General features: G+C 41.2%; 1 protein-coding gene across 5 annotated transcripts; it reads right to left on the reverse strand.

The window, feature by feature from the left end:
- Positions 1-3,246: 3,246 nt before the first annotated feature.
- On the reverse strand, positions 3,247-57,363 carry TFDP2 (transcription factor Dp-2). 5 transcript variants are annotated; one of them, XM_054639138.2, is made up of 13 exons: positions 57,097-57,363; positions 46,077-46,170; positions 40,469-40,535; positions 33,278-33,381; positions 30,162-30,283; positions 27,693-27,740; positions 26,430-26,592; positions 25,756-25,899; positions 23,500-23,568; positions 21,751-21,902; positions 17,377-17,543; positions 11,720-11,825; positions 3,247-10,831 (listed from the first exon to the last, which is right to left on the reverse strand). In XM_054639138.2, exons 2-13 carry the CDS (start codon positions 46,116-46,118, stop codon positions 10,663-10,665), a joined length of 1,353 nt encoding a protein of 450 aa, XP_054495113.1. In that variant the 5' UTR covers positions 46,119-46,170; positions 57,097-57,363; the 3' UTR covers positions 3,247-10,662. The 5 variants fall into 5 exon arrangements, with proteins under 5 accessions (XP_054495113.1, XP_054495114.1, XP_054495111.1 ...); XM_054639139.2 differs by having other exon boundaries at positions 3,247-10,341; positions 25,756-25,902; XM_054639136.2 differs by having other exon boundaries at positions 25,756-25,902; positions 57,097-57,362.
- Between the last annotated feature and the right edge of the window lie 322 nt (positions 57,364-57,685).

Below are 57,685 nucleotides of genomic sequence, written 5' to 3' on the forward strand. Positions count from 1 at the left end.
GCGGGACGCAGCACCGTGGGTGGGCAGGCCAGGGCAGGGGCAGCAGGCGCGGCCGGGTCGGCGGCGGAGCGGGTGCGGTGCCCGCCGGTACCGGAGCCAGAGGCCGCCGGCCCGCCTGGGCTCGGCCCCGCGGGTGCCGGGGCGGGTCCCGGCCCGTCCGTGCCCCTGCAGCCGGGGAGGGGAAGGCGCTGGGCGGGGGGCCCCGCTCCGGAGCACGGAGGGCGTGCGGCCCCGCTCCGGAGCACGGAGGGTGTGCGGGAGCTGTGGGGGCGGTAGTGGGGTGAGAGGAGGGGGCACTGTGCAGGGCAGTGAGTGCGGAGAGCGGCCCCGGCTGAGCCATCGCCGAGCGGGCCGGGAGCGCAGTGCCCCCAGCAATGCAACACACACGGGCAGACACGGGAGCTCGGCAAAACAAATGCCTGGTCCTCAAGACAGGCATGCAGTTTCTTGGAAGGGTGTTGTGGTCGAAAGCTGTCATCCAAAACCAGCACAAGAACTGCCTCTTAACAAAACACATGAACACGCAAACACCTCTTTTTCTGATGCTTAACTGAGGTGTGGCCTTAAAGCACGCTGGCAGATGTGGAAGCTCCACAGGTTTCTTTTTTACCCTCTTTAAAAAATAACTCTTACCTCTTACCTTTACCGCGGAGCAGCGTGGGTACGGTGCGGACAGGCACCGCGGGCTGCCTTGCCTTGCAGCAACTTGTTCTCCATGCACTCAGCCCAGTCCTGTTACTGGGAGCTCTGCTTGCTGCTTTAATTTCACTCTGCAGAGCCGGAGACTTAAATTATACACAGGTCAATGGTAGGACATTTTCCTGGGGTTTACTCATTTGAAACGTTTTTTTAACTTCTAAATGTGCCAAGGCACGTATGTCCTTGTGGTGCTTATTTATTAAAAATAACTATCTTGCTTATGCCAGCAGCTGCTGTAAAAATGCAGTTTGCTGCTTTTTACATAATATGGTGTTAAATGTAATTTTTGTCATTTAATATTTGAAAAATAATGTTCAGTTAATGGTGGCAGATTAATTGAATGTAATATTTGTATGTAATATTGTCTTTGCTACATAACCTGGACTTTATGTCAGGTTGATGAAAACTTGAGTTAGCACAGGTCATTTGTACCAAGGGATTGGCTGTGTGGTTTCATGTGTTGTACAAGAAAGGTGCTTTGACAATTTTGCCATTTTGTGGCTCTGTTTGCCGCCTTATGCTGGAAGAACACAAAGCCTCTGTTTGCTTACTTCTTCCTTTTGATGTAATCTCATTGTTGTAGGCTTTTCTATCGCTTCCTGTGCAGCTTTGCCTGGGACGGTGGTTTTCAGTTTTTTAATGGGTCTGTGAGTTGAGTGGCCAGTGAGAGATTGCTGAAATGGTACAAAACTGAGCCTGCAATGAGTTGTCCGGGGGCAGCTGTAAGAACCAGTGGCAGCAGTGCCTTCAACAATTTGGGACTTGATTTACCTTTGGGACAGATGGGAAGTTCTGTGAAATATATAGGAACAGTTAATTCTATTTTGTTAGCCCTAAACCGAGGTTCAGCAAGCAGTCCCAGTGACATTAGATATTCCAGCCTTTTGAACGATCTGCTGCCGGAGGAGCAGAACAGGAGCTCAGTATTATGTGGGACCCCCGGCAGGCGAAGGACGGGCACTGCAGCACAGCTGAGCCTCCTCAGGAGCAACCTACACGGATCACACGGCTCAGGGCAGCACTCGTGACACGGCGCTCGGACAATGAAGTATTGTTCACATTTATCTCCTATCCTACACTTGGGCTTGAGACAGAGTTTAATGAATAATAAACCTACACACATTTGGGGGTTTGCTGGTTTTCCTGAATGCTTCCAGATATTTTTGCTTTCTAACAGAATGTATGGAATTCAACAAGATACAGTTTTAAATACTGTTTTTTTTAACCAAGGACAATATTTGTTGTTGTCTTAATGTTTCCACTAGGAGCACAGAGCACCTTAATCCTGCAGCAGTTACCATTGCTTGATTCCTTTTTTTAGGAAACATACAGATTTACTTAGGTGAAGAAAAACATAAACTAGTTTGTATGATGGTATCTGGTTGGACAGAGAAACTCTAACTCAGAGAGCACTATTTGCAGACTTCTTAGAGATCCATGCTGAGTACTTAGAAAAGATGAAATGGGCTTTTATGCTTTCACATCTCCTCAGTTGCTTTGTTGGGTTCTTGGGGAGGAGATCCCCAGCTGAAAACACAGCACAAAGAACTAAGGATTCTTTAGAGGAGAGTATTTATTCTAAACAGGCTCACCATCAGCTTTATGTTTCAGAGTCATTCTGATTATGGAGCACTGACACAAAAGAAGGTAAGGATTTTTAGACTTTTTTTTAAGAAGCATAAATAAGCCCTGAATTTCTTTATTGTTGGTATAAAGATTATACCCTCTCATCCTCTCATTTCTGCAGTCGTGTTTCTTGCCCATAAAAAAGACTTTGCGAGAGTTTTTAGGTGGTTATTTGCCAAATCTGTTAGTGAAAATCCTTTCCCAAATAGGCCATTGCATTTTAGATGTAAGGAGTTTGTGGTAGAGTTTCTCTTTATCACACAAGAATGAACTTACAGTTTTGCAAGTCTTTGCTATTGTCTTTAACCTTTACTTTTAGCTGGTTTGAGATTAAAAATAGTGAGTCATGGGTCTTCTGTGCACATGGAGAAAAGCAAGCACTGTGACATTACTGATGTTTTCAGATGTGGCAGAGTTGGAAAACCAACACAGAGGATGGAGAGGGACTGCATCTAATGCTGCCTCAATTCTTGTCATTTGCATTCTTGCTCTCAAAATAGGATGGTGTTTGGAAGGATATATGTTCAGAGTCCATAGGTGTTTGAGGGGTGTTCAGCAGGATAGACCTAGCATGAAACTGGGGGAAAACACCCTGTTTCTGGGCCTTCTCTTAGGTACAGGTGACATGTGTGTCTTCAATGGATAGGGACAACAATATCCCTAAAGATTCTGTGATTATCAAAATGTAACCATGTCAGCAGTCCAGCACCTCTCCCTGGATAAGGACATAGGATGTTTCTGTGAATGAGCAGCCAAGGAGGATGCAGTTGCTAGACTGTGGTGTTTCAATAACCAGAGGGTGCAATATTTCCCATGGAAAGCAGGGCACTTCCTTGTTTTCCTAACGAGGTGCACAGACTGGCAGCGTTAACCTTGAGCAACCTTTTCTCTGCAGTGTTCTCAAAGACAAGCTCAGTCCTGTTGCCTTGAAATTCTTTTATTCAGTTCTTCTACAGTTAAGGTTTACATTTCAGTTCACAGAAAACTGGTTGTTCTTCTCCAAAGCTCACACAGCTTTCACCTCAGCCAGACTGTCTGCTCCCCACCCCCATTTACAATGTACAATTCCCACTTGCAGCATTTTCAGTAAACATGGGATCAATTGAGTATACAGAAAAAGCTTCTATAAAATTTCCATTAAAAAAATAACAAGTATTTATTTACAAAGTGTTTGCTACTACAAAGTAATATTTCCTATTGGTTCAAATATACTATTTGCTAATGCCAGTGTTCCTATTAGGAAAGTAAAACTTTGTATATGCATTTTTCTTTATATCTTTGTCAGTGTTTAAAGCACATAAAATACTACCACATTTTTTTACACTACTCCTAGCCACGTACAATGTGGTAGTGGAAATTAACACTATTTGTTCAGGACAAAAAATCAGCATAGCTTAATAGCAGACTTTCTGCAAAAATAAAACTTTAGTTTATAATTTATAGGTATTTGGAAAGAGAGAAATCTATGGAGAATTCAAAAATATGCAGCAAATGAAGATGAATGGGAAACTTGGGCTTTCCTGAAGATACAAGAGCTTAGCACAAGAAAAGGGAGAAGTTTCCACCAAAGTGTTTGTGTGACCCTTTGTGCCAATACACATCTTGGGGAGAGCAAGATGACTAGATTAAAAAAATTAATTAAAACTTCAAATCCCATATAATTAGCATGCTTGTAATTGGATTTGCCTCTTCCCACCCACCATGTTTACAAAACCCTGCTTTCAGTTCAGCATTGGAAGTCATTAAATAGCTTTGTCCATGACTGGCCTTGTTCTTAAAAAAAAGTTTAATTTAAAAGTTAATAGACTTTCAAGTGGTTTCTGCATTTTAAATATAAAAAGGAAGTGCTCTACAATTACTTCCATGTAGAATATAGTGGATATTAAAAAGTGCTACTGTAAGGGCAGGGAGGAGGGCCAGACCTGCCTTTTCTACCCCTTGCTGCATGTTGTAGCACCTTCAGAACATGGGCTGATGGCACATCAGCGTTCAGAATTCAGCAACAATCCTTGCCAAGGGCTCATCCATGCCAGATCATCCCCAGGTGCCAGCAAGCAAGGCCTGGTGTGAAACTCTGCCTGTGCTTGCTGGCCAGGTTCTCCTGATGCTGAGTAAGATATGCAAACACAAAGCTTGTGCCTTGGTGCCAGGGCAGGGTTTGCAGTCAGGGCCTGAGCAATGAGGACAGGCTCACATCCTACTTCTTACAGGTTTGTTCAAAGTAGGATCATTTCTTTGTACAGTAGGTGCCTGTGAGATACAGTGTCATACCATGTGCATTTGCTTCTCTGAAGCATTTCTCATGTATACAGCCTGGCCTTTAGGACAAGGGAATGTTTCAGAAACTTGTGTGATGGGTTGTGATTCAGCTGGTGTTTTCCTGGGGAAATTCTGGGAGATCCACTTAATCCCTGCATTAGTATGACCAAATCTACTAATTGTTAAAGTTACAACAGCAATTTAACAAACCCATCAAAAAGCCTGGAGACTGGTTTTGTGGACTTTACCTTTTCTGATAATTTTAACTTTTGTGGCCATTCAGAATAGTTGTATGTGACCTGAAAGTGTCAGCAGGAAGGGCAGCACAGGAACCAGGCAGTGTGAGGGATCAGTGTTTCACTCACCATGGAGAGGAAAATGGGCTAAAACCAACTCAATCTGTATTGGAAAGTTTCTGCATAGATGAGTTTGATTTGCAGCTCCAACTGGGTTTAAATTTGACATTGCTGTATCCTGCTATCCCACACTATCCATATTTCTGAAGTACCCATACCTGGAGAATGTTAAGTTCTTAAGAATGGCATTTAGAGAAATCAGATTGAAGTGACTGCACTTTTCTAGCCAATCCAGAGGACTAAGAATCTTAGAGATGCAAGTTTGGGCTACTGGGAGGTTCCTGTGTCTGCTTGGAATTATCATGGCTCTGTTACAGATACTGACCTGACCCAGGTCAGTCTGCTTTTCTTCTTAGATAAATGCAGAACTATTTATTTGCTCCATGCTGGTTCTAGTAGGAGGCTTTCCCCTGGGATTTGGATGGTTAGATCTCAGATGTTACTTCTGACCAATTTTGAGCAAGGATTTTTGGTGTCCTGCAGTTTAGCTGGATATCCTAAATGTTGGATTCTTTGGTACTCCCAAAAATATGGAAGAAGGAAAGAGAACATTTTGCTTTTGTCTGATCTCTGGGTGGGCAGACAGGGTAGGTGTATCAAAGGTGGAGAGTGACTATCCAGCTGCAGTGAACAGCCCTTTCAGTGGTCCTGGCAGGCTGCTGTGATGAGCACTGCCTCCCCTCCCTGGCAGTGCCAGCTGGGGAGGGATCTGTGGATGGCCCCCCAGGCACTCAGACTGAAGGAGCTGGGGGGCTCCTGCACACACAGCTCAGCAGTGACTTGCAAGGACAATAATCCTTTGCAGAGGGAATGAACAAATGGGAGTAACATTGGTTATGGGTAGTTTTTGGCAATATATCTGGACTGGGGAGAGAAGAGTTACTCACAGCCTCTTAAAAGTACTCACCAGACAAAATTCTAACAGACAGGAAAGAGATAATCTGATTTGGGAACTTTGTTAAGTCTAAGGACTGAGTTTCATGAAGTTTTATGGTATCAGGATTGGGTTGTGTGAACACCTGCCAGCAGAAAATGAATTATTTAGAGCTTTTCATGTGCTCAGGTAGGTGTCCACAACATCACAAATGATTCATTGGTACACTGCTTGCAGACAGAGGCCAGAATTCAAGAAGTGGCACATTTTAAACAACAAACCTCCATAAACAGGCCCTTGGCTTCTCGCTCTCCTGTTCATCACTAATGCTGCAAGAGGCACCTGAGACACCTTCAGCCCCAGTGACCCAACTGCAGCAGAAGGATGTCACCTCAAAATATGGCTATTACTAGAATTTTTGAAATCACAAATTAAAAAAGCACACATAGTCTTTCCCCAGCTCATTACATCTGGTTATTTAATACAATGATGTTCCTGAGAGATTCCTGGAATGAAAAGATACAAATGAGGTGGGTCAGGCAGGAAGGTAGCTTGCTTTGGTTTGTTTTCTCTCCACCATACCCTGTGGTGCTGGCTTTGATTTTAAATGAATCCAAACCCCAAACATCTTTAACTCACTAAAGGGAAAGTCTTTACCATCAACTGCCTGGCTTATTTTCAGCTGTAAAGGGCCAGTTAACTACACAAAGGAGTATTGCCCAGAGTTCAAATGTGGTTAAGTTTCAGCCATACTCTTGAATTAAAATAGTGGATTTGGCCATAAAAAAGAGCACTTGAAATTTTAAACCTTAACTGTGGAATTGTAAATTCAAGCATCATTTCATGTACGAACATGAAGGCCTCATTTTTCTTTAAAAAAACAAAAGGATTAAAATTTGATTATTAGGCCTTTTTACATAATGTTACTTCAGGCTGACAGAGTTGATCAGGAGAAGCCCTTCTGTGGGAATTCTGTATCCTCAGCAATTTCTAGCCACTCAAAAGGATTTAGGGGTATTTGCAAGCTGTAGTTTAAAAATTAAAACCCCTTAACCAAAATGGAAACACCTACAGCAGGGCTTTTACTGGGTTTATGGTGTTAGTTTAAGTCATACCTTCAGTTGAACTGGTCTTATTTGCTAGAGACACACACTTTCTGAGATTAGGTGGATTGTTGGCATTAATTCCAGTGTGGAAATGAGAAGACTGGTGCACTTTAATACAATTTTAAATACCAAAATCCACAAACATTATGTTATATTTCCACATAATGGAAAAATGCTGTCTCCCACTCATAGTTTTTCATCTAGATAGTGGAGCTGACAAGTTTTTCTAAATCAAATTTGGGTTTTTCAAGCACCACATAGTTAGTCCAGAAATTAAGTTGTTTAGTGCACAATAGCTATAAAGGCATTTACATACAGCATTATATTGCTTGCAGTCAAGTGCCTCCTGAATGTATAACCAAGAGAGAGTGTTCCAAGACACGGAAACATAACTTAAATTTACCTTAAATATAAGATAAATTTGATAATGAAAATTTGAATAATTAAATAAATTTTAATAATGGAAATTTAAGTGCTAACTTTTTCTCATATGAAGTATGACCTAGTACCAGTTGCTGCTTGATTCCTGTCAATGAATGTCAGGGGTATTGCATGAGACAGGAGATGATGATGGAACTGAATAGAAAATGGGAACACCAGGCTTGGTCCTGACCATTTTATTGTGGAAAGTGTTTGCTGGCTCTCAGCAGGAGGGATGGCCTGTGTGTTGAAGCAGCTGTGCATAAGCACTGCCATGAGCTCAGTCAGAGCTCTGTGGTTTGTTAATATTCTCAAGCCCCTTGTGACTCACAATTGCAGCAGCTGCCTTTGGTGAGGTCTTGCATTTACCTGTTTTGGTTTGTGGTTTTTGTGTCTTTTTTAAATATGGCAGCTAAGATCACCAGGAATGATTGAAAAGTTTGCCTGAGATCATACACAGGTGACTGTGGCTGGATCAGGTCCCAAATTCTCCTGGTTCTCAGACTTTAGTGTGGCCACAAGACTGCAGTGCTTCAGTTGAACTTCATCCTCAACTGGTATTTGGCACAAAGAAGCCTAAAGAAAGAATTTACTTTTGAAGTCTCTTCTAAATGTTCTAACTTGTTTTGTCCTTTGTATTCAACTAGTCCAGGAAAAATAACTATTGAAGGCTTGGTTCAACTGTCAAATAAATGTTATGTGCCCCCATATTTTTTATCTTTAACTTTGATAGTTTGATGTTTGCCAGAAAGCAAGCAGCTGTGCAGGCTGCAGCTTTGAAGGGCACAGACCTCAATGGAGGAAAGGCGTCACTGAAGATCTTCCCCCTGTAAAGCAGACTGACTGCTAATAAAATACATTCCATTTCTGGCCTGGAAGCCTTTTTTTGCCAGGTTCTTATAGTTCAAAGTGCTGCTCTTTAGGAACTGTTTAGTGTTTTGCTGTTTTTTCTTTTTACACTGATCTTGAGTGGGAAGTGTGAAGAAAGTGTAAAGTTAAATGTGTCCCTAATGTATTGTTGGGGAGAGGGTGGCATAACTACTCTGGAAGATATTTCCCTTGTAAAGAATTCCTTAGGCTCATGCATATATAAGTTACCTTTGATATGTCCTTTCCAGTGAAGCTTACTGACATGGCAGTTTTGAAAAAGCAATGGGTTTTTTAAGAATGAAAGTGATGATCTGTTTAAATGAAATGTCAATCATGAAGCTGACAATTCCATAGTAGCATGTGTGAAGTACCTGTTCCCTTCTCCCTCCATTTCAAAAGTGAGCCACTTGGCTCTATGCACTGACTCTGTCAGCAAGAATACTTTTTTGTATCTGGAAAGCTTTTCTGGTATGGAGGTAGTGTTACAGATTCGGTGGAAGTGAGGGCTGTAAAGCCCTCAGTCTGCTGCTGCCTGTGAGCCACGAGCACAGGATGGGCTGAACAGTCTTGCCCCAAGGGTGAGTACCATAGCAGGCATTTTAGTTTGTGCATTTGCTATTCATTTGTGCCAAACAGCTCAGTCAAGGGCCATACCTAGTACTGGTGCTGCCCTCAGGTACTGCTCAGGTGCAGGAGTTTGAACTGTCTGTGAGAAGTTCCTATCTGGATGCTTCTGTTTGTAATGGAAACGTGTGGGTGGTGCTTGTCTGTGCCTCACAGTTTTACCTGTCCAGTGAGCAGCCAGCCCTGGGCTAACTCCTGCACACAGCCAGGCAGCTCTTGAGCTGGGGCCTCATTTTCTCTCTGTAGCTCAGGCTTGGTGCTTTTGGATCTTGCTGGCCTGAGTGAGTGCAGGTCTGGCTGTAGAGGATGTGGACACAGGCCAGGCTGTGAGAGTGATGCTGCCAGCAGCCCAGGGTAGCTGCTGCCATTGCTCAGTGAGCAGCAGCACAAGGTACCCCATCCATCCCCCAGAGCAGAACAGAGCCAGGACAGCTGCCTCAGGCAGCTGAGACATGGGGCAGCCCCCTGCAACAGTGGGAAAACTGGAAAGATTGACCTCATGAAAAACAGTTAACTTAGAGCTAGGCAAAGTCCTGGGCACTGGAACACCATGGCAAGAGTACATTTACAGTGTATTTTACATTGATATTCAAGGTTTTGGTTTTTTTAAAGGTCTTTATGATTGGATGTGATGTTAGCTATGGAAAACACAGCCTCCTGCTGCAAGTCTGAGTTTAACAGCTCACATGGGATAAGTGCTGGGTACCTTGAGCCACAGACTATTTTACATGGTTTGACATGGTTGAACTTTCAAAGGTGCATCAAGGTGAGTGCAACTGAATTTACTGATAAGAAAGTCTGTCAGAATCCAAGCTGACCAGAATGCAAAATCTGAAATGATGTATTGTTGAAATTACTTATTTTTTTCCTAAGAACCTCAGCCCATGACTTTAAAAGTTATGTTACCTGCCCACCCCAAATCTGAAAGGACTGCCTTGAAAACACACTGCCTGAGATCCTTAACATAGAGGGAGGCCTTTTTTAAAAAAACAAGACATGCTCTAATATCAAAGGGATTATATAAAGTTAGAACAATAAAGGAGAAGCTACATTGAATACGCTGTCATCTAGAAATACAATTTTTTTACTTATTTTCCTTGAAAAAAGCTGGTGCAGAGAATACTGGTTTTTTTCCTGACTGTTTTAATAATGGCTAAGAATAATCACTTATAATAAATTAGGCCTGCAATATAAATGAACATATGAACCTTTTATACTAATGGTTCTTGTTACTTTTAGAGTATCTAAAATGGATATAAACTATTTCAAGATTCATTTAATCACTTGCAATTTATATTACTTTAAGAATCTTCTATACAGCAAGTTGAACAGAAAAAAAGCAAACATTTTAACAGCCCCTTTTCCCTACAACCACTTTCATACAAGATAGTTTTAAATAATGATTTTAGCACATTTGTGTGTGCTCTCTCCCCCTTTTTCTAAAGGCAGAACAGCCAAAAGACAATACAAGAATCAGCTTTTACTGACTGACTGTTTTCTTCTCCATCTGAAAAAGACAAGGGGAAGACAGATACTTGAGTCCCAAAATGGAAAAGATGATCTTAAGGTTTACTTTGCCAAATCTCCAGGGCCTTTGTTCTTTTCCTCATTTATAGTTTATAAAACCCACTTTCCTCTGTCTCTACATGTCACTCTGTGTTCAGTTACACAATTCTTCAATTTCAGCTATGGATAAACTTGTTTGGAAGCTTCCATTTTGGTTCACCAAACACAGTGCAAACCAAGGCAAGAAACCAGTAAAATCCAAACAGGAACTCCCATTAAGAATATTTGAGCAGCATTTTGTATATTCCATTTTCTACTGTCCTCATTCTGGGGAGGAAGAATCCTCATCTTCATCCTCTTCATCTTCCTCGTTGAAGGAGCAGGGTGTCTCCCCCCGGGACGCTGCGCTGCTGGACTGCTGACTGCTAGGGGCAAGCAGCTGCCCAGTTGCTAAGGCCACTTCAGCATCCAGACACAACCCTGCATTCTCACTAGCAAGACAACACAAAGGGGGAACTTTAGAGGGCTTCTCAGGAGCTTTGAAACTTTTTCTTTTTGGCCTCAGCTTTTCCTTTAGTCAGAGAAATGCTACCAACAAGGAAAAATCCCAAAGTGTTGCAGTAAGCACAGCTATTAGTTAGGAGAGTTGATAAAACAATGGAAAATTGCATAAAAAAGAATATTGGGTGACTTCCTTTTTTTTTCATAATCAACTAGTAGAATTGCTTAAGCTGAAGAAAAGGAAATCCATCTCAGTTTCTTTAATACACAGAAATGTTTGCAATATAAAATGAAGCTGTTAATTGTTATGAGAAAGAGTCTGCTCCAAAATAATAATCCCTATTTCCATTTTTTGTGGTACAGGTAACCTCCAAGCAAAGTCTGCTGCTGAGGCGTATTTAAGGTTGGGGTTTTGCTCATGGTGTTTTTTTGTTTGGTCGTTGGTTTTTAATTTTAAATTCTTATTAAGTTGTGTGGACTAAACTTCTTTCATAAGAGCTTAAATAGCAGTGCATTTAGAGAGCAGACATTCTTGTGCATTCTTCAGAAATATTACCAGGCTTTTATCCACATGTAATTATCTATCTGTAGTCCATGCCCAGGCAAGAATTTAAGGTTTTAATCAGGAAAAGGGGCTTGAAAGTGATTCTATTCTTATGAAACATAGGTACAAAATAGCTGGTATGTTCAATGTTCAAAGCGTGTTGATTTGGCCTTTCAAACATAATTTTCCTTCAAGGAAGACAGAGACTTTTTCGCTATCAAAATCAGCCATGATAATATCTCAATTCCTGCATGCAAATGGTATGAAATAGCAAGGTTACTGAAGTACCACAAGCATATATAACTATTCTTGAATAAAAAATAATTTTATTTACCTTGATTTAGCATCATATGTGCTTCCAGCTGCCTCGAAATGGGAAACTGCTTGTGCTGAACTTGAAATTAACCCTTGGTTTATCCATGAAAGTCCTGCAGACATATCTAGAAGAAAGCATAACTATTTATGATAGTTACTTATGTTTTTTCTTTTAATATTTTAAACTTTGCATTCTCTTTGTAATTAGGATCCCTTAATTTAGTTTAGAAGGTACCAGTAGCTTGAGTTTTATACTGTACATGTGTCCTGTTTAGTCAAGATGAAATGATATCCTGTGTTTGTGGATGCACTCAGCTTTTTCCCCTGTCTGAAGAATATTCACCTGGCTGGTGACTGTATGCAATCACAGGTATCTGAAATGAGTTCTGGAGTCCTTCATGGAAACTTGCTGCAACAGCCTGACCCTGTGAAATGCCCAGACAGCTCCAAGTGCCTTGGCTGCCCCACTTGGTGAAGGTACAAAAGGAATTGTGTTTATCTGGGTTTGAGACAGTGCAGTGAAGCCACCCCCAGGCAGTCTCTGTGTCACTGTGTGTGTTCTGGTGGCCAAAGGCAGTTTCAGCCTGGTGCTCTCATGGCTGGCTGTGGGGCAGCCTCCTCACCACTCTGCCTCCAGCCAGAGCTGGGCAGCAGCTCTGGACACGCACAGACCATGGCAAAGGGCTGGTGCCAAGAATGGAAGGGAGAGCCTGTTGTACATTGCACAGGAGACATGAAAGGCACTCTCCTCCCTAAGGACAGGAAATGGGGGCGTTAAGACCATTAAAATGGTCTGGCAATGATGCCAGTTTGTTAAAAGCTCCCTGAGAGATGTGAAGAGGTTACTAACAACCCCCACAATACTTGTTTTCAAATTCCCTAACAACTTATGCCTGTCAGTTGTTTCCAGTTATGCACATTTCTGCCAAGAGAATCACCAAGTCTACTGACCCAATTACATTTATGGATTTTTTTTTTTTGGTGTGTGTGTGTTTCTAATTTGTTTCTGAGATAAGGCATTTCTATTCACCTACCCAAATTCTGTCTCGACACAAAGTTAACATCAAGACAAAGTTACCAAGACTGTCTAGTTCTTTTCTATGATACTTGCATCTGGTTCCAGCTAGATGCAGTAAATCAGAAGTTAGAGTCCTTACTGTTAAACTCTGTGCCTAACCAAGCCTCTGTTTTAGACAGCACAGTGGCAGTAACTGGGACTGTACTACTCATAATTATCTAGAGTTGTTCTATAACAGGTAAGAGAAATAACTGTGTTTGTTACACACACATTCTCATTTGTCCTGTGTCCTTGTCAAGCTTTGGTTCCTCTAGATTTGGCAGTGCTGCCTAGCACAGGGACTGTTTTAAGCACGTTGACACAGCCATGTAAGGTGGCTCCACAGGCTGCCTTGGTTTGTGCTGTGAAAGCTGTTGCAGCAAGGTATTTAAATGTCATGGTACAAAGCAAGGCTAGCAAGGGTGGTGTTCCTGGCAGCAGTCCTTGGAACATGATAGCAAACGTTGATAAGTGGCAGCTTTAGGGTGATGTGTGAGGACAGAATAGATGAGAACAGTTAAATGGGGCTGGAGCTCGATGTCTTTCATCAAGATTGCCCTAAATGCAGGTTTCATGTTACAGAGAACATGTTCTCACAGCTTCCTCCTGTCCGTGCACCAGGAGGCTAAACCATTTGGAATGACTGCATTGTATTTACACTAATAGAGCTGTGCCACAGTGTTGTTCCTGGTATTTTGAAAGAGTGTGCCTGTCTGTACATGTTTAATATTTCAGAAGAATAACAAGACACTGCTGCTAATCTTGTGGTTTATAAACATTTCTGGATAATAGCTGGTTAGCTTTCTTTTAGAAGAGCAAAGTAGAAGCATGGCAGAAATGTGGCTCATAACAGCATATCCCTGCCTTGAATTTTCATTGCCTTATATTTCTAAATATAATACATATAAATATAATACATATTTCAACAATATAATATATGTTTCAATTTTCCAGTTGGCTCTGAGGAGCAAGGGATAAGAAGTTTGTGAAAGGTGGGGAGTTGAAGTCATTTCCAGTACAGTTAAAGTCTGTCAAAACAGAAGTGTGCCTACAATGAAAAGACTTATTTCTTCTGGCAATGTAGATCAATTACTAATAGCTGCACTTAAAACCAGGGAAAGCAATTTGAATAAACCTTCCCAAGGTGGTGCAGTCCAATCCAGTAGTGGCATTGTTACATACTAAGCATATCTTGTAGCAGATACACTTGGTAGAAATTTATACTTTATTTGAGAGGGCTCTAAAACAATACCCTCAGTAGCTTTAGCAGTTCATGTACAAATGCTGCATGGGAGTGCTCTTGACATCTGAACAAAGTTGCTCAGGCAGTGGGTGCTCCTTGCTCTTTAGTTCCATCTCCAGCCTGTTTTCAGTCATGGATAATTACACAGGTAAACAGCAGAGCACTTCTTCACACAGGGAAAAAATACAAGTCCTAAACTGCACCACTTTGCTCACTGCCTTAGTGGGATACATAAGGTGAGATGTTGTTACCTCAACTGTTAGTGCCTCAGAAACCTTATTTCCTGCTTTTTTTAAATCTGCAGCCTCATTTCTAGTAGTCACAACTCAACTAACAAAGGTGGGACTTCGTGTTAAGTGCCTGTAGGAAGTACACAGCCCAAAAAAGAGAGTTGTTACTCTGGCTGCCGTTCTACGAGTTGATGCTTGTCCCAGGCAGTGGAGTCTTTCTGCTCACCCAGCAACCTCAGTCCCCCTTTGCACTTGAGCTGTTCTGGCTGGAGCCCTTTGCTACATAGTTCTACTCGTTCAATTGATGCAAACTCCCTACATAGTTCTACTCGTTCAATTGATGCAAACTCCCTACATAGTTCTACTCGTTCAATTGATGCAAACTCCCTACATAGTTCTACTTGTTCAATTGATGCAAACTCCCTACATAGTTCTACCTGTTTAATTGATGCAAACTCCTCTGCCAGACAAAGCCTGCACTTTAGTACCCCGAACCAGCTCAAGGAGAGCACATGGGAAAGCACCTGGGTCAAAATGCAGAAATGGGCAGGAATGTATAATTAGGATTGTGTCCTTGGGATGTCCTCTTAAGCTGGTGCAAGTGTCATGTTTTAGACATTGTCAGTTATGATAGTCAAGCAACAGAAAAGTGTGTTACAAAAATAATGTAAGATACACAGAATCTTTTTCTCTAGGAGGTCAATATGCCTTAGCTTCTGCTGATTTTGGTGGCAGGCATACCTGGGGATCACACCAGTATTTAAAATGCATATTACAAAAATACATTTATTTGCTAAAACATGGTGAAACTAGCAAACCTAGAAGACACTACTTTTATGAAATTTGGGCACTTGAAGAATGGCTGAATTCACACAATCCTCTTCAAAAGAAAATCCACCAATAAAGCTTTGATGTGCACATCATCAGTTCAGCAGTTCCAAGCATTTTATGTGCCTGTTCAATGCAAATAGAAAGTTACTGTTTTTCAAAGCTGAGATGGTCCAACATTTTTTGTCAAGTTAAAGTTTCTTTAGTTTATCTGGTTTACACTTAGGATTCTTCCAACTGCTCCTTTCGTCCTACTGGTAAGCATTATAGTACAAACTACTGTTAGTGTGTAGAAGTCAGGAATGATCTGAAAAAATGTCCAGGCTAAGGTCAAACTAACATTGTACAGGAAATAATTCACCTACTTGGACATGTTAGAACAGGACTGGCTTCTAGAGCAGTTGTCTGTCTGTCTAGACTGGCTGGCTAGAGCAGCTCCTGGGATCATAATGAATCTTGATTGCAGTACATTTACTCAGTGAATCAATAAGAGACCTGGATCTGTTTTCCCTGTACAGTAGTAACTGAAGCCATTGTCCTTGGAAGAGCCATCATGACAATGTAGAAGTAACCATGAATTCTAGAAACCAGTGATGACCCTTCTTTTTCCCTACTCTTGCTGTGTAAGAAAATGTTTGAAGACTCCCACAGTTAAAATGGGAAGATAATAAAAAATACGTCATCAGGCAAATGCTGGCTTTTCAAATATTGTGCAAAACATTTAAATCTGTTTCCTTTATTGGTCACTTACTGCAATTAGAAACCACCACTATGCAATTCATACTCTTAACTGTAGATTTGTGTAGCAAAATTATGTAATAAGCAACAGACAGAATAAACATTTAAAATTAATACATGTACTGGTATGTAAATTAAAGTAGATTTTAAAAAAATACATATACTAGTAGGAATACCTCTGAGACAAGTTTTACAGAGGCTGAGACAGCTGAATGTAACCCATGTATGAAGAGTACATTACTTGCCTTAATGATTTTTGAGTAAAAAAAAATCAATGCCTTTCCTATGATTAAAACTCTATACAGGTACCAGGTTGCTGGTTTGCTACTAGGGAAGTACTCAGTAAACAGTGTCATGACACAGAGTTTTTTGCAAATGTAAGGAAACCCTGTTCCCTGGAGGTAAATTAATTTGGGCTTAAAATGAAAAAGGAATTTTACTTTGATTCTCAACACATGGGAGCAATTAACTAACTTCAACATTGCAACACTATTAAAAGACATGGGTTCTGCTCCTTTCCTCTTTTTTACACTGCTGATAAATCACATACTGATAAATAATGTTGAGTTGAATGAACCTGTGAGGAACAAATCAAGGTTTCTTTCAATTTCTCTTTTTGTTGTGAATGCCATTTTATAAAGACTTCAGGTGCGATTTCAAAATTGACCAAAAATAAAACAGGAAATCTTAGTTTTAAAACCCACAGGACAAGAGAACCAGGAAAGCATAAGTAAGTGTTAATAAACATAAGCACATCTGATGTAGTAAGAAATGTTAAGCCATTTAAAATGTACTACTTTTATTGATTGTAACTGAATTCTAATTTATATATAGCAGTAGAGAGGTTAGGGCAAGAGTTTTATTCCCTTTCCTCAAAAACAAAGGTCTGTACACATTAATTGGGTAACACTTCCTTTACAGATAAATCCCTCCAGAAATTGAGAAAATGCTGGGCTAAGCTGAAGCTGCAGTGCAGCAAGAAGGACACACTGACAGTAACTATAGGAAGTGACAGCAGATTGTGGCAGCTCTAGTCCAGTGATGGACTGAAGGAGTTCTAGTCTTGTGTCTAAGCACGACCTGTTCAAACAGGGCAGGTAAAAGCTCCTGCCTGGGACACCTGCCCTGAAGCCTTTGGACTTGCTTTATTTAGAGAAGCTTAGTTCTCAGGTGGCACCTGCTGGCTCCTGAGGGATTACACCCAACCACTTCAAGGTGCTCTTTTTTCTTTCCTTTTCCTCAGCTTGGGAAGAGCTGCCTTCTTCCAGTTTGCTCCTCCATACATTCAGTTACTCAAAATTAATACTAACATAAAAATTTGTTCTTGGTGTCAACTTAGTTATTTAAGAAATAATTTCTTCATAATGCAGCTCACACATCACACTGTTACAAATTGGTGTGCATTAAATCAACAGGACAACTAACATAAACCTTCCAAAATTAACAGCAAAAGAATTGGTTCATGTACCAACCCTCCTAAGTCCCACAAACCCTGAAATTTACATATGTAAGTTAATATAATTAAATTTGCTTCAGTTAAGTAAGGTTATGGATTTGATCAGGAACAATATTTAGCTTACCTGTGATGTAGCCTTCCAAAGCTTTTGGCACCAGTGATTTTGCAGTTCTCAGGTCCTCAGCTGAGCATTTGCCTGCTTCGAGCCCAAAGGACATTCCCATTCTCTTCAGCACCTCGCTGTCATCATGAATCTCAAAAGTATTATCGAAATTAAAGAGGTATTCAAATCTGCATGTAAAAAATTAAAAGTGAGATGGTTCTGAAAAGAGCACAGCTGTGCTCTCCTTGCCTGTTCTTTCCTGGTGGTTTTGCCATCTACTAAGGTAAAAGCATCTGGAGTCCTGGTTTTCTGTAAGGGGTCCTTAAGGAAAGAGAAGTGCAAGAAATGCTTTCTCTTTTCTGTGACTGGCATGCCTACAGGTTTAAAATGGCACATTCTCAATTAAAGTAACTTCACCAGTGCAGGAACAAAGTTTAAAATTTTCTACCTCATTAAGTAGATTCAAAGGGATGAGGGAGGCCTTAATTAAACATGAGCCTTCACTTGCACTAAAGCCAATAAGGTCACCTGAAGCCCTGTCACCAAAATAACTATTTTATTTTTCTGCTTTTACATTTCACTTTCTGTTCTAATGTGCAACACTCCTCCTGTGAACTGACCTATTTACTTTGGGATAATTTTGCTTCTTGGATGCAGCTAGAAAAGCAGTCTGTTCAGAATCTTGTGTGTTCACAACCCACTGTTTCTGCTGCAGAACTCTCAAAATGTTTTTAACTGCATAAAGAAGTGGAAATTGAGATATAAACTTCAGACAGCTTTAAGAAATGCAGGGGAATTTAGGCTGGCCTTACACTGTCATCAGACTTATTAAAAGCCCGGACAGTTCTGGTCTGTTAAATAAAGCTTAGTTCCCAGTACCTCCTTTCCTGCTGACAAAACCTTTATCCTTGGAAAAGCAACTCACTGTGAGATACAGTCTTTAAAAGATAACTCACTGGTGGGTCTTCCATTATCTCTCCAAGCTCATGTCAATTTTCTTGCTAGGTTGTTTGCTAATACTTATTTTCTTATACCTGAACCAGGAAACTTGGAAGCTTTACAGCTCTTGAGTTTACACACAGAATTTTGAATTGGTAATCTAATGTTTTGTGCTGGGTGTAATTATCAGTTACACACAGCATTTCTTCTGTGACTCATATCATATTACTTGTTAAACCTATTGTTTATGTACCTTTATTTATTTCAGCATAATCACATTAAGAAGGAAAATAAGATGTGTCATTTTCACTTCAACCAGTACAATTACATTGCTGCTGCCTAAACTGGCACAGCTCGATGTCATACTAAGCTACTACCAGCAAGCTCTAATTACTGACTCATAACTGAATTGCAATGAATGGCACAGGATCAAAAGCTGCATTTATTGATAGCTCTGCAATTCTTCTCCCATGTGCTGTGCCCAAATACTGGATATTAGAAAGGAAGGCAACTTAATTTTCCTTTCCCAGCAAGTTTCCAAACTGAGAAATTTACAGTCTTCAGTATTTCTCCAGTTTAGTTTCTAGCAGCCTGCAGTCACTGATACAAAAAATCCCTAGACTTCTATTTTGCTGCTAACAGCTTTTGAGGATTTTCTTTCAGGCACTTGACATGATCCCCTTCTGAACTTATGTAAACTTTTAGCATGAACAAAATCCAATACTACTTGCATAGAGTGTTAAAAAAAACCTTTTTATTATCACCTGGTTTCTTCTCTTAATGTCTCTCAATTTAACAAGCAACTGTGTGCAGCTGTTCTCTATACATGTTCCCATATCACTCATGACTTTTGAGACACCTGGGAATCCAGTGTCCTGTCCTTCCTAGGCCAAAGAGCCCATCTGCTCCTTCTGTCAAAGCCCTTCCACAGCCTCAGTCCTTCTTGCTGCCCTCCTGTGTCCCTCTGGGTAATGCCATGCTTTTCCCAAGAACATGAGTGTGTAGTATTCCAGATATAAAGCACTAGATGCATCTAGCTTTACACTGTAGTCCTTGCTGTTTTTCCAAGTAATTCCCAGCATGATTTCAGCTGGTACTGAGAAATCAACTTTTGCTCTCACAGGAATTATCCACTGGGCTATCAGGTTATTATTCAGTACTACAAGCCAGGTGCAGAGGCTATTAATCTGTGTATGCAAAATTTGGGTTCAATTCCAGTCCTTTTCCCATGATAAGTGCAAATTTGATCACCAGTGATTTTAATCTGGATTTTCTGCTGCTACAGGCAATTCTTTCTGTAAGGGTACAAGAGGCCACTTCCTACACATTCTTGCTAATATACAGCATTGTATCTCCAGTGCTGTACAAAATCTGCATTTCCCCTTAGAGATGTTCTAATTTTCCAAGTTTCTGATACATCTATTGTGTCTGAATAAAAACAAGGTATTAAAAACAAGGTATTCTGGCTACTTTTTCCTTCTTTTTCCTAGGACCAACAGCATTTATACAGAAGTACCATACACACTAAATACATTTTTCCTGTTTAAATGGGACTTACTTATTCAGGTGCCCCATCTTTAAAATTAGTTCTTAACTACTTCCTTTTTACCTGAAGACTTTGCTTTTCCTGCTCCAACTTCAGAAATGCCATTCCCAGCATGCTGCTTGGCACCCATCTACCTTCTCAAACCCTAAACAAAACTTGCCCAAAAACTTCTCTCTTTACTTTTAAAATTTATTTGTGAGACATTTTGCTCTGTTTTGGCTGTTCTTGTGTAGGAAAACACTTAAGAGGACACACACCTATTTTCCTTCTGATACTGTATCACCCTTACATGCAATTACTTTCCTGTAGAAGTTCCTCTGTAAATACAATTTTGAGTAGCTAATGCTGTGAGCTTGGCTCTTCATTGGACTTACTAACACCAGTACTTTATATAAATGTTATCTGGAGAAGAAAGGAAAATGGAAGCCCCTTAAAAAGTGGCTTTCAGTCTGGAACCAAGTGCAGAGCAAGCCCTCCAGCTGACCAGTGATGGAAATACTCTCCAATTAACTGCAGACTGGGAATTCTCCAAACCACCTTTGCTAACTGCCTTATTTAGCAGATCAGTGTAACAGTGGTTAAAACAGAGCAGTTTCTGGCACTGTTTACCTATTACTGCTGCCTCTAATTAGTTGCCCAAATAATAACCCCAGTGGAAAGCTGGCTTAATTTGGGTTGTACGCTTAATGACCTCCAGGTGACACACTACCACAGCTGAGTTATATAAATTGAAGTATCAACAACAATAATTTTGGTGTGCTCACTTTTAGTAGGAGTGTTTTCACACAGCTGGAGAGCACAGAAACGTGTTACACTGCTCTGGATCCCAAATGCCAGATTAATCTCTGACAACTCAAAGCAGCAGTTCTGAAGTTTCACTATGAAATTGTTCAACTCTTTAACAACTTCACACCTAAATGTAGAGTCCTGTTTAAAAGAGCAGGAAGACCTTTACAGTGAGACCACAGAATAAGGGTATAATTATGCTAAATCAAAAATGATCCTAAAGCTCCCAACTTGCTGAACTGCAGTGCTCTTGAGAGTATTCCACAAGTTTTATATTGACCTTCATTGAATTTTCTACAAAAAATCAGCTTTTAATTGCTGTTTTGCATGTTGGTGCATGGGTTACTAGAGTCTGTCTATTTTTGCTGTGTAATTGACTTGAAGTTCAGTACAGGATTTGCATACCACAGAGAGAAATCTGTAATCTACAGTATTAGAGCAAAGCCAGCTATTTCCAGCTAATAAACTGATTGTGAGCCGATTACCAGTTAAGGTAACAGCACCTCAAACTTCAGCCATATTTTCACAGGATGAAAAGCACAAACACCCACAATTATGTAAACTGGAAGATTTTCAGATTACTGTGAATGCAAATGTAGCAGTTTGCTCACAAAGACAGTATTACAAATTTCTGTACCTTTTCCTTCAAAGAACTTTTTGCTGTTAAAAAACACTTTCAAAGTTGTTATCACCTGGAATATGTCACTTTTGTGTCACATGGGTAACCTTGTGTTTCTGACTGTGTACATTTTTATGGCATACTAAGAGTAAGAATTCACCTGGCTGCTTTAAAAGGTAGTGCTGTCCTAGTAAATAGTTTCATTCAGTTATTTCTTCTGTGCAGGGAATGCTCTTTGGAATGTCAGCCTGAAGTGCCTTTTACTACAGTGAAAGTCAGCCTGTTTTAACTAGAGATTGTAAGGCAGTGTTAATAAACTCATCCATATTATTACTGCAGTTGCATTAAATATTGAAAAAAACAACAAGCAACCCCCTGAAGTGACAGCAGTGAATGTAAATACATTACTTCTAGTAAACTAGAAAAATTTCCCTCACTTGTTTGAGAAAAAATTCCAGTCAACAAAGAAAATAAAATAAGAAAAATTAATTTCATAAACACTCACTTATCACTTGATATGCTGCAGTCTATAATTGTTCTTTTGCTAGTGTTGACTATTAAGAAAGGCAGCTGTATTGTGGAGGTCAAAGATGGAGGGCCTTGATTTTGCTGTTCATTTTGCTGATTTCTTTGTACCAAGTTTTTAAATGCTATTTGCTGTAAAACAAAAGAAAGAAAAAAATGATCACTGACAATAAAAGAGCAGACATCAGTGTTTCCAGGAAATGAAACCTCACAGGTCTTATTTACCAGCTCTCAATACCTTCAGTAATTTTTTGTCAAAAAGTGTGGCCTTACTTTCTCTTGGCACTAGTGAAGTTCAGCAGGAGCAGAAGTTAAACCCAATTTTGGCACACATTTACTATTGACTCTGTTTCCCCTCACACTCCCTGGAGAAGAAACAAGAAAGCAGCAGTAAGGCATGCTGGAGAATGCTTCCCCAATGCCTTTGAAAGGGCTCCAGAGTCAGAGGTCTGCTCTGGTACTTTTTATGTGTAATTGCCTCAGGGTAGGATAGCTACCCTGAAACAAAAGTTCCCCCACTTCCCATATCTGTATTTTTATTCTCTTTCCCTTCTCATCCATCACCTTCTCTCTCTCAAAAGAATTCTCTCTCCTCTGGAATTAAGCAGATGCTGTTTGTGACACCACTCTCTGCCTGCTGGTTTCTTGTATCTGACTGCACCTGTATGAAAATGTGTGGGTTTAGGAAATATTATTTGAGGGACTAGAAGTCAGTGAACTTACCCACCTGAGGCACTGCTTATTCCATTTAAGGGGAAAAAGATGGACAGCCACAATCCCAAAGGACTGGTAAACCCTTTGGCAACCAACACAATCAGGGCAGTAACAACAGATGTGGACAGTAAGGGAATCAACTCTGTCAATATTTGGACTAAAAGTTAAGAGGGCCTGAGTTGCCTTATTTTCACTGGTGTAATTTCATGTTACTGTTGGAGGAACTGCTGAGATACTGGGTCAGACAGATAGAATCCCAATTGTACCCTAAGTAGAGAAACAGCTTTTGGTGACTAACAAAAAAGCATCAGATATTTGAAAGTTTCAGTGAATATCAATTACATGAAAATTGCCTTAGTGTAGTTGAACCAGCAAAAAAATGTAGCCTTACTGCTTGCAATCTCATAAAATTGTTTGATTACATTTAAATTACTAAAAGTCTGCACAGACTAGAATATTAAGGAATGCTCATAACTGTATTTATAAAATGTTACTTTATAAACAAGATGCATTTGAAATATATTTCAGCAATTAAACCTAAAAGTCATCTTAAAGGTATGTGACAGAAAGTAAAGGTGTTGGATTTGCCAGCCTTCTACTCTTAAGATCCAGAAATGTGCATATTCCTCAAAACAACTCTGCACACATTTACACAAGTTGTTGTGAACTTCATAGCTTAGATCAAAGAGAAAATTTGAAGAATGACTCAGGGTAGCACTGGGGGAACTTAAGAGTGAACAAAGGGGACTTGTGACTTGTTCCCATTCCCACTGAGGTTGGCAAAGCTTCAGCAGAACACTTAGGAAAGCTTGTGGCACACAGATTGAGCAGGGAAAACTGAACCACAGAGTATCAGCAAGAGGTCCCCCAGCAGAATCCAGAAAGGTCACAGGGGCCAAACTTTTCTCCTTAGTATGTCACAGCTGTTGGTTAAATCCAGAAAGAACTTCAGAAGGTCTAACATGTTAGATTTACACTTGATATTTTCATTTAAGGGGAAAAAAATTAAATGTACCTGCAGTAGCAGTTCTTGCAGTTGGGCTCGCTTCTGTTTTATCCTTTCAATCCGCTTCTGCTTTTCTATCTTAAAAGATAAATGTAAATGCATCAAGATACTTAATTACCTTGTCCATTCCCTTGTGCCAAACTGAACAGGCTTTCTTTGTAAATGGGGGCAAATTTCATGGGCATAAGAGTTTCACCATTAAACAGGTCTGGCCAACTGTAATGTCTTTCTTTGTCAACAGTTTTAACTCCAGTAAAAATTTAATTATTCCAAGAGACTTTTATGTCCCCACCCATTCTGCCTCTTCTGTCTTGCACTGAGTGCAAATTGGCACCAGATCAAACACTTGCTCAAGAGGATGCTTTGGGTTTTTTTCCATTCTGCCTGCCACTCTTTTGAATTGTGCAAGTCCCACTGTTCTCCTAGCTGCAAGCCACTAGACACAAATATATGGAGGCTGGGCTCATGATCACCTATATCCTACCAGTGACCTCCACGTTTTGTTTGAGACCTGACTAAACTGACAAGACTGCAGCAACAAAAACGGCTTGAGGTAACATTTTCTGTGGGAGCAGAGCTCTTCAGCAGTTCATTTACTGCTGGTTGATGTGGCCAAGCTGCTGCACCTGGGACATGCAGGGCTGGGACAGGGCAGAGCTCACCCTGCAGGTACAGCAGGGTCTGGAAGTGACCTCTGGGCAATGCTGAAGAATTGCACAACGGTCATTGGGGCTGAAAGGGCTTTTTGCTCATCCTCCTCTTTGGTGCCATCGCTGTATCACTGGCTCTCAAAATACTAAACTCTTAAACTACCTTTTCATTCAAGCTCTGAAACTAAATAATGTGCTGTTTTAAAGCTTAGCTGGCCCAAACTCCTCTCTATCTTATTTACAAGGTTGCTTTGTGGTGGTTCCCTCCTCACACATTTTAATGTTTAAATGCATCTTTCAGTTGGCTTTCTGTGCAGTGACTCTTAAAACCAGTAAGCAGTACAGCTCTCATTCAGGCATGGTTTCTATGTAACAAGCTCTTTTGCAGTGATTTTTGTACTGGTAATCTTATTACGGATTTACATTGTAAAAACAGTTGCTGCTTTATACAGCCTTAAAAGCAAAATTAATTCTGATTTTCACACCATGAAAATGCAGTTTTGTTTTACATTCTTTTCTATTATGTCAGAGGAAGCAACATTTTTTGAAAAATATGCCTAGCTTCCATTTTGTGCATGTGTAATTAGAGCCTGAAACACTGAATTGCATATGATTATTGTAGATGAGACAATGAAATTCAAGTTCCATATTTGTAACAATAACCTATGCTGGAGACAATGCATTCATATGAATGCATGCAAAATGTAGATTTATCCAGAATGTAAAAAAACATCCTGGAGCATAATGATCGAACATGTGCACTCTCCTTGGATGGATGTATTTTTCAAGTCACTGTAATGGAAAAGGACAGTAAAAGCTTTTCTCTTACCACATCTAGAAAGACAATTGATGTAAATGACCCTGCACAAAAGAACTGTTCTGTACTGCAGAGGCACCACCCACCTTTTAAGATACCTAATGTCCAAGTGTCACAAATGGAGATGTATTTGCAGACAGCCATTACAGCAGGCTGCAGTAAATACAGTGATTTGTGCTTCTTATTTATAGCACATTTGGCCCGAAGGACAGGCAACATTTGTGCATATAAATTCTGGCATCCCTGCAAAAAACACTGTAACTCTTAGCCTGCTGAAAAAATAATGGAAATAACTGATAAGTAAAACTTCTTCTTGCTTTCTCTGGCAGATCATAACAGTATCTGACATTCCAGCATGAAATTTTTTCAATTTAATTCCCTTTGAATTACATTTCCAAGTACAGACATTAATACCGAATTGGTCTCATTTTAAATGGAAACCATTTTGTGAGCATAACTGAACCATAAATTCTTTTGACTTTCTTCTGGTTAATTCAAGGTACTACAGACTTTAATCTTAAAAATAATCCCTGATTTAATCAATGACCATTTTTCTAAGGTAAACAGCTTGGCTTTTTAAAAAAACTAAATATAATATATACTAAATGAAACTGAACTAAGCATACACAAACATATTATTTCAGTTTATTCCAATATCAGAATTTGTATTTCCATAGTGCACAAGCATCAAAACCAATCAGGTTCAAATTAAGAAAAAAAAAATCCCTCTTCTAAAGAAGAGCAAGTCAATTATCACAACATGTGAACAAACCAGAATTTCCCATGTCCTCCCCTTACCTCTAGATTCTGACATTCCTGAGCTGAGTTTGTGGGAAGGCCGATCCATCGGATTTCCTTCTTCTCCTTTGAAATGATGTTCATTGCCATCAGGACGTTGAGCGCATCGTAAACTCTCCGTCGAATGTTCTTCTGATCATAAGCCTGCTAAGAAAACAATACAGCACTAATCACCACAAAAGCATTGAATTAAAAAAGGAAAAGCAATTAAACACATCCTCCACAGACATGGAGAAGCTCAAATGGCAAAATGGCAGTTCTGGTCAGAGTGGTGTTAAACCACCATCCTTCATCTCTGATACCCCTTGGACACCACATGAGGATGCTTGGTTGCAAATGGAAGTTTCAGGCCTTCCTGAAGCATCTCTGCCAGAAATTCCATCGTGGCAAGTCTGGCACAGTTGAAAAGCCTGACAAGACCACATATACAAGAGTAGCTTTTTCTTAAAGTTAGTTATTTTGGCAGATTCCTCTACTTTGTTTATAATTCAGGAGGAGTTCAATTCTTCACCTTAATTCTGTATTTTTAGATTTCAAAGGGTAAATCTTTATATTTGAGAACTAGTTAAGTGAAGGAGAGTATGGACTGTGGCAGGACAGTGCAGAAACAGAATTCCATGACAAAACAGACAAATCTGTATTGGTATAACAAAATTCAACACATATTTGCTTACTGAATCTGTTGCTAGGTGGCTGTTAGAATTTGTGAATTCTGATACGAGCTCGTCGGCGACTTCATTGTATGAAGTTGTTCCTTTACGTTGAACTTTTTCACAAACTTTCATTGAAAAATGCCTCAGACCCTTCCCATTTTTATCTCCTTTCTTGCTTCTCTTACTGAAAAGAGAAAAGTTTTCTTTTAATACATTGAATGTTAATAAGGTACTTTGTTACACAGCAAAAGGTCTGCACTTCGTAACAGAAATCTGGACTATCTAAATGAAAAATAAAAGTTTTGCATCAATTTCTTGTTTCTTACAAGTTGGCAAAAAAGTGCAATAGAGCCCCTTCCTTGACTATTTCTGCATTGGTAGCATTTGAACACATGCTGCTGGGAAGATGCTTAAAATGGATTTGTAATTCATCTCCAGGCAGTCTCAGAAAAGAACAACCAAACAAAAGAGGAAAATCTCCCAGGTTGCTTACGTACCTGGAAGCCATGTTTATGTGGAGCTCTCATGTGTGTGCCTAAAATAGAAAGGCTCAAAGCTCCCTGTGTAATATACAGCAGGAGATCCTAAACTTGGTCATTAAGGGAATTAAAATGTGTCCATCACAGAATATATCCACACATATACATCACAGTATATAGACCTAGAAATACATCTATTCTATGATGTATCCATCATAGAACAGATACAAGAATCTCTTTTGTGGAGAGTAAGTACAGTGTCATTGGGTTTTAAGGTGCTAAATTAAGAACTGGCAAACTGTCAGGGTTATTTTCCATTCACCTTCTTCCAGAAAAGGTAATGGTAATAGAAAAAAACAGGAGCAGTTGTTTTTATCACACAAAGTAGATCTGGATGTGTAATGCAATAGAAGCCTTTAAAAAGTTCAGCTGTGTTGTTTTTGTTTCTTTTTTTCTTTTTTAAAAATTAGTCTCATGGTTTCATTTGACAATGTGTTCCAGGGAGAGCTGTTATTTTACAGAAAAAGGTCCCCCATCAGCAGTAAAAAGCTAAAGAAACTATTAAAAAAAACAAGAATGCTTTTCAAAATTGTGAATGTATCTAAGAAAACAGAATACAGGTAAAATAAACAAAAAAGAGTAAAAAGGAACACCAGCAGACTGAAAAAAAAAACACAACACAGTTTTGATGTGAAGAAGTGAAAACTGCTGAAAACGGGAACTGGGCAGTTTTCTTTCTGAAAGGCAAATCTGAAGTAAAGCAGGCATGACTCTATACACAAAATACACATTGAGTAACACTCACCTTTCTGAAAAATCTGACTCTATAATTTCTTGAGTCCGTTTTCGCTCCCTAAGACAAGACAATTCAAACTTAAGTTGAAAATAACATTATAGAGCACTAAAATCACTGTATATAGGGCCTAACTGGTTCTAGTGTTGGCTGTTACATGTTTACTGAAAGGGAAAAATACAACACACAGAGCTTGACAAAATTTGAGAGAAGTTGGTTAGGACTTTGTGGAGGAAGTTGTCGGAGCTCACTGCCAAACAAATCCTATTCCAAATTTTACCATGCTTTGCCCACAGGAACTGAGGGAAGTCACTTCATCTGGAACTACAGGAAGTGCTGTGTGAGCTAGATGTCCAAAGTCCATCAAAAAGGAGAAGCTGGGCTCCTTTGAAAGTTCCTATTTAAAATTCCTCCATATGGAAGAAAAATGTCTTTAAACAGTGCATAAGATATATCCTATATTTTCAAGCCAGTGAATGTTTAGGAATCTTTAAACAAAGCCCAAGGTAAAACACTAAAAATGTTCCTGTTAGAGCTGATGCATACAGAGCTGGAGACAGGCTGAAGAAGCAGCTGCTAAGAATTTTGAACAGCAGCAGCAGCAGCAGCAGTCTGCAATCAGTGGCCATTCCTTATCCCCCAGTTTATTCCCCACAGCAAGCAGGAGCTGCTCTCCAGCCCTGCCTTTTCCTGCAGCAGCCCCAGGCAGTGCCCAAGAGCTGTGCCGAGCTGGGGAACGTTGTCCCCACACTGTCCAAAGCTGTGCTCCCAGCACAGACCTGACACTGCTGGGAAAGCAGCTAAACAAAAACGAGGGCTTTGAAAAGCTGTGCTTGAAAACCAGCACAATTTGGTTGTGTGATCCAGAATGCACAACAGGCCCCTCCCTCAGCAGCACCAAAGGGATTTCTGTCCATGGTGCTTAACTGGGGGCTGAGCAGCTGGGCTGGGGGCGGCCCTGGGCATGGGCCTGGGACAGCAGGGAGCGAGAGCTGGGGCCTGCTCTGCACACCAGGCTGCCAGAGCCTGTGCTGAGTCCTGCCAGTGAACCTGCTCCTCTCATTTTGGAAATAATTTGGAGTCTGTGAAGTAACGGGTAAAGCAAGCTGTCTTCTGAAGTGTCCTCAGCAGCCACAGCTCGCTGCCTCAGTTCAGGAACACCACAGACCCTTCCTTAGCTCTGCTCCTCAAATGAAAATATGGCCCATTGGAAGGATTCTGCATGCAGCACTACTGACTGGTCTGTCTGGAGTCATCTCGAGCCTTTTTATGGACGAAGCTCATTGGAAATCCTTTGTCTCAGCTTGGGCAGCACACAAACAGGACAGTGCTGCCTGGTGGTGGCTGATGCACTGCCCGAGGCTGCTCTGGAACCCCTCCACTGCACGGCACTTTGGAAAGTGAGGTGTGTCAATTCTTTGGTTCAGCAAGCTGTGACCAGACAGCAGAGCCTGTCCCTCTTCTGGGTACTGAAAACGTCTGCTGGGCCTCCACATTTCACAAAATGTGCAGAAAAAAGTGATCTTTGACAACTCCTTTCTCAAATAAAATCAGAACTAAGTGCAGGTACTTCAGGAAATGAACACTCAGCTAGGAAAAAAAAAATCAGCTTAAAAACTGTGTGGCTGGGCCTGCAGTTTATTGACTCTCTGGGGAGGAATGCAGTAATTGGGAAGTACAACCTATGACAGACCTTGCTAACAGAGTAAAATGGAGAAAAGTCAAGGCACAAATATTGCCCTCTCATTCCTGCTCTCCTAGATGCTCCATTTCCCATCTTTACTGTTGAAAAGGTAATATTGACATTCATCACTGATTAGAAAAATTAATCTAGATGCAGAAATATATTACTTTTTCAGAGGCAAAGCACTACATTTCTGTTTTGAGACAGCTAAGCTCAGCAGTACTGATATTAAAACAAAATACCAAGAAACAATGTAAAGACCAGATTTAATTAGATGAGATAAAGAAAGTCATGTTTGGCTGGAGCACCTCAGAACCCCATGAAACTTGTTGTTAATGTAGAATAGTAATAAAAAGAGCACACTGATTATATTCAAAGTGCTCTATTAGAGTTTATTCTTAAATGCCTGTTGAAGTGTTTTTGACAGTCTCTCCCCCTGTAGGCATCTGCTACATGGATATACCGTGAACTTCTGGAAAAAATAAAGGCTTCTTTTAACAGGAGCCCTTGTGACTCTCCATTTTCACCAAGAAACAGACACTCAAATAAAAAATCAGAAACCAGAAACCACAATTAAAGCAGGCAGTGAAGTGACTGGTGCTTATAATTTGTGTTTACATGCTCCAGCATCAGAAGTGCCTCCCAGCCTGAAAAGCACATGCTATACCCCCATTTAGTTGTGCTAGAAATAGAAACTGTAAGTCAGCATAGATTCAACAGTGTGGAATAGATAGATTCAAATAATGGAAAAGATGAGAAGTGATGCTCAGACACCTCGAAAGAGACAAAAGCCTTACCCTGGGCCCCAGGCAGACGCCTCTGTGATGTGGGTCTGTGTGACCATGGTTGGAGCGGGGGTGTACGGGCTCCCGATCAGAACACTCCCTGAACTGGCCAGTCTTTGTGGGGTGCTTATGATCTGTAACATGTAGCAATAAAAAACACAGCTCTCTAAAGAAAACAGAGGTAAATACAGCCCAAAATCCATACTAAGCATTGCACTAAGAAAAGTAATAAGAATTCTGTACCAGAAGCAGTCACAGTATACAGAAGAGATGGCACCAGAAGATCTTCATTGAGCAAAGCCATTACAGTGCTGCCAAGTTTCCTATTAATTGTACCATATTACAGTGATATTCACATGGACAAGAACCACCCAAATGATTCCAAGTAATTCCTGGGTATGGCAGATAAGGTCTGTACCTCTAGACACCCAATTGTTTCTTCATGAGTACATCTAGGCAACACCTTGATCAATGTAATCAATACAGCCTTCTTTCTTTCCAATGAATTTGTCTCTTGTAATTGTCTATACAAAAAACAATCTGAGCTGCAGGCAAAGCATTCCCTGCAGTTTCTGGCATTCACAAGATCCCAAGGCACTCTGGCAACTAACTGTACCTACAGAATTCAATGTAAAGTCTTTATGGTATAGATAGAATTTACATTTATGCAAACCTGGTGAAATTGTAGGTACACAGGTTAACACAAATACCCAGTCTCAACTTTTAAATCACATCCAAGTTTGTTTTTCAAAGTAGGTGACCAGAATAATTTAAGTAATACTTAAAAATAAAACAGTATTGATAAAGCCAATATTTAAAATGAACAAAATTTAATTACTTTTATTCCATTATGGTAAGATTCATATAAAAGCTTCTGGGACAGTGCTTTTTACTCTTATACCTTACCTAAGTTTTTATAACCTTGTTTTACTTTACTCCATTTATTAGTGACATTTGGAGTAGTGACTGTACTAAACTTTGTGGTTTCCTTTACTATTTAACTTATCCAACAGCTGTGTAAGCATCCCAAGGCACTCAGGTTGTAAGTAGATGCTGTAAGTATAGAGCAGATATATAGGTACTGCAAGTATGTACATATATATGCATGCATATATATATATATATATATAAACTAGTGATAACTACACTGCATTTGCTTGGTATCCATCACTATTGTTTAGACAAGTAGAAAAATGGTATGTGAAGAATTCCCCATTTCCTTAGCTTATTGAGCTTTACTTCACACCCCCCCTGGTACAATGTTGTGACTACATACATGTCTTTTTTGTCTTAAAGACATAAATTTATCTCATTTATTGTTTGCAAATGTACAGCTTGACAGAACCAAGGGAAAGGAGATTTTAGAGGAACCAAAACACAGGTGCAGGTTATGTATTTATTTCCTGGTTGGTACTGGAGAATCAAAGGTGCCTGGCAGGCACAGGACAGGTGTCGCTCCTGTCACCTGGCTGGAGCTCCGGCCTGGGGCAGGGCTGTCAGGGGCCGGTCGGTGTTCGGGGCAGGGCTGTCAGGGCCGGTCGGTGTTCCCGGGCAGGGCTGTCAGGGGCCCGGTGTTCCGGGGTTCGCTGCAAGGAGCGGCTGAGGCCGGGGCTGCCAAGGGCCCCGTGGCGAGGCACAGCCCGGCCCGGCCCGCGCCGCCCTCTAGCGGCTCCCGGCCGCTCCTGCAGCGCTCCTGCCCCGCGCCGAGCGGCCCCGGAGCCACCGCGGGCAGCCCCGGGCTCGGCTGCGCGCCGGAGCCTCCGCGCTGCTCCAAGGACCCGCAGCGGCACCAGGGTCGGCAACCCGCGGGGGGGAAATAAGGCCTACATATATACATACATTAATTAATTAATTAATTAATTCATCAAGCAGGGTGTTGCTGACACAGGCAGATGGTGAGGGAGCGCCAACATTGCCACTGCTGAGAGCTCGGGAGCGTTCCCTTCTAAACAGCCTGGCACAGCACAGCTGTATATGCTGGGTGTCTTAGAAAGCCCGTGTTAATGGCATTTTATTAAGAAAATGTTTTCTGAATATAGTTCTATCCTTGCAAAGCAGCAGAATAAATGAATAAAAAATAAACAAACAAACAAAAAAAGAGTACAAATGGTGCGTCTCACATCACGCAGTAGCTTTTTGCACCTTCACCTGCTATAGAACCTAAGCTGCAAGCAGGGCTCACAGAAACCAAAAGCAGGGCTTGAGAAGTCAGTCACAAGAGTAGGAAGTGCATTAAGGGAGTGCTCTCCCTGTTGTGGGCTATTTATTGCACTGCCAGGGCACATCCTCAGTGGCAGAATGTTCCAGGGCACGCCACAGGGCACAGGCCTGTGAGACATCAGCTCTGACGGTCTCAGCTGCTCCTGGCAGGCAGCCCCTGGCCAGCGCTGGGGGCAGAGCTCTGCCAGCTGGGAGTGCCACGGGGGTGGCTGGGATGGGTGGGCCCCTCTGCCCAGCTGGGACAAACCCCACTGAACACTGCTCAGGTGAAAAAGGCCCAACACCATTTTTATGAAACACATCAAATGGTTCTGTTCTCAGGCTAAGTTCTTGGCAAGGAGATATCAGGTTACTAGAAACTATTCACAGTATTGCCTATTTAGCTCTCTGACCAACAGAAAATCTAATTTTTTTCTCAAAATTAGATCCAAAATCCCTGGAACATCAATATACAAATACAGTTATGATGAACAGGAAAAGAGAGTTTTAAGAAGAGTAGTTTCAACAAGTTTAGAATTTCTACCAACACATCAAAGACATTCTCTGACAATTCTGGAGATTTACTGGTGAGAACATGACTTAAAACATTCAAAGAGTATCAACAATGAGAGGATTTTTTTAATACACATTTGAGTAACAGTTAAAGTGTCAGCTGGTAAAGCTGTTTCAATTTCCACTCAAAGCCCAGAAGATAGGTTCCCCCTAAGGGCACATCCAAGAGCATTGCTGGGAGTGGCAGTTCTGGCATGCCAGGCCTGCTGTGCCCCCAGGTCACCTCCCTGCCATGCAGCTGGGGCACTTTGTGGCTGAGGCAGGAGGCAGCAAGTTCCTCTCGTGTTCCTGTCTCACACCACCAGGAAGTCACAGCCAATTACACAAGTTGGCATTACTGGGGTTGCAAAACTTACCATTTGGGGTCCAACATTCACATTGATTGGTCCCAAGGTTTTTGGCAAAATCTTAGTGGGAGAGTTGGTACTGGAAACTGGCAATGTGATTACTGAAATATTACCTAAAAAGAATGGTAAAAGGAGAGTTTTAAATTACTTCCTTAAGTAACCTGTGAAAAACACTTTGGCAAATTCTCACACCACTCTAACACTCTGGAATCAGGTTGGCTTTGTTTTATTTGCTGTGAACACAGCCTCAGGTAAGCTCCAGACCTCTCAGCAAATGTCACAAGGACACCTCAAAAAACTACACCTTCACTATTTTACTTTTAAAATTACATGTATTTTATTTCCAGAAACAATTTATTCTTACTTAAGACAAAGAGCACACAGCCTGACATTCCTCAGCATTAGAAGTGAAAATTAATGAGAATACTTCTAATAGAAGCCAACATACAAATCCTACTTACAATCATAGCCATGTGTAAGAAATATACATCCATAAATCTTCAAAACCTTAACCATTCCTCATCTGACTGTCCCAGAGCATTCCAGAGTCATTGCTGATGTAAGCCAGCCACAGCCTGCCACTGTACAGATGGAGTAAGTGATGCCTTTACAACCCACCTAAAGTCACAGAGCAGGCAGCTGCATGTCACAGTAAAGTCTCCCATGCCATCTCCAGTGCAGGGTGTTCTCATCCCAAGATGTTTATCATCTCTGTGATCCCAAACTGCTTATGGATCTAAATCATCCTGCCTTCATAGAGAGGAACAGCTCTGTGCTGACAGCCCCAAAATACTGCTGCTCCTCCTCTATCCCAAATTGCATCTTGGATCTCAATTATTTGGAATTAATGTTTAAATCAAAACTGTTGCAGCACCACTGCTACTCCTTGGGTGTTCAAACTGCTGTGCACAAGCCTCTCCAAGCTCTGAGCACATTGGCTTATCCAGCCTGCCACCGTGGTGGCAGCAGCTCCTTTCTCTGAGACAGCTTGAGAGCAGGAGAGCTGGGAACCCTCAGTCAAACACCAGCCCCATTCCCAAGCAGCCTGAGCAGCGTGGGGAGGGAGGGCTCTGAGGCACCACCAAATACAAGGAAGAGCTGCCCCTGCCTGGTAATCCAGAGTCAGCCTGGCCCTAGCTGGGGTCATGAGGACAAGGATGGGTTCCTGGAGAGCTGCTAATGTTCTCTGGCACTGCAGCCAGCAGCTGAAGGCATCTGAGGTGACAGGGCCCTTCAGAGCAGCAAGGCACCAGTCCCCTCCCCAGGAGCCAGCCAACAAACACTCGGCTTAGCCCACATGGCCCAAGCTGACTCACTGGTGTTACACACCCCTGCTCCCCTGCCTTTCTCACACCAGCTGTTCACCTCCACTGCCCAGTTTTCTTTTCTTAGTCCTGAATTATGGTCTCTTTTTTTACATTTTATTTTAGTATACCTATTTACCATGAGGTTACTGAAAAATGATAAATTCAACAAAGTAACTTCTCTGCAACAGGAAGCAGAAGCAACACAACTGAAGGGAAAAAGGATCTTCTGTAGTTACAGCACAGCAGTAGAAAAGATGTAGATTTATGTGAAGTCTCACCTTCATAAGAAATGTTCAACAGATATATGAGAAATACAAACAAATTGAGACTAGGATGTTCTAGTGTTCTGTGTAGATTCTTTTGGCATCTGGAGTAATACTACTACTTAATATTAATTTTCCAAAAGGCAAATCTGTATCTGAAAACATCTTCAGAAGAAGCTTGCATCTCTAGTCAATAAAATGAATAAATTATTCAGTCATGTAACTCACCTACAAAAACAAATATAAACCTCCCACACTTGCAAACCCACCCCCTCCAGTAAATCTGCTCTGTTATGAAAAATCTTTTGTGAGGTAGTGCCAGAGAGCACAAGATAGTAATTCATGATTTATATATACTGTGTTCCCATGCTGAGCTCCAAAGAGTTCTCTCACTTGCCAGTTTTACTTTTGCTAGAGGATTTTGCCCAGGATTTCCCAAGCTGTGCCAGCATATTCCATCAACACCCAGTCTCTCCCCTCATCCCAAGCTGGTGCCATCAATGATGTGTCACTTCCCAGTACTGCTGTAGGAATTTTCCTCTTTTCTGCTGCAACTGAAACTTTTGAGCCCACTACCTCCAAGATCAGCTCTCATACTATTTCTTCTTCTCCCTTTTCTTACCAGGGAAAAGAAATCAATTCCTTTCTCTGGTGTTGACAGCCTAAGGTCACAGGGCCAAGTGCAGTAAAATTGTGAAATGTCGGTTTTGGCTCCCAGCTCTTTTACCACAGGGCTACAGCCCAGAGCTGCCTCCAGCTGCCCCTCCCGGCCTGCAGGAGGCACTGGGCTCTCACCTCTGTCCCTGCCAGAGTGGCCCTGTGGGGCTCACAGCGCAGGACAATGCTTGGGGCCACCCAGCACACCCAGCACTGGGCACAGCCATGCAGACTGGCATCCCTGGCATCCCTGGCATCCAGCTGCACCTGTGACTGCTCAGAACATTTCATGGATGTTCCCTCACACACACATGCAGACCCATGGCCAAAGCACACAAACCCACCAGGTTTACTGAGCAGCCTGGGAAAATCCAATAATTAGCAGCTACTGCTGCACTGTGCCTTCATTTACGAGGCTCCCTGCATAATGGGACATTGGCACCACTGGGGTAACTTCAGTAAATACAAGGGGCATTCAAATAACCTGATCTTGATTTAAAAAGACATTTGCTTACATATGGTGTGTGTTTAAATGTTTTTTTGGCCAAAGTTACTGTCAATAAAAAAGATTTTCATCTTCTAATCCCTACACAAATCCCTCATTTGGCAGCAGTATTGTCAAACCAATCTTAAGAGCTGACCAAATTTTCAAAGAAATGTTTCCCCGCCCTTGTTCTAACTTTTAATTTTCTTCATTGGCAAATATAAATATGTGGATGTATAGATTTTAAAATACAGAGAGGATGAAAAAGAACCAGTTTGTTTTTATAAGTGAGGTATCTCTTATCCACAGTGGCCAGAAAGAAAGAACAACCAAGTTCCTCACAGTAAGAGGTTGCTTTTTGTGTTTGTCAGCAGTTGAAAAAAATAGTAAACAGAAAGTTTTATCAATTACAAATAAAATATTCCTCCCTACCATTTTCTTTTTTTCCAAATAGCATAATGGTCCAGATACTCATGTAACCTCAATTGCTTCAAATATTATTATTATATCATTATATCATTATATAATTATATTTTGGAGGAAGTAGATGTGACAAAACATTCAACAGATTTCAGTATTCAACTGAAAGCAGAAATATCATCAAACTAACTATATACACTATCACAAAGCAACTGCAAAGGCTTTAAACATGACCAAATTCTAAATAAATGCCAAGTCTTAATAACACCCATCATTTGGGGACAAAAAAGATTACACTGATTTATGTCCCAGGGCACAAGAGCAGTGAGTACAGTGATAAGCTGAACACAATGAGCCCCATCAGCCCTGAGTCACGGTAATCTCACTGCCTGCATGGAAAAGGTCAGCACAGATGGATCAAACTGGAATGATTTGTATAATAATACTCAATTCTTATATAATGTTTCTCAGCAGTACTTTCAAGGCATAAAGGAGGTCAGTGTCATTATTCCCATTTACCTATGGAAAACCAAGCACATGGGAAAGAAACCCACTTAGAACTCTCATAGGGAGGCTTTAGCTGCAATACACAGAGAGCCATCCCAAACTGAGCCTCCTTAGCACTGAAGCAAATTCAGAATAGGAATCTGACAGTGGAGATATATATATATATATATATATATATATATGTATGTTTCTCTCAGAACAAAAGCACTTTGCTTCTACATAAATTATTCTTCCATTCTTCAGTCACCACTTTTGTTGCTTCTCAGGGAGAGAAACCAGTGTTGCTATAATTTCATATTTTAAAAAACCATCATTGCTACATAACTATTATTCTTCCTGGCATTTGTGCAATAATTTTACTGGTGCACAAAAAGAAAAAAAAATCAATTTAAATGATCTTTAGCTTCAAACAGTCACAGATAAAGTTATTCATGTTTATGTACATGAATGCTCACATGCACACACAAAGCAGCTCACCAAACTCAGGTTAAATCATTATGTGCCACCCTAAATAGCCTAATTTCACATAAACAACATGCACTCCTATACAAATATGAAGCTAAAGGAATTTTAATGATTTTTTTTCCTGTATAACTAAATCTGTTAGGTCTGCAGCTCAGTTGCAAAGATAATCAGAAACAATGTCAACTGGAGAATCTATAGAATCTGTCACAGCCAGTTTGAAGGAGACCATGGCTGATGGGGAGCACAGCCCAACCAGCTGGGGTTACACACAAAGCATACATCAACAAAAAAACCCATTGAATTTTCAAACAAAACACCAGGGAAGAAGTGGTAATTTGGATTTCATATTCAGAGCTCTAAACAAATGTCCACTTTTTAAAAGTGTCTCAATGAGAGCCATTTTTAATAATACAGCCTACAGCTTGACAATGATGGCAAAAACCCCAGCTCAGAGCTGAGAGATATCAGCAGCCCATTGGGATATTTTGGAATAATGTATGTGATGTGTCCTCAGGGTCCTCTATTACACTAAGACAGATCAGTATGATAAAAGCATATAGAAAAAATTGAATTATTATCACAGTATTAGTACACAAGTATTTTCTTGGTACATTTCTTCATTTGTGCATTGCACAAAATTACTGGACTACAAACCTAACTCTAAAAACTCCACAGAGATGAAATCAAAGAGATCTGTAGAAAGGAAAAAATAAAATGGGGCAAACAGTTTTTCAATGTACTTCAGGCTTACACTGAGCAGTACAATTCCAGCCTTTTACTGTACAATTTGAGACAAATCTACAGGAGTTAAGAGCTCTGTGAATCTGAAAGTGCCAGGCACAGGCTGTGGATTACTGCTGCTGATGTCTTGGTCATTTTAGCAGATCTCTTCAAGCATACAATGAAGTACTTCTCTTACAGCAGCCCTGTGCACCAGGTTTTTAAAACACCAGCCCTGTCAGGACTTAGAAAAAGATAGGCACTGTGTAATAGGAAGATGCATTGAAATGAAGTAAACTGTGAAGTTGTCTTAGAGGTGAAGATTGCCACCCAAAGCAGCCCTCCACAATTATGATGTGATTAATGGCTCCTCCCTCATGGAGCCACTGCAGGACTGGTGCTCTGTGCCTGGACTCCCCTTTCCCTCCACAGCAGTAAACAAAGAACAACAGGTAAACTCATAGGAACTGGGAATACAGTAACAAAGAAGTGGTAACTAAGGACAGCAAGATTCCTCAAAACCTTTGTGGAGTCCACATCACCCACTTTAAGGTAAGAATCCTGCAGCCATGGCCCAGCAGCAGCAGCAGCAGCAGCAGATGTGCCCAGGCCCAGGTGCCCCATGGCTGTGCCCTGGCATCCAGCTGGGCTCTGGGATTCCACTGAGCTGCTCCCCCCAGGCCCCTCTGCTGGGCAGGGCAGATAACAAACACACACCACAGTTTTCTTCTTGGAGAGAAAAGAAAAATGCAACTTGTTTTTAAGCAAAAATGTCTAGCCCTTGAAATCCAACGCTTTCAAAAAGGTCTTCAGTAGAGCAAATGCCCTCTCTCCTCTGTTTCTGAACACATCATAAATGCATCACGCCTCAGTCTAAGGGTGTTATGAAGGCACAGTATAAACAGGCCCAGACATGTAGCAATAAATTGCCTTTATTTTTATTACAGCAAATTATTTAATTTAAATAATGTATATTTAAAAAAAACAACAAAAAACCCACAAACAAAAACCCACCACCACCAAAACCCCCAAAACAAACAAAACCCCAAAGAAACCAAAGTGCCTTTACTAGGAAGCTCACAAAGCCCTGTTAAGAGACAGTGGATCTGAATGCCTGTTTGGAGTTTTTTCCCCCCCCTCCATAATTTCCAGAGTTCAACAGTGGACATGCCAAAAGAAGTAAAGGATATTTTAAACTGAAAGTAAGAGACAGCTTAGATATTGGTTGTATCTGTAGAAGTTTCCCCAGCTTTTATAGAATATTTGATGTTCTAAGAAGAGTAATCCATTGTGAACAAGATATTTTAGTTCAATAGAGATGGCAACAATTTCTAACTATACCTCAAGGTTAACAAAAAAATCATTAAATTATAGCATTTTAAAAAATATACAAAAATGGAGGTAATATGCATCCATCATCCCAGAAGCAAAATCTGATAAAGAGTAGGATACAGGTCACTGGGATATTCCCAACAGTAATGACTCATACTTTAGAAAAGTTATTCAGTTATTTTCTGGACAAATCGATTGCTTGTTTCAGAAATTATTTGAAAATGTTGCTTAGTCTTTTCCCCTAACATCACAACACAATAATCACAAAACAATGAAGCACAATGTGCAATAAATAATTCTCAAAGGCCTCCACCACTTTGTCATGTTCTGCAAAGTTTAGAAAACTAGGAAGATGCTGTAGCTCCAGCCATTTTCTGTTTAGTTGTCTCAATTTTTCAGTCTCTGAGGTTTGATGGCATCAGCCAGAAATCAACCTTCCTGCTACTACACACATTGGATTATTGCAGTGGATAACAGCAAACCAGTATTTACTTAGAAAGGTTGATTGAAATGTTTCCTGAATTGCAAATCCTTGAGTTTTCTAATATAGATAAGGGGTTTATTTTACTGGAATACCATAGCTGTTATGACTGATCATAAATTGTTTTTGAGTCAAAAGTGATTAATCTAGAAGTGCTAAGATAAAACAGGACAGGACAAAACATAATTATTATTGTAAACTGTGCAGGACATTTAGAAAGAAGTATGACATCATGCTTAGCCTTCTCTGTCATTTTGACAAAAACAGAATCAGGGAACTTTAGGGTGGGCTAGAAATTGGGAAATTCAGCACATTATTCACCATCAAGGAATGAAAAAAGGGCTTATGTTATGCTCTTATTATTTTTATTACACCTTCTTTTCCCCTGTGAAATCCTAAAGACCTTCCTATCTTTGCTACTGACACTTACATGTTGGTATTGAACAACTACAGTGGGGATGTATGAAATACATTTTGAACGTTTAAATTCTGAGTATCCCAAATGTGAATCATATATTGCAGTGAAATAAGTCTTAATGTATGTATCAAATAGAATTCTCTTACCTTTTGTTGGACTCTGGTTCTGATCTATAAATCCTTTCAAGTCTCCATTTGTGGAAGTCACACCAACCTGAACAAAACATTTTTGAAGTCTTAAAATATGATAAACCTTTCTAAGTTTTCTAATATGCAACTAACAATATTATGAAAGCTTTCTGCATTATGAAACATCATAATCCTATGGACAGTAGAATCTAACAAGTGCATGAGACTCAAGGCAAGGTATCCAGGACATTTGGAAAGTCTACTTTTAACTAAGTTGTTACCTAAAAAACCCCCTGATTATTCTGTGTACTACATATGACCCAAGCAGCCCATTCTGGCTATGATGGTGTAAGGCACCATCCCCTCCAAGTCCAAAGCAGCAGCTGCCACCAATAACAGCAGAAATCTGCCCATGTCCAATTGCCTCAGCACCAAGCTGCACACTCTACAGGTAGGAGATGTGACTATTCATTCTAAATACATTCCCTAGTCTTCAGAGATACACTGATTTACTGAGGGGAAGTTACTGCAGATGTGGAAAACTTAAATCTTATACAGAATAGTGCAACTCAGACTTTAGCATGCACACAAAGCATAGGAAGGTTTAGTTTGTACAGAAAAACACAAGATCATCCTGGATGAGGAAGGGAAGAGATGGGAAGTCCCTCATATCCCAACCTCTTTTTAAAATATTATAAAATTTGAGTACTTCTGTAAATCATTGGGACAAAGGGTTCCACTATCCAAGTTAAAAGAAGGCAATCATATGATGAAGGATCAAACATTTTGCTTTATTTTACAGATGTATATAGCAATAATGGAACCTATGCTAGGGCCACTTGAAGAATTTTAATATACTCCTGTCAGAGCATCATTTAATTTTAGGTAAATTAAACTTAACTAAAATAAACTACACAAGACAAAAGAATAGCTGCTATAAGCATTCAGTCTCTCAATATTCAGCAGGTAATTTTTGTAGGGGAAAATCTGCACACACTGCTTTGTGACAGACTCTTGAAAATACTTCTACTAAAATTTTGCCCCCATCAGGAGACACGTAGGAAGATCAACTGTTGCTGCACTACTCTGATTGTAGAACACTGCCCAAGTGAGCTCAGTGATGTGCTCCTATAAACGAGCCCTCAGTTTATCTCAGGCATTGTGACTGTCAGACTGTCCCTTCCCTGCCCTTCCTGGCACACCCAGCCAGAGCCTCCTCGCTCCCAGCCTGGGCTGCTGTGCTGTCCCCCGGGGCTGTGTCAGAGGCTGTCCCACTGTCCCTCCCACCGCAGGGCTGTCTCCCAGCAGGTGGCACCGGTGCAGCAGCCATGCAGCAGGGCCGGGAGGGCCCGAGCAGGGCAAGGGGAGAGGACATACAAACAAACCAACCACAGCGTCTCCTTGGCAGGTCTGGCAGCAGAGCCAGGAGAAGAGCAGCACTCCAGGCTCTCCTGTGCACGGGCACAAGGAACACTCCTTGTGTGGCAAGAGGCCACTGGGGCTCCTCATCCTGAGGATGTGTTCTTGAGGAGATGTTTAACAGAGGCTGGCACAGCTGGGAGCTGCACAGGGTAAAGCTCTGCAAGGCCCGGCCAAGGACAAGAGGCTGCACTGCTGGCTCACACCTCTGCTGCCTTTACACCAACAACAGTGCCAGCTTCTCCCTGGAGCCCTGCCTGCCTCTGTGGCAACTAGAACAACACCAGTGGGAGAAACTTTAAATTCAGGGAAAGAATAGGGGCCCACAGGGATAAATATCATGGTAGATTATGGGCCTCAACTCATTCCAAGAGAAGGGATTACAAGGAACATCTTCAAAGACAGCACTGAAATGTGTTCACAATTGAACATTCAGCTCTAGATCTACAAGTGTACATTTCCCTATTCAGATCAGTGTTTCAATAAAACACTGAGGATGACGTACATATACAGTGTCAGAATGAAAATTCTAACTTGTACATTTAATTCTCTGAAAGATTTTGTGTGTATGTTGTACTTCAGTGATCCAAATGACACAAAGTTACAGAACTTCAGTTTGCATAGAAATATGTTGTTTTCATTACAATGATCCTAGTAGCACATTTACAAAGAGCAGCACTTCTCTCAATTTTATAATCCTTGTATCTAAGTTTAGAAGAGCTTGAAAACAAACTTGAATTTCATGAGAACCGAAGTGAGAAATGTGGCAGATCTAAAGGAATTTGTTTCTCCTGCAGAAGATTGATCCTAAGTCCTCAGAAGAAGCAATGTGTGATGGAACATTGTAATACTGCAGCACAGCAGGGCCTTCATAGGATTCCATCTCAGTGTTCAAGAGGTCCCAGGCCACACTTATCTGAGACACCACACACTGCTTTTGGGAATCTTGTACTGTAACAACTCCTAAGCTGGAACCAGTACACAATCCAATGCTTAACTGGTATCATTTGTTACTTTTTGTACTGCTCCTGTGATATTTCTACTTTGTAACACTGGCCCAGAGTGCCTGGTTACTGGGATGGCAGGAGCTGGACTCTCTTCTGTTCATCTGCAGCACAAGAAACCCAGCCACGATGGAAGATGAAGAAAGGACCTGGCAGGCTTTGCATATACTGAATATCTTAGAGGTGTGTTTGCCTTTCCTGTTAGTGACTAAGTTTCCAAACAGGGTGAGGGGAAAGAAAGAGTCACAGCCAGAGTCTTGGATGGGGCCAACTGCCATGAGCAGCTCCTGTAGCCCAGCCCTCCCTGCTGCTTGGCTGGGCATTCTCTGTGACCACCCTCAGCAGTGAAACTCTGCTCCATGCTGAATGTGAAAGGAGAACACCACAGACATTTAACTGACCTTATCTATGGCAAGACAGCCACCCTCTGAGAAGCACTGACAAATAACTTCACAATCAAAACTTCACAGTCTTATTCAAAAAACTTGCTGAAGTTATATCACTCATTTGTTTGAGTAAACTAAACTAAAATTTACCATGAGTATTTGCTCTTTTTTTCTTCCATTTGTTAATACTCTTTTGGTGTCTTTTTACCTGAAGGACTGATGGGAAAGGAGAGACAAAACAGGCAAGAAAAAACCCCACATTTTCTTATAGAAGGAAAGAATGAAATAACCCAGTTGGACAGGGTGATTTGAATTACATCTGGGCACAATGTATATGGTAAGCACATAAACATCTTTTTTCCAACAGAACCTGGAACTTTTATTCAACATTTTATTATTCATAGCTTCTTTGGTCGGATGAGTTTTCTAAGGAAGGTCAAATTACCCACAAGCAATATTCCACAGACAGATACCAGAGAGGGTCCTGTGTTTAAAGAAAATGAGCAGCAAGCCCAGCCTGGATAATTTTCCCACCACACACTCGGAGTTTGGAAGGTAAAACAGCAATGGGGAAGGTTTTTCATCTTGCACACACATCCAGTCCACAGGAACAGTCTGGCACGTGCTTGAAGCACAAGCTGGCTGGACAGGAGGTTGCTCAACACAGCTTCCTGCAAGGTGGAAATTCCAGCTGTGGCATTCCAGCTACAGCTCACTGGAGGGCTGTGATGCAGCAGGAGCACACACATGCCCAGCTGAGCAGCAGTGATTGCAGAATGCAGAGGTGGCAGCTTCCTGCCATGCACATTTGACAGAAGCCCTTCAAGAGTTTCTGGAAGATGCTCAAATTCCAGTACTTTAAAACTTCCTTTCCTTGATGCTTCAACATAAAGGAAAAGGATGGAAGTACCCTCCCAAGAGAGCTCTCTCCCTCAAGTCACTCTGCAGATCACTAAACCATTTCTGACACTATAACAAATATTAACCTTACATTTGAAACAAATTTTGAGCTGCAGAACCCCCAGGCATATACAGAATCTAAACCCTGCAACTCTGCAAATTCAGAAGCATGATGGCCTTCTGACAGCACCAGGAAACACCAGGGCTCACACTATTCTGAGGAACCACAGCAATTCTGAGTAACCAAGGCTGGGAAAACTCTAAGAAGTGCTACCAATGACACAAAGCATATGACCACCACATGAACAGGTAAACATGAAAACTGAGTCCTACATTCATCTGTACCACAGCAGCTGATTTTTTTAAACATAAACCCATAAATATTAGGTATCTGACTAGGTTTGACTGATTTTGACATGCAAAATTTTAAAGTATGCATACCAATAAAACATTTCTTCTCTAAAGTAACCACAGCATTGTGCTGAAATAAACAACCAAATTATAGTTGTATATTCAGAACAAGAGTAGGTTACCCAGAGTGAATGTCACATCTGTCCTCGGAGATTTTCAAAAGCCAAAGCCCTGATGGAGCCCTGAGCAAAGCACCAAGGAGTTGGGCTCCAGTGTCAAAGAGCTTTACACAAAACCCTAGAGTAGATGGCCTCTTGAAATCCCCTCCAGCCTGTGCCACTCTGTGACACAGCACTCCATGGATTTTATTGGGATTGGTATTTATCCTTTGACTGCATCAAACAAAAGGTCAAAGCCACAAATGACCTGGATTTGTGCAGCTGTCCCACATACATCAGTAGAATTATTTATTTGTACTAGAGATGAATATGACCTATGAAATAATAAGCAAAGGGCTTTGAATATACACATCAGTTTACTTTATGTCTTGGTAAGCTTGAATCAAAAAGTGAGATATAAGACACCTCAAAAGCCTGGAGCCACACTCCAAATGAAGCTATTAATAAAGCCAACAGAAATTTCCACCACTTGAGAATTAATTTAAACCAAACTATATCATTGGCACCAATCTAACCCAATATGCACAAAAGCTTTTGCAGTTACTGAACAGAGCACAATCCTGGGCTGCCTGCACTTTCATTGTGGGGCACTTCTTTGGTGGTGCTGGCTCCTAAACCCACTCAGATTTAACTAGAATGCAGGATGTCAACAGGCAAATTGCCCAAGGCCCAAAGTCACCCTCAATTCACTGATCACCAGGATTAACCAGAACTGTTCTCTACACAAGCTGTGTATCTCAGGAAGCACAGCTAATTAGGCAGAAAATTAAGGTCAGGATGTTAAGACATTTCATAAGCTTCCTCAGAACTCGGGATAGAGGAGTCAAATATAGAGCCTGAGACACCACTACAGGCTGGGTAATGAGCAAGCAAAGGAAGCAGAAGGCCTCCAGTCTTCTAGAAACCAAGAGTGTACCAACAGCAGCCAAATAATATGCAGTCTTTCTATTTTTTCTTGAGATCTGAGACTCAGACTCAGTCAGTTAGAAGGATTTTACAGAGGTGCAAAGGTGAGAAAATTCAACAAAATGTGCAGCTTTCACCTAAGTTTGAAGAAATGTTTGAGAAATCACAGACTCACAGAATATCTCAAATTGGAAGGGACCTGAATGGATCAATATGAAAACAGCATAAAACATTGCCTCAGTTATCAATCTGACCAACTAAACTCCACATGCTTAAAGAGATTCTAACCAGTATAAATTTATCAAAATACTGCAGAAGATGATGGGATACATATTTGTGGTATACAAAAATCAGACAAGATTTCTGAATTTGAAGATCTTTGTGACTGATTTCTTATATTTGTCCACACAGTTCTGAAAGTCAGCAGTGAGTGGCAGAATGCCAGTATGAACAGTAACACATGTTGAAGAGCCATACTTACATTTTTTGCCGTCATGTCAGACAGTATTGCTTTATATTTCATAAAGCCATAAGATATCCCTTTTCATCTTCACAGAATCTTTAAAATGAACATCCTGTAAGACAGTTAATGAAATATCTTAGTTGAAACCCAAGCTTCTGAGAAAATAATCCCCACAATAGTCAGGTTCTGCAGAAATACTAAAAATGGTCATTGATTGGAAGAGGCAGAGATGAAATCCTATGTATAAACGCCCAACTTACATAAAGGCCTGACTACGTTAATTTGCTAGCAAACAATGTTATATCATTGCTAAAGTTTTGTAGTTAAAACCATGCAATTTTTGCATTTAATGCAGATTTGCTTTAAAAATGGAAGTGAATTACTTCTCTCCACTGTCTCTTTAGCCAGCAACAGAGAAGGCTTTAAATCAAATGTATATATAGAAAAAACAGAAAACACTCAGAATTTTTAGGAAACATGCAAGAAAAAAAATTCAGCTCTAAATAATCTTTTAAATATTTCCATGCTTTTTCATTAAACCTGTGTAGTTAGAATTATAATATTAGAATTCCAGGAAAAGATAAAAATGTTAGATCACCAAAAAATAGTTTAAAGTGACTTATTTTTTAAACGAAAGCTTCCAGAAGCCTTACAGAAAACAGAAGAAAAGTTACAAATCAATGTTGTCAACACAAACCATTTTAAAGATAGAATTAACTTGACAAAATGTTTAGATACCTTGAAAAGTACTTTAGAAATACTACTTGCAGTTTAAAAATGGACCACAAAAGACATCTGAATTGCATTTGGATGAATAAGAGAGAGAGAACTGTTCACACTTAAGTGTGGAATCAATTCAGTAAAATTAGGAAGATACCTAAACTACTTATCAAAGAAGAGTCATGACCATTTACAGCAGAACTCAGCAGCTACAAAAGCAGGATGCCATTTATGCCATTTCCTCTGTGGTTTAACCTATGTCAAGTTTGAGAATGGCCACTGTCTTCACCTCCCTCCAGGAAAGTGCCAGGGGTTGTTTAGGAGTGCGTGCAACTAATGAGGAACTCTACCATCACATCCCATCACTGCTGGAGTAGTTTGGGATTACCCAGAGAATTTTGAATTCTAGGCTGTTTCTACACGTTTCTTGGTTTATTCAGACATCATATCAATTAAACTGTTAGTGGAAAACCATTTTATTCAGCATAGAGGCGTCCTCCACTTCCTGTTGATTGAATTGTACTTATCTTCCTTGGTGCCTCCCTTTATTGCAGCCATAATGAAGCAGTTACTCCAGAACACCACACAAATCTACTAAGACATTCTCCTGTGAAAACTTGTACATTTTAGTTTCACCACCAAACACCCAAGAAAATAATACAAATTTTTCTCTGGCTTTAGAGAAGATACTACAAAGAGGTATCTATTCCCACCCTGGGGAAAGGAGCTACTGGATCTGTAGTAATCCTGAAACCTGAAGCCATAAAGCTACAGAGGTCATGGCAAGGAGCAAATACTGAATTCTTGCAATGCATCTGAAAATTATGATCTTTGGTGCCTGTTCTTTTTTGACATTTCTGACCCCTGCAGATGAACTCTCCAAATCCATCATCTGCAGCTCTGGCCAAAATTCCCGTTGCAGTCTGACCTCCCTCTCTTTAAGAGGCTTTACAAGTAATTCACTCAAATAAAATGTAGTTAAGAACATAATTGCTGAGCAGTTTTAACTTATTTGCAGATAAGCAAACTAGGTTCATCATGACAAGTTATTTGCTGTCAAGCTTAATGATGCAGAAGGTATTGTCCATAAACTATTACAGTCCTTTGCCACAATGCTCCTCAGCCAGTAAGAACAGTTGGGATTCTTCCAGCTTTATGAACACATTTTGTCAAGCCCGAGCAGCCAGACTTTGTGACCCCACCATCTGCCATGACCTCTTGTCAGGTTCAGACAAAAGAACCGACACAGATGGCCTCAAAATGGAGATTTTCTTCATTCCCAGTTGCTGCATGTGCTTGCACCACACAGACAGAAAAACATAAAACTCAACCTTTTTTCTTCTTTAGCTGGTTTCTGCTGAAATGAAGCTGCATAAAGACAGAGCCCAGAGCACGTGAGACACAAACATCACTTTTTTTGGAACTACATTTGTCCCTTCCTAGGCTAAGTCCTGGTTTATAATCCACTCCCATAAAATTGCCTTTTGGTCATATATTGTACGGTACAAGGAGCCAATCAAACTGCCTGACTTTGTAAACTCTGAGCTGTAGCTTCCTTTAGAACATATTTTCTAATCACTTATGCCACTGATACTAAAAAGCCAGTTTGAGCATGAAACTTACAAAAGCCCAGGTAATCAAGCTCTAGTTATAGCAAAACAGTACAGGAGTTTTATCTGTACCTATTCTAACTACAAGTTAAATGCCAGATCTATTCTGATCTTTTGGTGATTTTGAAGCTGAATTCCAGTGCAACAAACAGTGCAAAACAGAAAACAGTTATCTGCAGGACAACATTGCATTCCTTCTTATGTTTATTTTCAATCTATTGCCCAGTCTTATTTTTAAATTACCCCATAAGACAACATAACAATCTGTTCTCTGCTTTACCAAACTTACCCTGGTTTCTCTTCTAAAATTTGATCAGTACAAGTCAGACCCTCACCTAGACCAGCACCATGCAAAGATCCTCCTCAGTGCCAGAGGCCAGTTCCCACAGAAAGTGCCATTTATGTAATATTACATCAGCACTAAACATCTACAAATGAAGACGACTACTGGACAATCACCTAAATTGTTATGATGAAAAGTCTTTACAGAACACACAAAAGATTAAAAAAAAGAGATATTTTAGTATCCTAGGATGATTTTTATCACCACTAAGGAGTGTTTTTTCTCATTTACCTGATAAACAGTATTGTAAAGTGAAAATTATTCCAGGTAACTGGGTCAGCTAAGAGGAAAGTGTGATGAGTTTCAAGAAAAAGAAACCTGTACAACATCAGTCTTTCCACAAGAAAGTGATTTATACTCTTCATATCCCTCTCCATAGTACTAACTTCCAACTATTACAAGACTGATTTCAGAGGACAGCAGTAACAAAAAGACTCCTTATTAATCAGTACAGGCTCAGTTTTAAACCACTAATTTATGCACAGCATCTTCATGGCTTAGACCACCTGTTACACATATGCTGCTTCAGTGTGTCTCAAGTTTTCAGATCAGTAAAATTTCAAAATTATTAAGTACTTATCAGAAATCCACCTGCTCTCAGGAAGTGTTTCTCCAGCTTGTTCCTAAAACATGTTTCAATATCTAACTCCTTTTTGGAAAAAAAAAACTTAAAAAAAAAACCAAGACAGGAATGCCATATAACATCCAGCTTGTCACTCAATGAAGCTCTTCAAAAAAGCCAACCAAGGTATATATTCAACAGGTCACACACACAGGATAGGAAATAAGTCACCATCTTCAGCTGTCACACAGTAATTTTTATTTTGAAAATAACATTAGAAAGTAGCTCTAAGGAAGCCTTTGAAAGGAACTTCCACCATGACGTGTATGATGAAAGTCTGGCAGGTACCACAACTTATTTTTCCAGCCTTTACTGTGAGCAACTGTATGCCTTCAAAACAGTCCTAGTAGATATCAGACAAGGTGATTAGAGAGACTGAACAAAGCAAGTCTGACTTGACCACCGAATGATATTACAAATTTTTAACAAAATAAAATAATTTGAGAAGAGTATTCAGTTTAAAAGTGTCATTGTTTAATCACCTTTACTTGAATTAAAAGGCTGCAGCCTGCGAATCCAAAGCACAGAAGTTCTCTCAACTATACAACACAAAAAGGAAATGAGCATTACTGCTTTAAACCTAGATCCAAATGAAAGATAAAACTACCTGAACCCAAATTGAAAGTGAAGATCTCATCTTGTAGTTAAGATCGAGCAAAATGCCAATGTATCATCAAAAAAATTAACTGACACCTCCTGGCAACAGCAGTGATTATGACTCAAGTTCACACAGCACAAAGAACTCGGAAAAACAGAGGAGGCATTCCTGCAAGTTCAATGAGTATAAACTGTAGCACTTCAGCTCCATGAGAGATCCACCAAACTGGAGGGTTTGCTAAAAGCAAATGTCCCCTCAAGGGCTGAATGTAGCAAATACTGAGGCAACAAATGAACTGGATTCCATTCGGGACTCTCGGAGTGGATCCCAAATGCTACAACCCAATTACTCCCACTATTTATTGTATTTACTCACTGTTGTACCCATTATTTACTACTAGTGTACACAGTATATGACTGTACATGTATACCTGACTAGAAAAAGCACTGTTTGATGGAGGCTACTCAATATCCTGCATCCCAGCAATGAAGACAGGTCTGAGTGAGAAGAACACGTAACATGGGAAGAAAATCCAAAGCTGGATTCAAACTCTCTCCTAGTGAAAGTGCTCAAGGTCTCCATTCATTCAACTGCACTGCTGACCCTCAAGTTCTGCTGCTTGCCCAGGGCTGCCCGTGCTGGGTGCCCATTCCCAGCAGCCTGGGCCTGGCTGCTCCTCAGGCACGTTCCTGGACACGCTCAGTGCCAACAACGGGGGCAGCAATCACGGCTTCTTGCTAAATCAGTGGGGTGGAGCATGTTTCTTATTGTCCAAATGAGGAGAACTTTACATTAAACATGTGGAATAATTCCCAAGCACTTGAACCTTTGAAGGCTCTTTTAATTCCCCAAACCAGCTCACTGTCATTCAAGATAGAGTACACAGGGCCTGACATCAGCACATTCATGCACACTTAAAGTATGATCTAAAACATCTTTTTGAGATTTATAGACAACTTTTATCTATTCTATAAGCTCAGTTTTTGTTCTCTGACTGGGTTTCTAGCCCATAGCTGACTACTATACGGGCACAACACTTGGGAGTCTGCTGCTTCAGTAGTAAGGAGCAGGTACAACTTCCTTTCAGAGTAAACAGCACACTGTATTTTCACAAACACATTTTTGCCTGAAGAAATTTCATTGTCACAATGGATTGACATTTGAAAAAAATTGAGTGATTTATGTGATGACTGTAAAATACCATGGTAAGATGGTGTTTGTGCATTGCCAAGAATACATTGGCTCCTCTGTCAATCAAGCTCAGATGAAAACAGCATCTTTTTGTCTACTGAGACTTCACACCAGCTTCTTCCTAACACCAGCCCATACACTGTATGATACACCAGAGAATGGTCTAGATATTAATTTGGTTTTGTAAGTTTTAATATTGGGATTTAAAAATTTCCAGAATTATCAGTGTATTGACAAATATATGGAAATGTTTAACCACACTGTTGAGATATGCTTTTGGCTACACTTTGCAGCTGGAAGGATCTTAACATCCAATGAACTGAAGATAATTTTGTATTTGGATTTAATTAAAAACCACCAAGTTATATGACAACAAACAACTTGATTATGAAGACTTAGTAGCTATTTCTTCCATTTTCCTCATAGTTTGCTAGCAGCTTTGCTGTAGTTTAATGCCTCTATTTAACTCTACTCTTGCATGGGTCAAAGATTATGGCAGTATTCACCAAAGGGTAAAGGTTACAAAAATTTCATACTTATTTAATTATAATTTGGTACAAAGGCAAAAAGGGATTTTTCTGGTGATGAACAAGCTCACAAATACTGATTACAGCACACAGTGTTACCTGAAGGGCACAGCTGAATGAAATATACTGCACTGCTCTGAGATCCCGCCCCTGCTAACAGGGATCTTCCACTTTTACCCACTTCTTCCACCTTCCACTCCTTCCCAATGCTGCACACCCTCAACAGCTCCCATTGCTACCTGGCCCTCTCAGAGAGCCACCTCAGGTCTAATATTGTCACAATTCCAGCAGTGGGGCTGACAGGGGCTATAACAAAGTTTTCCAACCACTGTGACCCCTGAGAGCTCCAAGGGCCACCTCAGCCTGTGCACAGGACAGGACCAAGCCTCAGACCTGGCCACTGACTGACCAGTTCCATTTCTGAAAAAAAGCATTCATGATCCCTCAGAATTTACTTATGGATTGAAATGTGACAAAAGGTTGCATTGGGCTTGTCCATATGAAGACTACTGTATGCTTTTGAAGAATTCACTGGGGTGTGTGGGGTGTGTGCATGCTTCAAAAATCCATTAGGAAGGGGGATATTTTTTTCTCCAGATCACAGCTTCCTCAATTTCTTATCCAGCAAGAAACAGGATTAATAATTTGCTTTTGACAGAGAGCAGAAGTCTGCTGTTATACCAAATCAATACACAGCTTGAAATTGTATCAGTTGTATGTATGAAGTTACTGATCTAAAAAAATGTTTGAATGCATTTGCAATTGCAAGTTGAACTTTAAATAAACTGAAGTTTACAATAACCTGATTGCACCTTTAAGAGAACAGAAATATATTTCTCACATTCCTCAAATCTCAAGGTCAAGTTTATAACAAAAGGAAGTTACCTAACTCCTTCCTCCCAAGGAATGGAGAGCCCATGTACACATGGTTTCTTATTTCACTCTGAGGACATAAGCTCACTTTCACCTGCAGTTTCTAATCTCATCCATAATTACTGGTCATGTTACCACCATATATTCTTGGATGACCATTACAGTTCCCAAGTGACTTTCAGTATGTCAATGCATTGGCATTAACAAGCCTTAATGAGTAGCTACTGATATATTTGCTTTAATTCCCACAAATAGCATTATAATAGCTGCTACCAAGTCGAAGAATTCCTCTATACAACTAAAAGTTCACAGCCTTAAGGACAGTGGGTACCTGTTGCTAATTTCTTTCTGACCTTGTTTTTCTTTTTTCCCACCCTGAAATTTGCAATGAGAAAACAGTGAATTAAAATGGTCCCTTATTCACACAGAACATATTTGTGAACACCACCCATGGGCAAATGGATTATGAATTCCTATCAAATTAACCTTCCCATACACCCAGCCAGACGTTATAATCATCCAAGAGAGGTCAGTGAGGGACTCCACTGAACAAAAGTACTAAAGAGGTTGTAAGCCACAACTGAATCATCTGCTATTCCCACCCAAACCAACACAAACCTAGCAGCAGCAGGAACCTGATGGAACAGGAGAAACCTGCCTTGCCAAACACAGGAGCATACTCTAAGCTCCACAGGAAAAAATAAATTGAGCTGCAAGACCAGAATTACATTCCCAAATGGAGTTTGGTCTCCAGATGTTAACAAAAATCCCATGGTTTGGACATGGGCACTGCATTCACTGCTAGCAAAGAGGAACAGGGGCAGTCTCAGCGACCATCACTGCTTCCTCTGACCGTGTTTGTGTAAAACCTGGTGGTCAGGGCACATCCACTGACTGAAATAACACAAAACAGTGAAGACAACATCACCTTTATAAAGTGGATGATTTCTACAGGTCATGTTAAAACCTGGCTGTTCATGTCAGTCAAATATCCTATGGACTGTAAACCAGGAAGATCCCAGCGCTGTGCCAATTCTGGATAATGCCTTCAAAGATACCTCTAAAGAAAGCCCTTCTAGAATTCATGCTTAAATGATTTGGGAAGTTACCAAAAATCAAGTTGTCTCCTCTTTTAAACATTATCAAGTCAGAAAGAATGAAACTGTGCCAACACCTAAATTGCTGCAGTTCACAACCAAGCACACTAACAAAACCAAACACTCATCTTTTCCCAGCTTGGTTTCAGGCTCCATAGTGACAGCCAATACTGGATGTGAGCTGGCTAAAGCATTATTTTTCATGTGCTACAAAAATCCAGGAGTTACTTTAGGTTTCAGTAAGTACAAATATCCTCACAAATGGCTTCACAGGAGGCTGTGGATTTTGCAAACTGTGTTCTGAAAGGCAAAGAGTTTCTTCAACAGTACTAAGTGAATAGCTAGACCTTGAATTATTTTCAAACATCATCTTTTTAATTCAATTACTGTTCTGTATTTCACCAGAAGTAGGATATTCTACAAAGCTGTGCTTTTGTTACAGGTCTATTATAGTGGTCTTACAAACTGAACTTTTGTAGGCCTGCAGTTTTGCTTAGATTGATTTTTATGCTATAAATACTGAAAAGCATAAAAGTAAATTTGAGCAGTCTGTAAAACCCTTTATTGGAAACTATCACACAGGACATCAGATCAAGGAGCAAAGGAGTTCCTTTAATGAAACTATGAAAATAAGATCACACTACTGCTTCAGATCCTTGCAGAAGAATCATGGTCTACAAATCAAATAATGGGGGGAAAAAGAATTCATTTCATTCTGATACTGGATGTTACAAAATAAACATAAAGAATCAATCCAGGAAGTTGCTACAAAACTCTCACTCCCTAGCACACCTGCACCTTTTTACAATATTTCCTTGCATACCCCTGGTTTCTCAGATCCCACCACAGACATTTGTGCCCTCAGCTCCACCATGTTATGTGCCCTATTACCACACCAAGACATTGGGGCTGTTTCTCACCTAATACCTAAAGTTTTGTGACAAACCCATCTGATTCCAGTGGTTTCTTGGCTTTATGCACAAAAAAATCCACAAGTGTATTTCCTAGGAGAAGAACAGACAGCTGATTTTCCCCTATTTTAAGATTCACTGTTGGTTCATCAAGAGTCATGTACAGTGAATGTAATTGGAAAAGCAGTGGAGAAAGTCTTACACCATTACACTCAAAACATGAAAAAGCAAACAAGTTAAGAAATTATCACTTATTAGAGACAGCCCTAAGAACATTATATTAAGGTAGCACACCAGAAGAAATGCAATTCCAAGAACTGAATTAGACTGGCTATGACTAGAATTCATTCTGCTCCACATTAGGATACAGAAATTTAAATATTTCTCTCTACACAGGATGGGCTACAGGAGCTTCCCTTCATACCATGCAAATCACTACTCTATATTGCATTTAGAGATTGACATTCAGCTTTCACAGGCACAGTGACAGGGTCTGCACATCTAAACTAACATCATACACCCCTGAAGAGGATGTAGTGCTGGAATTTTGTCCCTGTTTCTTCACTAAACCTTTAACAATTTTAGCCAAAGCTACTGAAAGATCTTCAGTGGGAGGGTGCTGACAACTGCTCAGGAAGTGTGGCCAGATGCACCAGAGGTCTCTACAGTGCCATCAACATAGCCAAGAGCAGCCAGAGATAAGGAATCTCCTGTCCTACTGACATCCCCTGCAGAACAGCACTGCTGCTGCCCAGCTTGGCCTGTGCCTTTTACACTGGAGAGCTGCTGCCAAGATGCTCTTCTGAAAACTGCACCTTCCCACTTTGTGAAGTGAGGCCACCAGGCAGAACCCTCTGCAGCAATTAAGAGCATTCCTCTCACTGGTGTGTTTGCTGTAAAATTAATTCTATTAAGATAGTACAAGTCAAATGGTTTCTTTTTGCTATGCAAAGAGGAAGTGGTTAAAAGAAAGCCAAATAATTTGACAGTAATATAAGATCACTCTTAAATTCACCCATGAGACAATCTTATTAATATTTAATCATTTTCTTTTTTCTTCTAGTATAGAACTAAATCATTTGACCTGTTACTCTGTCCTCTTCTAGAGGCACTAGACTCGCTTTACAGTAAGAAACTTTTAAAAAGAAAAGTTGACTTTTTTTCCCTCCTGACCACCTCTCCTGCCAAGTCTTTTCTTTTCTATAACACAAACTTCTCCTTAGTCCTCCATGTTTTTTTTCAAAGCGCTATATTTAACACCCTCCATGTTAGTTTGAACAGAAGTTCCTGTAAATCAATACTTCAATGTGTAAAATACTTCAATGTGGCATAAATAGGGGCTGTGAAACACAGGTCTGCATTTGCCCTGTAACACTGGTCCTCTCAGTCCTTGCCACACTTACACAGATCTGGTTTTGTGTATGATAGGATATAATATAATCAAAAGAACTGAGGTTAATTTGGGAAGGGTAAAGGAATAGAGAAAATCTATTAATTTCTTTTTAACAGCATCCATTTTGACCAGCATAACATTATTTCTGAATCAAAGATTGTATCAAGTTGCAATTTGTTACATCACTACACAACCTCCAACGTTTTACTACCTTTTGTCAACATAATTAAGCTACATCAGTGATAGTAGTTGAAAACAAAGTCACTGTGAGCCATATTAATGAAGAGTCAAAAAAAGAATTGAATTGCTTTCAGAATTACGAAAACTGACCAAGAAATAATTTGTAAAAAATGTTTACCTGGCATATTATATCATATCAATTAAAACTATTCATTTTCTCTGTCAAATCAAGAATTTACAGAGAAAATGAAACCCAAAGTCCTTTCTCCAGAGGAGAGCAGCACAAGCTGTGATACACAGCTCGGCATCCCCCCTTTACTCAATGAGGGAGCACGGTCTCATTTGCGGTTTTCTTCCACATTTCAAGGAAGTTTGCTTATTCCGTATTTTCCTCCCATTGTTTGTATTCTGAGCTCCAGCAGACGGTGTTTACACTGGGTTCACCTCTGCCGCTGAGCCCTTTACAGCTGGAAGCCCGGGCAGGCCTGTAACTCCCAGGAAGAGGCAGGCAGGGAAGTTTTGTTGTTGTTGTGCCGGACTGACCCTGTCCCGATAAGAGCGGCGGGTGAGAACCGCCCCGACACGAACTTCAGGCACCGCCGAGCAGGGCCGGGCTCTCGGCCGGTGCCTTCCCGACCGGGGCCGCGGCCGGGCCGCCGCTCGCTCCGCAGCCCGCACAGCCCGGCGCGGCCCAGCCCCACAATGGAGGAGGCGCCCCGGCTGTCACCGCCGCCCGGGCCCGCCCGCAGGTGTCGGGCACCGGTTCCCGGCCTCCCGGGTCCGCCCGGCCTGAGGCACCGGGGGCACGAGATGGGGCGAGCCCGCGCTGCCCGGCGGCACCGGGGAGGGGGCGGCAGGGCCGGCGGGACCGCGCCGCCCGGGGCACGGGGGGGCGGCGGCCGCTGATCGCCGAAGAAAGGCGCTGCCCTTCCCCCTCACGGCCCCCCACACCCGCCCCCCGCTCCCCGCTCACCCGCAGGCCCGGCCAGGGACGGAAGGTAAGGCGGGCGGCAACGCGGGCTGGGCCCAGACAGCGACACTGAGGCGACGAGACGGCGACGGTCCCTTGGCAGCCGCCGCGGCAAGGAGCGATCCAGTCGCGCCGACGACGCCTCTCGGCCGGGCCGGCGCCGCGCACTCGCCGCTGGCGAGGAGGCCGCGGAGCCGGGACCCCCCGGCGGCCCCCGGTGCGTGGCGGCAGCAGCGCCCGCAGCGCCCCCGGCCCGGCCCCGCCGCCCCCCCGCGCCCGCCCCGCGCCCAGCGCTACCCGGTCCTGCTCCCCCGCACAAGCTTGGCGGCGTCTGCCGGCCGGGAGCGCCCATTGGCTGCCGCGACGCGTGACGTCAGGCGCCCTCCCCGCGCCATTGGCCCGGACCCGTGTGTGTACACACACCGCTCGCCAATCCGCCGGGCCAAGGCCGGGGGGGCGGGGCGGAAGGGCGTGGCCGGCCCGGACGCGCGGCCGCCGCCTCTCCCTGGCGGCGCGCGCCGGCCGCTGTCAGGGCGCGGGTTCGATCCCCGCGAGGGCTCCAGGCGGCCGCACCTGTCCCGGCGGCGCCCAG

The sequence above is a fragment of the Agelaius phoeniceus genome, chromosome 10 (genome assembly GCF_051311805.1).
Source record: "Agelaius phoeniceus isolate bAgePho1 chromosome 10, bAgePho1.hap1, whole genome shotgun sequence".
In the NCBI taxonomy this organism is placed as follows: Eukaryota; Metazoa; Chordata; class Aves; order Passeriformes; family Icteridae; genus Agelaius; species Agelaius phoeniceus.

Bases quoted from the DNA above. Each gene is read 5' to 3' on its own strand.
- TFDP2 (XM_054639136.2), bottom strand. From the start codon at position 46,118: ATGAAATATAAAGCAATACTGTCTGACATGACGGCAAAAAAT. The intron at 21,903-23,499 runs GTACATTTAATT...TTTGTTTTACAG, and splicing joins TGCAAGAACTGCTACTGCAG to CAAATAGCATTTAAAAACTT. The intron at 10,832-11,719 runs GTAAATAAAATT...TTGTCTTGCTAG, and splicing joins ACATATGATGCTAAATCAAG to TGAGAATGCAGGGTTGTGTC.